The sequence below is a fragment of the Melanaphis sacchari genome, unplaced genomic scaffold (genome assembly GCF_002803265.2).
Source record: "Melanaphis sacchari strain LSU unplaced genomic scaffold, SCAv2.0 Contig11_pilon_pilon, whole genome shotgun sequence".
In the NCBI taxonomy this organism is placed as follows: domain Eukaryota; kingdom Metazoa; phylum Arthropoda; class Insecta; order Hemiptera; family Aphididae; genus Melanaphis; species Melanaphis sacchari.
In genome coordinates, this window is record NW_020270469.1 from 4,838,870 (window position 1) to 4,910,958 (window position 72,089).

At 25.5% G+C, this 72,089-nt stretch overlaps 6 protein-coding genes across 7 annotated transcripts; 3 read left to right on the top strand and 3 right to left on the bottom strand.

Annotated features, from left to right (window-relative positions):
• The first annotated feature begins 3,523 nt into the window (after nt 1-3,523).
• On the top strand, nt 3,524-5,499 carry LOC112604314 (flexible cuticle protein 12-like). Its single transcript, XM_025353284.1, has 3 exons — nt 3,524-3,834; nt 3,967-4,115; nt 5,087-5,499. The coding sequence occupies exons 1-3, from the start codon at nt 3,820-3,822 to the stop codon at nt 5,286-5,288; spliced, it is 366 nt and encodes a 121-aa protein (XP_025209069.1). The 5' UTR covers nt 3,524-3,819; the 3' UTR covers nt 5,289-5,499.
• Nucleotides 5,500-8,888: 3,389 nt separating this feature from the next.
• On the bottom strand, nt 8,889-10,250 carry LOC112604400 (larval cuticle protein 65Ag1-like). The gene is made up of 3 exons (XM_025353426.1): nt 10,174-10,250; nt 9,847-9,992; nt 8,889-9,082 (listed from the first exon to the last, which is right to left on the bottom strand). The coding sequence occupies exons 1-3, from the start codon at nt 10,183-10,185 to the stop codon at nt 8,902-8,904; spliced, it is 339 nt and encodes a 112-aa protein (XP_025209211.1). The 5' UTR covers nt 10,186-10,250; the 3' UTR covers nt 8,889-8,901.
• Nucleotides 10,251-12,532: 2,282 nt separating this feature from the next.
• Nucleotides 12,533-17,761, top strand: LOC112604166. Its single transcript, XM_025353070.1, has 2 exons — nt 12,533-12,640; nt 15,803-17,761. Exons 1-2 carry the CDS (start codon nt 12,638-12,640, stop codon nt 17,630-17,632), a joined length of 1,833 nt encoding a protein of 610 aa, XP_025208855.1. The 5' UTR covers nt 12,533-12,637; the 3' UTR covers nt 17,633-17,761.
• Nucleotides 17,762-19,574: 1,813 nt separating this feature from the next.
• LOC112604354 (cytochrome P450 302a1, mitochondrial-like) lies at nt 19,575-26,054 on the bottom strand. Of its 2 annotated transcripts, none has more exons than XM_025353335.1 (8): nt 25,879-26,054; nt 24,360-24,727; nt 23,658-23,839; nt 23,364-23,568; nt 22,400-22,553; nt 20,719-20,967; nt 20,028-20,234; nt 19,575-19,917 (listed from the first exon to the last, which is right to left on the bottom strand). In XM_025353335.1, exons 1-8 carry the CDS (start codon nt 25,927-25,929, stop codon nt 19,807-19,809), a joined length of 1,527 nt encoding a protein of 508 aa, XP_025209120.1. In that variant the 5' UTR covers nt 25,930-26,054; the 3' UTR covers nt 19,575-19,806. The 2 variants fall into 2 exon arrangements, with proteins under 2 accessions (XP_025209120.1, XP_025209121.1); XM_025353336.1 differs by having other exon boundaries at nt 19,801-19,925.
• A 4,625-nt stretch (nt 26,055-30,679) lies between these two features.
• Nucleotides 30,680-53,213, top strand: LOC112604123 (facilitated trehalose transporter Tret1-like). Its single transcript, XM_025353007.1, has 11 exons — nt 30,680-31,064; nt 31,789-31,954; nt 32,620-32,810; nt 33,680-33,942; nt 34,676-34,904; nt 41,969-42,110; nt 47,077-47,468; nt 48,019-48,169; nt 48,570-48,751; nt 50,950-51,212; nt 52,832-53,213. Exons 1-11 carry the CDS (start codon nt 30,756-30,758, stop codon nt 53,058-53,060), a joined length of 2,517 nt encoding a protein of 838 aa, XP_025208792.1. The 5' UTR covers nt 30,680-30,755; the 3' UTR covers nt 53,061-53,213.
• A 6,213-nt stretch (nt 53,214-59,426) lies between these two features.
• LOC112604185 (peroxiredoxin-6-like) lies at nt 59,427-62,565 on the bottom strand. Its single transcript, XM_025353105.1, has 5 exons — nt 62,203-62,565; nt 61,844-62,000; nt 61,559-61,776; nt 59,706-59,781; nt 59,427-59,622 (listed from the first exon to the last, which is right to left on the bottom strand). The coding sequence occupies exons 1-5, from the start codon at nt 62,283-62,285 to the stop codon at nt 59,494-59,496; spliced, it is 663 nt and encodes a 220-aa protein (XP_025208890.1). The 5' UTR covers nt 62,286-62,565; the 3' UTR covers nt 59,427-59,493.
• Nucleotides 62,566-72,089: the final 9,524 nt, after the last annotated feature.

The window sequence follows — 72,089 nt, forward strand, 5'->3', positions numbered from 1 at the left end:
ATTCAGGGATAAATATTTTAGTATCTATAACTAGTGTTAAAAATTATTAAAAATATTTATAAATTTCAATTAAGTCTTCCCTTCTCCTTTTGTAAAATTGTTCTGAATTTAAGTTTAAATTTAGCATATTATTAAAGATAAATCTAGTACAAATTTTTAAGTATTAATAATTGTGCCACGTATAGATGACGCACTACTTTGAAAATATTTCAGTTGACCTAACGACGTTTCTATTTGTTACGGTTCTATGCAGATTAGATATTATATTTAATAACATAGTTATTATAGTAATTAATTAATTATTTTACTAAAATAAATGCCAAACAGTGAATACTTTATTCGTTAGTCGTTGATTTGTAACCATTGCTTGTGTTCTATCATCAATAACTATTATTGTCAATTCTTTGGACAGCCGACAAAACATCATTTTTCATCTGCCACACTAACAAGATTCAAAATGAAAACATTCTCGGTATGTCGTATATTATTGATTCATTAGTTCTAAAAAATAACTATTTGTTTTTGTTTCCGAAAAATAGGTGGTGGTTTTAACAGCATTAGTCCTTATATTCTTCATCGGAACGGAATCAAGAACAGTTTCTGCAGACTTTGATGATCCGGATAATTTTAAGTACGTTGTTCAACATATTGTTGGTAATAATAATAATAATAATAATAATAATAATAATAATAAATTACTTAATCATATAATATTATACAGAATTATACCTTTTACATTTGTGATTTATTAATTTACGTATTAGATACCAAAGAAACATAACAGTCTTATAATTTATAAATAGCGCAACTTGATATGGAATATTGTATGAAAATACTTATTTATACATCAATATTAAAATATTGTATTATTTTCATTTTATCCTTTCATAAAATATTAGGTTTTAGGTAGTTTTTTAATCACATTATGTCGATTGTTTAAAAAAAAATAGTAATTGATTTTTTTTTTAAAACAATTAGGCGATACTGTTAATTTTAGTGTTATATTATATAAACGTTACTTGAAGTATTTTAAATATTTTGAGATTTTTTTTTTTTAAGTTGAAACAGAGGGTTATATTAATAAAATAGTAAAATAAATATGTTCCGAGTAAATTTTTGTATTGTGGTACTGGAAAACATTAAATATTTCATTGAGCTCACGTTAGATTTTATCAAGAAATAACTCGTTAAAAGTAAACAGTTGCTAGTTGGTATGTTAGTAAGGAATTATGTTTAACGTTGTTGAAAATTATACATAGAAACTAATTATTTCCTTATGGCATTTTAGCTCATTTCTCGATAATATAATAATATTATTTTGAAAAGTGCTAAACACTAAATATCTATACTCTATATTTCTATAGTCATACTTAAGTTTAAAAATAATTAATTTATTAAATTAAAATGATTTTCTGAAGATTTATTTCAAAACAATTTTGATATTTATTTCATTTTTAGATTAAATGTACTTATTCTGTACATATTTATGATTATTTTTTATTATAATATATTTTCAAGGGAATGTTTTATTGATTTGATATTTTCTTCGTACAATGAGTATTTTTCACTGATTTTTGATAAAAATACTATTTTTCTAGAGTATCATAACGTGTAGGTATGGCTTTAGAATTAATTTTTTTTTTAGTTGGGGGTTACATTAAATTATTTAAATTTTAATAATTGTATTTATTTATTCTTGGATTTTCACTAATATTAGTATTTGGCATACAATATAAAACTTTTAAAAATTTAGGATAGGGTTTCTCTCCCTTATGCATATGAGAAAAAAACCACCTGCCTTCTTTTATATTATGAAAGGTCAATATAAATTACTGTTGATCTCCATGAATTTTAACTCGTTACGTGGTCTTATGATAATATTATATAACTATAATAAAATCTCAATTAATATGCTCAATTTTGTTGGTTTCAGCACACATAATGAAAATACTAATGATGTTTTTCGGTACGCACATGGTTTTGAAAAATACACAAAAGTCAGCACCAAGCACCCAATATATGTATTCTTAAAAAATCTGTTCAAATTCTTAACAAAATTATTTTCTGTCGAAGATCCCATGTAATTAAATTATTGTGACATATGAAAATAACATTTTTGTATTTTTTTTTTTTTTTTTTTTTTTACAATTCGTTTATAATTAATATTTGTTTTTTTTTTTTAGGAATGCCATTTCTGGTTATTATCAAAACAATACATGAATGTAAACACGATGGATGAAACTGTATAGTATAAAAATGTAAGCAAGATACATAATATGATATTCTTATATTTATTTACTATTTTTTTTCATTTATACAGCACAGATCTGATTTAAAGTAGATATATCATAATGATATTTATAAATTATCTGTTATATTATATTCTTATTTTAATTGCTAGAGTTATTACAAAAAATATAGTGTATTATACTACTTAGATTAGAAATAATAAAAATATAATATTCAATATTAGTAATATATTTATTTATTGAAAAGTCACAACTACACAATATATTGTGTTTAATATTATGTTATTCTATGAAATTGTATGTTTTTTCTCTAAGTTTTGTTATTTTTTTTCATAATAATTTAAATATAGTTTGAATAGTAAATTAGTTTTATTTACGTTCATTAGTATTTACGACTTTGTGTTGTTTCATAGTTAATTAATAATTGCGTATATTATATTAATTAATTTAGTATAGGAAATTGTTTGCTAAATTTTGTTATTATATTTTTCTGATTAATTTTTTACACCCCTCCTAAAAATAATAAATAAAAATTAATTATAAATTGTTTATAGACTAAATATACACTTATATATTATAATATATATATGTTTATATTATTCAGAGTTAATAATACAAGTGAAAAAGTAGGTAGGGAATGCAATTTATTTATTGTATTATTTTATGTATGTATAAGGCGTATACAATTATTCTTGGTACATATATATACAGAACACTAGCACTTATAAAATTTCTAATTGTATGAGAAAACAGTGGCTGATCAAGGAAAATTCAAGTGTTATTACTCATTGTCATATTGAAGTTTTTCTTAAGAAAATAATATTATTAATATTATATTTGCAATAAATTTTATTTCAATACGACACTACCTATATTATTTTTTATTATTCACGTTTCTATTATGGGTACTTGTTTTTATAAATTCAAACGCAATTTATAGTTATCGTGTTTAAATTATAGAAATATTAACTTATTATATTACACAATTAATCACCAAGGTTCTGTGATTAATTTAATGACATTATCAAATTTAATTAGCTAAACAAACCTAGCCTAGAATTTCATTTAAGTTTTTATAACCAATCTATTATTATTATAAAATAATTATTGATTTTTTACATTTCTTCTTCAAGTTGGATAACTAGATTTTATATTATTTATTATCGTTGACTAATTTAAATAGGTATAATATTTTTTAGTATTTGATCAATAAAATATTATTTTACAAGTGCCGAACAAAAATATTATCAAAGAGGTCAGTGTAGTATGGACAATTTTAAATATTACTGCATGCAAGGAAATTATGGGCGCGAATTAATGATTTTTTAAGTATAAGCAATATAGACGAAATAATCGGTGTTTTTCGATCAGTTAACGTATATGTAATTTGACCTAATGATGTCTACATATTTTCTTTCAAAATATAAGGTATTTTTTTTATCGAAAAATAATCTTATAAATTAACTTGCGCATCGTTCACCCAGTCAGTTCAGCTATTGGAACCATCACTATTGGACATTCATACGTATACCTGAAATTTTTCTCATTTCATCGATCAACGAAAAACGAAATGAATACAATTCCGGTAAACTGATGATTTATATTTCATATAGTTCTACTAGCTTAAAAATGAAAATAATAATTACTTTATATATTAATAATTTATGTTTTAAAATTAAAATTTTTTGAGTGCTACTTTGTGTCGTCATTAATATAGGTTGTAGTTTTGGCGATATTTGTCTTCTTACAATGGTCTACCGCTGCCGTAGTGCCTTCATATCCAGTGGAAAAACCAAAGGCCCCTGTGATTGCGCAACTGTTGAGAAACGACTATGTTTACGATAATAACGGACAGTTCAGCCTCAAGTGAGTTACATATAGTTAATGAACTTATGTACAGGTTTTTCATTTCATCAATTTCTAGGATATTATGATTAGGTACTAAGCTATACTTAAAACTTTTATGTATTGGTTAATGGTTGGTTAGATACTATTTAATATCGATAGGAATAAAATAAACAACATTAATTACCTTTAAAAATATACTAATTTTTTGTTTAACTTCAAACAAAATGCATGTTATTTATTGAAAATATATTATGTATTTATGAAATATAGTGCGATTCACCAAGTGTACTTACTATTTATCTTAATTTTATCCGTTAATAATGAATTTATTCAAATTATGATTTTTAGAATTTTTAAGAACACTTTAAAACCATATTTTCAAGTATACTTTGATTTGTTATACAGTCTAAAGACTGTACTGTGGTTATACAATATTATATGCTGAAGCACAATAAGTAAATTTTATAAAAAATAACTTTATATGACTATAAAATTAACTAAATTGTTATAACTTAATGGGATCAAAAACAATTTAGCTCATTATGTGCATTAGTTAAAAGAAATTTAACTTCAATTTTTTGATTATTTGTTATGATTAATAAATCATCTTAGTTAATTAAATTATAATCAGTACATAAAATAAAATAATTAATTAAGTGCTTATTTGAATTTAAATTTATGTACATAAGAATAAAAGTTGTCTTAAAAATTTACAATAAAGAAGAGGGGGGGGGTTCTCAATTAAAAAAGTGAATTTCGCATCAATACAAAAACAGTTTTCAAATGGAATTGAAAAAAAAAGTATTTAAAAATATTGTGTTTAAACATACTTACAAAGTTAAAAATTCCAAAAATTAGAACTTTGATAAATATGTTATTAAAGGAAAAAATCCCAAATTATTTAGCTTTGCGTACTTGTTGAATCACCCTAAATTATACAAATTAAATTGATGGTAAATAATATCATGTAACGACGTATTAAATTTTAGTTATCAGGTGGATGACGGAACATCGCAAACCAGAGAAGGAACGTTGGTACTGAATGATGAAGGAGACGATTATGTTTTGATTCAAAAGGGCTCATACTCGTACATCTCTCCTGAAGGCATCAAAGTTACAGTGACGTACACAGCCGACAAGGATGGTTTCAAGATAGTCGAATCCAGCAACGATGTACCCGCTAGAGTTTAACAGGAAAAGTCCAAACATATTCCATAGTCGTATGATATATCATTATAATATTGTAGCAGATTTAAATGTCCATGCGCCCATTCTATATTGTTCGTTATTATTTTAAACTGATTATGTAGTATTGTAGTTATAGTAAAAAGTTGGAACATAAAATTAACCTGGTATAGGTTTAAATACATATGAAATAAAATAAAGTGTAATGATTAAAATATTTGGTTTTCAGAACGTATGCTTAAGATAAAAAATATATATATATACCTATATATTTTCTTGTCTATATCATAATATAATGTATTTAATTTATTTATTTAATTTTTACACTAAACATACATTTTTAAATTTATTTATTAACATTAGTTTTTAAATGAAATATTCATATTTTGAACACAGAGCTAAACATGTAAATACAAAATACATTAATTATTGAACAACTATATTTTGTGTTTTGTTGATTTTAAAGTTGAAATAGTATAAGTAAAGTAGAGTATTAGTAGATACTCAATAATATAACACAATACAATTTTATTATATTATTTACTCCGTTTCCCTACAATTATTTAAAAGCTTAAAATTATCAGTGTTGGTTTAATAATAATCGGGCAATTGTAAACTCGATTGAAAAATAATCATCATTTAAGTAAAATTCAAATTGATTAATAGTAAATTCAGCCTTCCACTTTCAGATATTACAAGTTTAATGTGTAAAAAGGATCACTAATTTTAAAATTATAAGTATATGCATTACACATATAAGATATGTCAAAGATATTAAAATTATTCGTCGCAGTTCCAAAGGAGCAGCATAATGGAAAATGAGAAAAATAATTTAAAATAAAATATATGTTTATATTTATTTTATTATCATTTTCTGTTTCGTGTTAAAATTATTACTGACAATCACGATTTTAAATATGAACCATTTATTTACAATGGTATGTATATAATTATTTTAATTGTCGTCTGGCGTCTGGATATTGATGTGTTTATAATGTCAACATTTATTTATTTTTACTGAATAGTTTGAGAATGATCAAAATATTGTGAAGAAACGTGTGATGAATAGATTTAGTTATCTATGACGTACAGTATACACGATAAACAAATTATTTATAAATAATTAATTTTATTTTTGATGACTTTGTAGAGTAATTACATCTAGCTAGTAGGCACTTACATTATAATTATCGGAAAACGAATCTAATTATGTTTTTTTTTTGTCATTTTCTTTTTTTAATTTATGAAAACTCAAAGGCATTTTTTAATTACATTTGCTTTGTTTTATTTTTATTATTATCATTATTTAAAAGTAGTTTAACTGCGTGTTATTAAAGAAATTATTTTAAAACTATTTAAGCTATGTATACATGTTCTCTTTTCTGTTGTGATATTCAATGATTATTTTTCGGTATTTTCATATATTTTAAGTGTTTAAGTGACTTTCAATGTACTGCATGATAAAATACGTTATTTGTTGTCTGTAGATTAAATCAGGTTATACATTTTATGTAATTTTATCAGCTGAAGTGTATAATCGATCTTTTTTTGATAAACTATTGTAGAACCGTATTGATAATTAATCTAAAATATATGTAGGTAATATGAACGTTCGGAAAAAATATTTTGTTATACGGTATGAAATTAAAATCAATTGTTTAAAATTTTTAAATGTGACCCTGAAAAAAACCTAGATTACAGAAATATTGATGAAAGAAAAAAAATACACTTATATTTTTACTTACTTATTTTAAATACCTATTAGCTCTTAATATACTCCCATATAAAACACTGATCCGAAAAATTTAGCGGTTAATGTTATAAAGTTACACTGTACATTTGTACATTTATAAATTGTTCTTTGATTAAAATAAAAAATAGAAATAATTATATAATATTAACACTCCATACGCATTTTAATTATTTTATTTATTTTGAAATATTAATAAAGTAATATAATTTATGTATATATACAGAGAGACCAGAGAGTGTTTCATTTACATTAAACTGGCAGATTGTTATTAAATCTTCTTTGTAAAATGTAGATATTATGTATTGCTGCTTAAAAATATTAAATTTAAGAAACTAAAGAAAATTATAACGTAAGCGTTTACAATACCTGTAATAATATAATGATAATTTAATGCTTTCGTAATGGAAAAAAATAAAACTAAAATTATTGTGTTTATTATGAATATTTATACTTCATAATTGTTACAAATGTCAATATAAATTATATAACCTATAATAACTTTACATAATTGTATTATTTTAGTTAATATTTGGTTTTATCTCGAGTATGGTTATTAATTCAATTACTAGCTATTAATATTTTTGATAAGGGTGTTTTAAATTGTACTCATTTAATAAAATACAATATTCCTATATGTAATATTATTATTCACTTCATAATAACATAATATTTTATGCTTAGTAATTAAGTACGTAAATGTGTGTAGTTAATGTTCATATTGATTTATCAGTATCTTCATTATTTTTCATTTTAAAAATTTAAACGAAAATTGTTCATAATAGTACTTATAAAACATGAAAATAAAATTAATTACATTATTTCTGATTTATGGCTCAGATGTATCTTATTGCTACATTAAAATAATCTGTGCATTACAGTAATAAGTAATAATAAGTAGTAAAATTGCTTATAATAATATTATTCGTGTCAATAATTTAGTACAAATAAATTAAAGTATAATATATTTTAATAATATTTTTATTAGTAAAAAATAATGATCTATGCACATTTTATTTGAGAGCAGTTGGTTCATCATTCATCAATTGATCATATATACCGCTTGTCTAGGCTAGGTTAAATTTTATATTTATCGGTAAATTTATTGGAAAAATTTGTTAAATTAGTAATTGTTTTATATTATTTTTTTTTGAAATTTTACCTATCTAATAATTAATAATTAAGAGCCTATTCTTGAAATTGATCATATCGATATTCATTAAAAAATATAATTTCCAAAATTAGTGAAAACATTCATAACTAATCATAACAAAATAACCCTGGTTTTAACTTTTAAATGAAACCAATGTTTTTAAGTAAATATACAATTTAATAAGCATAGGAAATTAAAATAAAGTAATAAAATATATAACTATTAAATATGATTTTATACAATTTAAACTATGTAAATAAGTAATAATATATACACGTGTATTTAACACAGCGTTTACCTTTTGAATATGTGTATAAAGACTAAAATATACAGTATCTCTGTGTAATTGATTGTAATGGACTATAGAAATAATAATATTAGGAAATACCTATCTACCTACATTATAGTTATTACTTATTAGTTATTAAGCTATTAAAAACATTTAAAATGAGAGGTCACTCAATTTTAAAAACAGTAAAATAAAACTTTTGAAAATTCACTTTTACCCGTAACATTTTTCGAGCCCACGTCTTTACTTAGACGTAGAGGGGTGAATAAACGTAGAAAATCAAAAACCATGTTAAAAATTATGATATATTAATATATATATATATATATACTTATATAAATTATACCTTGTATATTATTTTATGTGTAAATATGTATATTGCGAAGGCATAATTTTTATGTATTTGATAAATTATATTTTATATGAACTAGGGGTATCCTTTCATTACGAAACCGTTCTTGTCAGCTGCGTACGACATTTTTACATTGTAGCCTTCGGGGGCGACAAACGAGTACGACCCCTCTTGGTTTAATACGAAACCGGTTCCATCGTCGTTTTGTACTAGCGTTCCTTTTTTCATCTGAGCCGTCCCGTCGTTGAGCGCATAACTGAAATTCAAAAATGGGTATAGTTTAAGTGTTTAACGATAAAAATAAATAATATGAAACAACTATAGCGCATAATATTGTAATATTTAACGTGGATAATGGATTTTAGTTAAGAAATGTTTACGATAATTTTCTCACGTCATTTTACCGTTAAATACAGGGAAACTGGTGTTTTAAATGTTTTTATTGACATCGCGTGAGAAATATAATGTTATTCTCTATACATTGTGTTGTTAGTATATTTAGTGATCCATGTGTAAAAACCGATGTGTACATCTTTTATTATCATTATTGTTGTGTCAATTTGGTTTTATAAACCTTGTGATAATTTTTACTAAGCAATGATTAATAATAAATAGTTAATACAATTAATTATAATACCAGCACGAGACGATGAGGCTAAACATTGCATCAAATATAATTAATATAACTATTAAATAAATGATACAAGTATTGGAGTGTTAAGTCGTAATACAGAAAATAAAAAGGGTAAACCAAAATACCGAATAATAACTACCTATAGTATTATCAAATGGTTTAGTCGATTCAGATAGTTATGGTAATTTTAATACAGTATGAAAACAATTATAGAACACTTATTCAGGTCTACAATTAAATGCAGTTTGTAACACCACTTATTAATCTAAAATGGTTTCGTTGCTCGCGTTTTGACAAAGACGGTTAGGTTAAGTTTTTGAAATTAGGAAGGTTATATGGGTACTGTGTAGAAACTTATGACAATTGTGTGTAAAAAATATGCTTGCGCGAGTATTAGTTGGTCTTTTGCATTCGAGACGTTCTTATTTCTCACCAAATATGTTTTGGGCTTGGTTGAACTAGTTGCCGGTGCCGCCACTAAGAACACACAGTAGTTAACCAGTAATAACAAGGACAACACAATGAATTTCACCTGTGAAAAATAAATATTGAAACATCCGAAACTATTATATTGTAATAATATTATTATGTATAATGCAATTCTTATACACAACGATACAATATTTGAAATCATTTATGTAAAACAGCAACTGTTCCTTAAAATTATATTACATAAAATATACATGTTTAATGTGTATTCTATAGGTACTAACGGTCACCGTCATTGTGAACGTTGTTGTTTATTTATATTTTCATGAAAATTGTACGTGATGTGCTGTTGCTGTCGAGTTGCCGACTGCAAAGAGCTGATCCTCAAAAATATTAACCAAAAACCAATTTAAAAGAAAAAAAATGCCTGATATTAATTTTTATAAATATTGTCCACCTTCAGGGCACATTCACTTAAATATCAATTAATGAATAATTAAAACACGCATAAGGCACATAATATAGGTACTATTATATCATTTTACTAATTACCAAAAATATTATGTGATGATAAAACTAGTTTGTCATAATTTCACGTTTTCTGATTTGTGTATTTGTATTGTACTCAATATCAATTATGAACATTGAACGCTATGCGTTTTCCAGGTTTTGAGTGGAGTGAGAAATGTATTGGTTCTACAATGAAGTGTTTGTTTTTGTGTTTCTCATGATAGTTTTCGAAGCAGAAAAAATACTTTAATCATCAATATTGAGGTTTGTTCTAATAAAAAATTTGATCTTTTTGATACCTACCTTGTAAACAGTAAAAAAGTCTCAGAACATTTTTTTTTAATAATTTTGAAATCTAACTGAGATTATTCAAAACTATTTAAAATGTGTAAAAATTACTTTTTAAATAATTTTTAAGCTCAAATTTTTATGGAATTAGTTTATTTATTTATTTTTTAAAAAGTAATTACTCAATGACGAAGTAGATATATGTACTTATAAGTTATAACTTTTTTCTTTAAGTGATGTACAGTTCTAACCAAACACTAAATTTGTTCGTTACATAACAATTTAGAATATGTAATTTTTTTATTTTGGATTTTTTATTTCAATTGCATTTATTAATAAAAATATTTTGTTAATTTTATGTACCTATTTAAATTCATTTTTGTTTATTTTAAGCTGTTTTAAATATGTGAAGTTAAAGTAATCCCAATTACCTACTCCAGTTCATTGATATTAAAAAAAGTAATATACCTAATTAATTAAAAACTTAAATTTGAATGTATTATTTGTTTAATTTATTTCGTAAGACGAATTTTTACTTATTGAATATAATATAAAAAATTAATAAATAATAATGATAACTATTTTAAAATTAAACTGATTTCGCTCAACTTAGTACATTTTTGGCTCACTTTTTAAATTAATTTTTTTAGAGTTTTTAGGTTATTTTTGCATTTTTTTAAACGCATTTTTGTGTATTTTTTAAAGTCATTAAAATCTTACTTTTACTTATAACCTACAGGCTACAATATAGTAGTAGAAGCTTTCAAATTTCTCAATTTTTAGTTAATGGTGTGAAATTTATTTAATTAATAAACTAATAAGGAAAATTATTGTTTATACACACCATAAAAATTTTCAAATTTTTAAGCATTAATTAAACATCTTAAAAATTATAGTAAAAAAAAAATATTCACAATACTACGAAATGAAATGTTTGAAAAGGTACATAATATAAGGTTATTAATGTGGATATTAAATAAATTTATTAAACGAATCTAAGAAATTTAAATTATTGATAGTAAAATTGGAATATATCATAATATTTTCAAGTATATAAATATAGTATAAAGTTTATTAATGTCGCATACTTTGATTTGTTTATGGAATTTTTAAGTCACTCAACGGGATAACAATTACAATTAGGTGTTTTCAAGAAAAATACCCGATTAGACAAATGTTTTCAAAAATTGATATACTTCTGTACAAAATTAATTTTTTTTTTTAAGTTTATTGTGTTTTAATCGACGTCAAAATATTTTTTTTTTTTAATCAATTGTTTTGTATAATTGTTTTTACATTGATAAATTTTAAGAAGTTATTTTTTTCCTCTAGTAAGCTTATTAAAAATTTCATATTTTATTATACCTTATTTAACAAATAAGCCATTTGTTCATATTAGTCATACATTTATATAATTAGATATATTTTTAACATTGTAAGTAGGTATTTAATATGTGGTTAAATACTTGATATTCCGTTTAGCCAGTAAAAATATTCTTAAAAAATTAGTTATATTCTATTTAATTATGATTTATTTTATAATAATGTATGGTGTACTTTTGTTTAAAAATATTTGATATTTTACTATGGATACAAACAGCCAATTAAATTATTTATATATACATAAAATACTCTGAAAATATGAAATTCTTTTGATTTTTTTTGTTAGTCATATCTTGAATAGTTGTCGATTAAGAAGAAAATGTAATAAATTTTTTTCAAGATAATCAACAGTTTAGCCAGTCTGGTTTTAAAACTGAAATATGTCATTTCAAACAATTCGTATGTGTGTGTATATGCATATATATATTTATATTGTTTAAATGATTTTAGGAAGTGTTATCGTTATTGACGCCTGAAGAATTTGAACGTTACCTGCTTGTAACTTAGTTCAGCGTTTGGCGACAGTAATAGTACAGACAAGACTGTAGGCTTAACTCCAGAATAGTCATGGTAAGTAGTTTAATTTATACGATCAGTACTTTAATTTTGTTAAAACTTAATATTTCATCGCATAATAAGTTATATAATTATTATTTTATGAGTATTTCAATCATTATGCTTGTTTATAAAATAAATATTGAATAATTACGAAATTGAACAAATTTACGAATGTGGAAACATAAATTATTATAGGATCTATTACGTCAAATCGTATTATTTTTTAGTATAAGCAAATAGTATAAACTACATTTCTGTATAATGTTTTCACATATTATTTTTTTAACACATTATTCAATAATTTTTGGCTAAACCTATATATTATATATATTTATCATTTTAAGAAAATATTCATGTTTAGATCATATACATATTACAAGTAATAAGCATCTAACATAATTACTTTAAAATTATGTTTATTAGGATGCAAACATTTGAATTTCCTCATGTATTTAGATCTTGAATTTTTATTTATTGAATTTCAGGTTTTTTTTATTGCATAATTTGTTTAAATAAATGGAATTATAAGTAAATGTGATATAATTAGAAAAAGTAAATAAATAAAAAGACATAATTCACATAGCGAAGAACTTCTCATTGGAAGAATGTAGAAGTCTTAAATTATATTAATACATTTTATTATTTAATTTAAATTATTAAATATAAGTTAAACTAGTTTTAATCTTTAAATTTAATTATAAATACAAATTTAAAAATAATTTTTTTATAGATTGCATACTGTGTATTATTTTTACATTTTAATAAAATTTCATAAAATTACAAATTAAAATTTTTGACAAAGTTGATATTACAGTTATCAGATATTTTTCTAAATAATTAATAAAATAAGTAATAACGGAATAGAACAATAAATAGACAGTATATAAAAAATAATAATAGAAATGATCATTAAATTTTATTTTCCATCATATGTAATTATTTTAAATACATTTTCTGTATATAACATATTAAAAAATGATTTGTATTACTTATAATCAGTATTTTTTTTATAGCATAATACTCATCAGACCTTATATTATTTTTATTAAAACTATCAAATAATGGACTATAAATATTTTTCACATTTTTTGTCATGATTATTAATAACTAAAAATGATTATTTTATAACTATAATTTTTATTTGTGAGTTGTTTGATGTTTTGCAATTTTCATAAAACATTACTGTTTTAATAACCGAATGTACTTATCTGCTTAAATTTGATTTGTTGAATATAAAAGTGAGATATAAAACGTTCGTACATGATATTTTAGGACTAAATACGAATCATGAATAATTGGAGTTCCTTATACCTTGGTTAGGAATTTTATGTATAAAGATAAAAAAAAAAAAAAAAAAAAACTGGAAATTGTAGTAGATATAAATATATATTATGATTTTAAATCAAATAGATTTTATTTTCAAGTTTTAATCATTTTAGATAATTACTAATATTGCTATAACTATACATTACATCATTTGTATATGCCTATTATGCCTACTCTACGTGATTATAAAAAACTTATATATCAAATAGTTTAAAAAAATGACTTATAAATACTTACTTTTAAGTGTTATGGTTACATTTTAGCTATTATAACTTACAAGAAGTCTGAATACTTTTTATTTATATTTTTTTTAGAGAAATTGATTTATTATAAAAGTACCTACTATTATAGAGTAATATGCTTGATTTTCATAGATAATTTTATACTTTATAAGCATATATTTTTTAAAACTGTTTTTAGTAATATGTTTTAATAGCATAGTCTTAAGCGATATAAAATTTGGTAAACCAAGATTTTGGATTCTCCTTCGCTTTTAATAGATAATTAGATAATATTTTCATTCAAAATGTTTTGAAATGTATAAAATAGTAGGTTATCAATTTAAATTATTAGAAACATATTTTTGTATTTAAAATATCAATATTCAGTATCATTTTCAAAATATTTAGACTAAGTTTTAGCTATTTTATAGGTATTTACAATGTCGAACTGTAATTAAAGAATATTAAAAATTATATATTTTTTATAACCATTTAAAGTTAACATTTTTACTAAATTATGATTTTTTTTGGAGTTAGTACTTTATAAATTTTTCATTTTTATAGCTAATACCTTATATTATGTTGTAATTAAAAATATTCTTAGGAATGATTCGTTTACAATTTATATTTTAGATATATTATTGTATTTTATTATACCCAATTATATTTTTAAAATGTTTAAATTAATTTTAAGCTATGGTAAGTTGTTTTGATTCAAAATTTAATATTATTAATACACGGTATAAATATTTAGGTACTATTAAAATAAGTTTATTTCAGATTTATAAATGTAATTTTTTTGGTAAAAATTAATTCAACCTAACGTAAAATAATTATGTATCATAATTGTAAAGGTCGAAAGAACTTCTCTGTTCAAAATAATTTTTTGTATAAAATAATTTATCATTTAACTAAATTTTAATACGTTTATACCTAACTGTAAACCTATCAATGACGAGATATCTCGAGAATTGAGATACATTAGACATCTAATATACAGCTGAATAGTTATTTATTTATCTAGTTCTTTAGTTATTCAATGATTTTTAATTTTATGCTATGTTAAATGGATTGATTATTTATTCTAGTGTTGGATATTCTATAACTTACAAGTTATTTATTCAAATTATGCATTGTAAAGAGATTTAGGTGCATTCTTTAAAAAACATATTTAAAATTATTTTTTAGAATATAAATTATAAATAATTATTACCAACTACTTTTGATGTAGAATTAAAATAAAGTTTCATTTTTGTGATCGAGAAGATGGAAATATTACAATACAAATTTTTGAATATTATAATATATTGTTATACTATAATCTTTATAAAAATTATTTAATTATTATAACCAACTAAAATATAGAATTATGAGACAGTTCCGTATCTATAATTAGTTTATATCTGATAAAGAAAATTAGATTTATAAAAAAAAAAGCATTTTAACGTATGACTTTCTAAAACTTACCTTTGTACCCACGGAGAACTTGATTGAGAATAATGATTTTTAATACAACGGTTATAGAATTCTAAGATTTTTATTTAAATGCATAAGATTTTAAAAACATTTTTTTATGTTCAAGTATTTATAAAATTTGTATTTATTTACTTTTTTATTATCTTTCCAGGCAACTAAATTGTTATGGATAACAATAATTCACGTCTTATTATGGAACTTAATATTTTCTGTAACTGAGAGTATTGAATTAGATGGGTTTAAAGATTTATCATCAAATAATTTTCGTGATCGAGTACGATTTACAACACATATTTGTGACCGTTTGAAAGATTCACCACCACCGGTTGCTTATCATAATAATGATGAATCTTTATCTGATTCAGATAGTGATGCGGGTTTAGTTAAGGATATGAGTAAAGCAGTAAATCCTGTAAAAAGGCACGCAAGCTTACGATGCTATATCCATAATACACAAGAAAATAAAGAACCTAATAACTTAGATCCTTCAATAACAAGTGAATGGCAAATGAAGTCTACTCCTGCAAACAACGGATTTGGTGCAGATTTGTATGACCATTCAATAGTTCAAAAACCGAAAGTTGTAAATCTAAAAGATGTTGACATTAATGCACATCAAGGATTGTTATATTCTAAAAAACCATTTTTACAAAAAGGAAATCTTATTGGTGAAATTCCAAATCATAAACAACTTCAATTAAATTTACAAGATAAGACGAACAAAATTAAATCATTAATGTCTGCACCACAGCATAAGTTTGTTAATATAATACCAGATAAATTATTGGATGAAAGTCTTCATACCAAATTAGTCCAGCCGTCGCTGACTTTTCCATTACCTGCTAAATTTATTAAATCTCCACTAACTGATTCATTATTGCGGCCAATTGACACACATAATAGTAATGGTGATTCAGCAGTGTTGACAGTAGATAATGATAAAAAAAAAGATCCGTTAATACTGACTCCACCTTCATTACATAATATACCAAATAAAAATGTCTATCAAAAAGATTCGACAGTTGAAAAAAAACCATTATTAATGTCTTTTCCATCGATTCAGATTAACAAGCCAAAACCTGTAGAAATATCGGATGACAAACATATACCACCTATCGCCTATCGGCCTTCACCTCCATCTCCAGTTCCTCAGTACATAAAAGCTCCTGTCACAAAACCAATATTTGTACCGATTTTTGTGAATAAAGGAGTAATAACATCACCAGAAAAAGAACGACCGCAGGCTAATATTGGGTCGTTATTACATTCTAAAATAATCAAAAATGGTATTACTGAACCAACGTCTCAACCAATCTTAATTGAAAAAAAAGTTACAATAGCTTTACCACAAAAAAAACAACCGGGATTAATTGATTTGTTATCACCTACACAGTTTATTAAGACTCCTGAAACAGACATAGTACATAAACCGATAAAAATCGAAAAAGATGCTTCAATATCTGAACAAAATGGACAAAAACAGCAGATAATTGATTATTTGTCACCACAAACTCCGCAATTTATAAAGACTCCTGACAAAGAGTCATCATATCAGGGGACATCAGAACAAACAATAGTATCGGTAAATGCGCCGTATGAGCAAAAACAATCAATAATTAATTTACCATCACCTCCTCAAATAACAGGAAATTTCAACAGTGAATCAGCATCTCAGATAATGCCAATTCAAAAAGAAGTTTCAACATTCGCTACGTATATACAACAGCAGCCATTAGTTGAATTTTCACCACCTCCAGAATTTCAAAAAATTAAAATACAAAAGGAAGTATCGATATCATTGCCAAATCAGGAAAAAAAGATTGTTGATTCACCTCCAAATCTAATTAATTCTTTCAATACTGAATTTATGTCTCAGTCAATTTCTCAAAAAAAAAATTCATTATATGACCAACAAAAGCCTATCATTTTGCCATCACCTCCTCCACTAATCAAGACTACCACTTCAGCGTATGTCAAATAATTGAGTAATAAATATTTACCATCTATTTGTCATAACTTCCAAAATATCAACAGTTTTTCATTGCTGATATTTTAAAAGTTATTTATAAGTTATATACTTATAAATTTTATCATAGTAAAGAAATTTAAATATCTTATATTATATTGAAATCTTTAATATTTATACTTCTTTGATATATTATTTCGATAAAAAATGTTTATGTAAAATATTAAAATATGCAAAAGTTTATAAAGCTTATAAAAATATATTATATTTTTATATATCTTATTAAATTTATGTTATTTGTCGATTGAAAAATTAATAAACTCTTAATACAGTTTAAACTAAACATTGTGTTATAATAAAAATCGTTATATATTTTACATTTCTAAAATCTATAGTTGTACCATTGTAGGGTTGGTTGATGAAGTGTAGGTAGGTATATTATGTTAAATTACATGAAAAATTGATAAATTGTGTACATATCTTAGTGCTTAGTATTATTAAATAAAAATACATTTTTGCAGTTAAGATGGATTATGGATTCATATAATTATGATCCATTCTTTGTTGTTTTAATAAAATATAAATTTAAGATGCATAGCTATTATACCAGAGTTTCTCAACCTGATTGTATAGAATAAATTCTAGGAGGGCAAATTGTGTGAGTTAATATTTTGTGTATGGATCATCATTCGTAAGCAAATTAAAAAAAATAGTGTGGTTTTATTTTAGAACAACTTGTAGATAATAATTAAACTAAAAAAAATTGAATTGAATATTTTTACTAAAATTATTTTACTCGACTAACATAACTAACATAATACTTATGTACATTAATATTATTAATACTAGTATAGCAGAAATTGTTTACGAAAAGGATAAATCGTATATTCGATTATCTCGATTATCATTAGTCCTTAAACATAAATTAGGATAATGGGAAACAGCTCTCTCAGTGATTAATTTGAATTTAATTTTAAAAACAGTAGCATAAAAATTGATTTTATATTACTACTTAAAAATTTAGAGCCGATGGCGTATACTTTAAATGTTAAAATAACACTTTGTACATTTGTATCGTAGTATTGCATTTTTAAATTTTCACAAACGATATGCTTAGTTTAAAGTTAATTAATCTTAATAATAACTTAGTACAACAGGATATTTTTAAATTTGAATTTTAAAACAATAAAAATAAAATTTTTTTTAAGAAATAAATTAAATAACCTAGTTATACATAATAATATATTGATACATTTTTTTTTTTAAAACTATTTTATTCATGTTTTTTTTTTTTTTTTAAATGTTTTTAATTATTTATTTATAATCATTTAGAAAATACCTGATGATTAAAAACATTATCTTTCATTTGTTGGGTGACAAATTACTTCAGATACGTATTAGATATATACTTAAATGTAAGACACGTAGAACCAATACTGAAATCGACATATGTTTCACCAGTATGGGTCTTGGAAATAGTTTTTAAATGTTTCAATTTTGGTTACTGTAATGTTAGTAAATGAAAAAACCGAGGTTTTAGTCATTTCTAACCAGTTTTTAGCCTTATTTGTAAAGTTACATTAATTTTTATAACATGCATATAAAAAGAATAGGTTTTAAAATTACAGACACATGCTGTAGGATAACATTAATTTTTTTGTAAAATGATCTGGAGATACGTATTATATATTATTATAATAATAATATATAATATATACAGTAGGATATCGCTAATCCTAACACAAGCTAATCCGACAGACGTGAAAATCCGAACTGACTTGAAAATGGCCGAATCGTTATATTAATACACAAATGCATGTATATCATAATAATAATATTTCCTAGTAATAAAATTTATCGATTACATTGTGTGTAATACTATATAGTGATCGTTAATAATTATAATAATTTTGATTATATTTATTATGTTTTTTGCTCAAAAATGTATACGAATTAATACAGTATAGAAAAAAATTGATTTCAAAATTAAAAATGGAAGAAATTTGATTTTTTTGAAAGTCATAACTCATAACTATTAGGTAATCCAAACAAATCGTTATTTCGAATGATTCTTTTGCCCAATCTCGTTCGAATTAATGAGATTCTACTGTATATGTATATAAATTATAATTTTTTAAGATAAATATATTTTTATATTATGTGAAGTAGTTAAAATTAAATAATATGATTCAGTCTCTGGTCTTGAATATTAAAGATATCGGTCCGTCAGGTTTGTTTATCAATAAAGATTTACTATCCAACTTTGGTCCCGTCCAAGTCATCTTAAAGTTCCTGACAATCTGAAACACTCGTAAATAAGATATATTTTTATAGCTATGTCCTTATTTCATACTATTTATAAAATTTGTATATAGTGCTTGTTTGTGTGTAATTCGTAAACATTACTTACTTTTATGAGCACGACTTGCAGGAATTGCTCTGACAAACGTCTTGCTATACACGTCCTAGGTCCGTGGCCAAAAGGTAAAACCAAATACGGACTAACGGACTCGTAATCGACGCTGCCTTTTAGCCATCTCTCCGGCAAAAATTCATCGGGTCGCCGGAAGTATTTTTCCTGACGGCAGCTCACTTGGTTTTGCGTGACCACGACCGTCTATAAAAATGTTTAAAAATAGAAATTATTAAGTTTATTGTTACTTGATCAGCGTATCGCTGTTGACATCATAAATTTGGTAGTTACTATTATAATATTATATAAATAAAACGTCACATGGTTGTTACAGTTCTTAAGAAGCTTATCAAGTGAAACGAAATATTAAAAAAAAATTACATTATGATTCGATTATAACTAATACGATTAATAAAACGACTGGCCCAGTGTCCAAAAAAAAACGTGGACTAAAATAATAATACTGAAATAATACTCAGATCATTTCAAAAATATTAAATTAAAAAAAAATTAAAATTGAATTTGTGACCGGTGTTCAAGAGTCTGATACCGATTGAGTTTACAAAAGTCATCCACTTTTTGTGTAAAAACCTTTCTAGTCATTGAATGCATACTAAACGATTGTGCAATATTTGGTTACGTCTCGAATTATCATATTATATTTTATTATATTGTATGTTGAATTTACTCCTGCCGGGACTCTGTATCCTGAAAACATGCACTCCTCTGGCAATATCCGTCCAACGCCCACCGATATTGGATTCATCCGGAACATCTCCTTGATGATTGCTTTCGAATATACGGCTCGCTCTAACATCCCACTGGTGACCGGTGTGTTGTTATGTGGCAGTAAGGCTCGCGCCTCACAAAACATTTTCTCCTGTACGTCCGGGTTCGAGGACAAATGGTACAATCCAAAACAACATGAATACGTCGCCTAGAACCGATAAACTGTATTTACATCTATCTATATAAAAATATTTATGCAATGATAAAAAATAATTATGATTATAATTGTGAGAGTATACAAGTGTATCAAATTGTATAACAATATACATAGGTTTAAACAAACTCTCAAATTGCAGCCTACATGCGTGAAGTCGGCCCATAACCGATCATAAATCATCACTTATTTTAATATTATAATAATTATCTTAATTATGAGAGAATTTATTTGAACGATATCAGCATTTCTGCTGGAATTGTATACATCATAAAATTATTGTGTTTTTGTGATAGAATTGTATAAGTAATAACAATTTTATTTGGTGAATTTTAAGATAAGTTAAAAAAAAAATTAAAGTATTCGTCTACTTCTAATAATTGATTTTTTAAATACTCGTATGGATGTTTGTTTTAGACGAATCGTATAAAGTGATAGAACTACATAAATAATAAAATTTAATTTTTAAATTAATTATAACAATTTAATACAATTTATTTTGAATCTGAATGGTATTCAAATTATATTAAAAACTGGATTTAAATTATTTTTTAAAATACATACAGTAGACGCCGCTTATAAGACTCACTTTGGGACCAGTACAAAATGAGTCTTATAACCGAATGAATCTTATAGGCGAAGTGGAAAAAAAAATTAATTACGTATTTATAAATTTTATTTTACTACATACTTTGCTTTGATTTTAATACATTAATACATATTACATACTTTATTATTGAATAAATTTAATAACCCCGATAAAAAAAAAAACTAAAATTATAATCGTTATAATTATTGTTGCGATAAATGTGAACTTTTATCTGCGATAAAAATTATTATACGTTATAAGGTACCAACAGAAACTAGAAATAATCAACACGAATATTATTTCATTTTTCAAAACCAATTTATTTCTAAATTATAACCAAAAAAGTTTATTTTCTACTATTTATTTTACGAAATTTGAGTCTTATAACCGAAGTGTTGAATCTTAAAACCGATTTTTTTTTAATGTATTTGGATACGTCCGGACCGTTCCAGACGATTTTGAGTCTAATAAGCGGCTGAACCTTATATCCGTGATTCTTATAAGCGGCGTCTATTGTATTATAATTTAGAGCAGAGCTAACTTGATGATTATCACAGGGATCCTCACTAATCCGAACTATACATCATAATATAAATTAAAAATAAAGGTAGATAAAAAATAGCGCTAGTATAAATTTTCAAAAATTACATTGTTTTTATAATTTTATTTTTATAGTAGGATAGTTAAAGGCGACGGTTAAAATTCTTGTTATAAAACAAAAATATAATAAATTGTATTAGTTCAGATGGTTTTTAATGTTTTTATATTAGTTTATAATATAATTTTATTGGAGTATAATAATTTATTCAAATAAATTTACCTATAATATAATATTACCGTGTCGATTCCAGCTAACAAAGTGTCAACAGTCATTCCAATTACGTCTTTGTAGTCTGTCTCTCCTGAGCTTAAATATTGTTCTAATAATGACGCTTTGGAGTCTGTCGTTTTAATACTGGTTAGTTTTTCATTCACAACTTTTAGCGCGATTCTAAAAAAAATATAACTTAAAGATATACTTGGATTTAAAGTGTTTTTAAAATATAAATATTGGATTATACACTATACGGGAATATTACCCATTTGTGACAGAAAAATTAATTTTATTGAATGTAGTTCATCCGTGTCAAAAAAAAAAAAAAAAAAGGTAAATTTCCATCAACAGTCCTTTTACTCCAAATTTGTATTTCACGATAGTGACATGCTGTAATTCAAATTTAAAGGCAGATATTATAATGTTATAAGTATAACATTACATAATATAGTCATTGTACATTATAATTTAATATTTAGATTAATTTCAGCTTTTACACAAAAAGTACTTAAAATATATATAAAAGCCTTAATTTTTTTTTGACCTAAATGTAGTTATCGTTTGTTTTTTTTATAAATTTAATGAAAAATATGTAGTTTTCAGTAAATAATTAAATTGAATAAAATTTAAAGCAAAAGGGCTGTCGCTAGAAAACATTTATAGCTTTAAAATGACTCAGAGGCTTGGCATATTAACCACAATATTGGTAGATACTAGATATTGAGGTTAAAATAATGCCAGATCTACAGCATAATATTTTTAATTTAATTCTTACACTATATAATATAATAATTATTATGGCATCTGAAAGACTAAATAATTATCTACTTTAATATTAATACTGTTTACAGATGATGATACAATTTTATTTAGGGTAAAATTGTTAAATTTTAGTATTTAGCAAATAACTGTAATTGAAGATTAGTTAACATAATCAAATAATATTATGTAAATTGATTAAGTTGCTTAATTCATATAATGACCTACTTTTCAATGTGTTCGTGTCCTTTTATTATACTTTTATACATAGGGGTGTTAAATTTTCTCCATAGTTGTGGTCCATTATCAGTTTTCAATATCGCACTGTTTATGTCGTGAGCCGCTTTGATCAATTTTGAACACTCCGAATCAGAGTCCCATTCTGCATCTTTGAACCACTGTAGTCGTTCGTCGAAGGCAACATAGTACGTAACTGTGGACAGTGTTCGAATTTAATAATAATAATATTAATAAACTGTTTCGTAGATAGATTATTCAATATTTCTGTCAAAAAATTTTTACGTTCAAGGAAGAGCCTAGATAGTTCGGGACCGAAATCATTTGTACGACCTTTGCGTTTTATTCTCCGATCTATAAATTCTTCAACTACTGTGTTCGTACTATCCACATACCCTTTAATGCACTGGACTTTACTTAAATGTTTTTGGAACGCTTTTCTTAGTCTCCACCAATCCTTGCCATTTCTATAATACGTTTACGTCATTACGTGATAAAAATTATAAGCATAGTAAATAAAATGGTAATATTCGTATTTGAATGTCTATAGAGGTTACTTACTAAATTTTAATAATACTGATTTTCAATGAAAAAAATATTATTAATTTCGCCCATTGTTATAACTTAAAAGGTGTGTGTATTGAAAAAAAGAAAATAGTTTGAGTATATAGGCATAGAATGAGATTTGTTTGAAGGTTTTATAAATTTCAGATAGTTCATATTGACAATATACAGTCAATTAAAAAATGAAAATATATTTTTTACAATGTTAGTAACAACTACGTTACTTCTTTTACTTAAGTAATATACAACAAAATATGAGACGTATTTAAACTTATTTTTTTTTATTATACTCATATTAATAAAATAAAATAATAAATTCGTTATTAATAATGATAATTAAAAAGTAATACTTATAATGGCTATAACTAATATTTAATATTTACATTTCAGAAGATGCGTATGTAATATGTATTTCAAACTCACGTGGGCAAAAGTCCTCCAGTGTTGTACACCTCTGGTTTGCTCAATCTGTACTTTTGTAATGCTAAATGACTACGTCTTTCCGGATATCTGCCTTCTTTTCGGTAAAGCATCTCAATGTCTTCTGGTTTGAATATCCACACTATGGACACGCCGGGTACAATGTCTTCCCGAACAACCGGCCCGTACTGTCGGAGTTTCATCAACCCATTGTGATGTAGTCTGTCAAATTTGTACTTGCCAAACATCGGTAAGTATTGATAAAGGGTGCCGACTAGAGGTAAGGATTTTGGTCCTGGAATTTCGTCAAATGTCTTAACAAACTTCGTTTCAGTTGAAAGAAAACGTAGTACTTGAAATAAAGTCGATTTCTAAAAAAAAATAAAAAGTATGTTATTAATTATTTTTTATTGACTCTTTTGTATAATGATATGATATATAGTTATAAAATTAATTTTTATCACAGTCAGAAAATTTTTGTTTGATCACAATTAAAGGCATTATATAGGTTTTATTTACAATGAAATTAAAAATTATATGTATGCGTCGTTTCGATAAATTCATCCATTTAAATGATTTATCAATGTTTTATTTATATTAACATAGATTGTAATAATAATTCGATAACCTAGTATTAAAATCTGTACGTTTTGTGTCAAAACGTACTCATCAAGATACAAAACAATACGATTTTTATGACATTTTGAATTTAAATTTATTTTTCGTTTATTCCAATACTTAGAACAACAAACATCAATAATGCATTTTTCCCCGTGGTTTGAGAGAATAGACATGTGCAAACTACGAGTCTTATTTTGCATACAACAACAATGTCGTATTTCGATTACCGGCAGTGTCAGCTAAAACGTTTTTTGTGTACTCAATCATGTTATATAAACGCATTTACATGCATTGTTATATAATGCCAGTTGCCACGCTGTGTAGTATATTGGTTAGAAATTATACCGTTAATATCATCATAACTACGAACACCGGCATCATATATTTGAAATAAATATATTTTATAAAAGTTATGAGTGAAAATACAATAACAATAGAATTGATTGATTACACCATTACGAGAAGAAAATAATAAAAGTGTAGGTATATTATGTTGAGCAACTTCTGAATTATATATAATTCATTAATTTCAGTTGAAAAGATGAGCATGATAAAAATGGTTTTATCTATTAGGCATATAATAATATCTCGTAGCCAGTTTAATGACTCAACCTGTTAAAGCCGGTATAATTTAATGTCACTAATAAATTTCATATGTTAATTGGTGAGTTTTTAAAACTGTCGGATGTAGATTGGAACGTTGATATATTACTTGTCTAAATTAATCCGATACATTGTATTGTTCAAAAGAAATTTAATATTCATCGTTGCCATTTGTATCTAACATGGTATACTAAAGCTGTGTATTACACAGGAATATAATAAATCTGCTCAAACCACAAAGACGTTCATAGAATATAGTTATCGTTTTATTGATCGTTATTAAATTTGTTATACTCACGTTGCAATGATGAATTCGTCGCATGATGTTATTGTAAAGTTTCGAACGCATATACGCAACACGTTATACAATGAATTGTGGCTGCTCTAACTAAACGTGAGATATATAAAACATTTTAAAAATTATAATGTAAAAATAATATTAACAAACGGAGTAACTCGGTGCGACAGTCTCGGAAACAGACCACAGACTGCCGCCGAAATCAGAACACATAATAATACAACATATTATATGAAGGCACACGCGTGCGCAGTACAGTGCTGTCGTGATACGAACGATAAAATTATTATTTTATAAATGAATTATAACATTTATAACCATTTTTGTGAATTATTATTTATTACATATTAGATATTTATTATTAAAAAAGAATGGCAGAAATGTCCATTTATATCGCAAGTCGTTGTATTCAATAATAATATAAAATATCCATGAGGGTAACATTAAATAGATAAAATTCTATCTATGTAGGATTGATTCGATGTTTAAAAGTTTAGTTAGGTATTAACTATGAAGTCTACATTTCTCTATAGATACAAAGCAAAATGTAAATATTTGTATTTGTATTAACATTTTTTAGAAAAAATCAATAGGACTTGTGAAATGTATACTTTATTTTAATTTTCTAACAATAAAAATATAGTTTATGTTAATATTAGATTTAAATTAATTATTTCTACGTAGCCTAAATCTCGGAATATGGTAATAAAATCATTTGTTTAGTGATTATTCATTTTAGTTCAAGTCTCTGATATTAATAATTTATATTGTTGTTGGTACTTGGTACATGGTTTCTCTTGAAAATAATTTTGTTTATAACACGCTAATAATATAGTAGGTATAACTATAGTGAATTCATATGGTTTATGACCTGTTTGTTACAGGTGATGTTGCTAATGCAGTATTATATGAAATACCTAAACCTACGTCACATTTTCCCCGCCACGACGTTATTCCATAGGTACATCTTTCTAAATATTCAATTTCGATAGTTTCTTATAGGTGTGCGGTCATTACATTTCTTTATAACTCGTTAGTATTATGGTATGCATCGATAGGTGTAGTCACGTCGACTTGAATGCACATCTATTGCACAACAGAATTTCGGCGTTTTATATTTTGAAATAATATAACAAATACATTATACCGCGTGCTAGTGCATCAGTTCGCAGATATACGTGACATGACATTTTCAGATTCGTTTGTTTTCAAAAATCGCTTATATGTTATTTAAATAAGTATATCGATATAAACATTAAAATATAAATAATTCCATTTAATTATAAGTATAAAATAATAATTCGTGATATTTTAATGATTTTTATTTTTTAAGTTTTATTCAATTATATGTACAGCTACATTAGATTTATGTTAATGTTTCAGTGACACATTCAATTTCACAAGTAATAGTACTGATGATAAATTGATTAGTTATAAAATAATTTTATCTTATAATGAATCAACGTTTTTAAAGTAGTGAAGTTGAATTTAAAAAAGGATACTCATTTTCTTTAAATTTTAAGATATTCATCTCAAAACTGGTAATTTTAACTTTTTGATTGAAATTTAGTATATTTTATTTATTTTTATTTTTATGCATTAAGAATATCGCGGAATTCAACAATTTTTTCTCATGCATTGTTAAAAGTAGATGGAAGAGTAAGATAAACAAACCCCTAATGGTTATAATGATATTATTAACATTGAAATGTATACATTTTGATTACAGATAATTCTCCGTAAAAAACGTTTGGAAAAAATATTTCCATATACTTATGTTATTGTCACGAACCTAAAAATATTAAATATTATATCGTCTAGTTGATAATATTTGGAAACATGAAGTGGCCAACATTTTCAATGAAATCCAATACAAACAATTTTAGTTATGGAATCAATTCCACTATAGCACAGGTAGGTGCAGTATAATTTATAAACGACCGGTGATCACGTTTAGATGATAATTATTGAGAGGTGGAAATCTAAAACTTAATTTGGTCATAATTTACAAAATCGAATTATGCATCGATTCTAAAGAAAAATCGCCAAGAAATCGATTGACGTTGTCAGAATAGATCAAAACGAATTGTTTCCCGGTCGAATCCGCTATTTAAAATGATTGGTTAATCTAACAAGTACCTTTTCCATAAGCTATTTAGATAATCAAAATGTATTTTTTCTAGTTTTATGTCAATAGAAATTACGTAGGTACTATTGTCTATGTTAAAAAAATTGGTATCATTCATACTTTATCAAAACGAACAATATTTGTAAATTATTCCAAAACATATTTTTTATGTTATGCCAAAACGTAGTATTGTCTGTATTCTGCAGTAATATTGGTGTTTGAGAATAAAATAGTTAATTTGAAATGTACTAAATTATTGGAAATAGTACTTTACGGATTGTTGTACGTTTTGAAACGCCAAAAAAATATGGGCTTAAACTTAAAAAAATTTATATTTTTTTAAAGAATATTGCTATAATCTATTGTTTATTACATCTATTAAATTCAGTTGGGGTATAAGATATTCGATTGACATAACTCAAAGATCACTTTTGTAGACAAGATAGGACTGTATTATTGATATTTGGTATTTTTTTTTATATATTAGATCGTGGCTTTGACAACGACCTATATTTTCAGCATGAAAGTTGGTATCGACATGATGACGCCGACGATAATCATTGGCGCTGTGACCGACAAACGCAACAACACTGGCTACAATCCTCTATCCGACATATCAGAAGAACAGACTTCCTGGATAGGTGAGAATAAAAATCGAGTATTTATCGCGAATGTAATAATCACAGTATCGTATGCATTTTATTACCTATACCTACGTTATTTATACTGGCCTAAAATACCTACAGATGATGATCTATTTCACTGTAAACAACACTTAACTAAAACAAAAATTAGCATAGCTGATTACATTTTGTATCATTGTATCAATGTATATTGGCTTATTTGAATATATTGTATTATACTTTAAATATCAGGGGCGTTGTCAGGATTTTTTTAATGGTGGTATTTAATTACATGATGTGTAAACAAAACTTTTTCTTGAATGAGAAGGCTTTAAATTCACTCCATTGTAGTTATCAGTCGTCATAATAATTATATAAAATATAAAGTAGAACCGTAAATGGCAATATGGTTCGTAAACATTTTTAACATGATATAGTTAACATATTATTTTTAGCACCACGTGGTACTAAACAGGATTCAAGTAAATATCTTGTACGGATGAAAGTTTAATCACGCGGAATGATTAAAATAATTGTTTTGTTAGGTTTTCGTATAAATGTTTAAAAAAAATCGGATATAATGAGTTTATTCGTCACTTATTTTTTTATGTATATATTAGCCGACCTATCACAGCTTCGCCCGTGATTGGTTATTTATTTTGCCTACAAACGATGATATGGAGAATTTTTTATTAAAATTGTATTGTTTAATAATGTGATCGGCAAGTAAATATTAAAAACAGTTAATGAAAACGTATTGAAATGTTTCTAATGGTATTAAGTATTTGGTGTAACTTTTTGAAAAAAATTGGAAAAATATTAAATAGTGTCATCAAAAAATTGGAACATTTAAATAAAATACATCCTCTCCCACCCTCTCCAGAAAAAAAATTAAAAATCGGATGATGTGGTGACATTTAGGAGGGTATTTGAAACAACTCGGTAAAAAAAATAAAAAAAAAATAAATAAATAGTGTTGTCACAAAATGGTAACATACAAAAGGCCTGTTCTTGCGGACCTCACAGAGAGACTCCAAAAATTAGTTTTGTTTTTAATTTTTCAAGAACTTTATTGTTAACTTTTGAGTTAATTAAATCTTATCATAAAACAGTGTGAATAAATAAATGGTATAAATAGATAGATAATATCTTTAAATTGATTTAGATATTTTTGAAATTTCATTCCGGTATAATTATAACAACTTTTCTTATAACTGTTTTAATGGTAACCATGATTATAAAACATTAATTTTAATAATAATATTGGATATGCGTAAAAATTCTCATTTTTCTTAATTTTCTTAATTTTTTTATTAAAAAAAGTGATACAAAAATCTTCAATAGACTATCAATAGTTTAACAGTAAAAATTTCAGCCAAATCGGTTCAGTAGTTTTCTCGATTAGTGTGGTCGTAGAAAACCCCTTACAATTTTATATAGTAGTATAGATTTTACAGAAATTTAACTTTTCGTGACATAATTATATATTTTATGATTGATAAAAAAATCTTGAAAAATGTATTTCAAGATTTCTTATAAGTTGTATTTTACAGTTTAAAAATACTGAAAATGTATAGGTGTAATTAATTTTCGTAAGCGTATGAAGTTAAAATTGTATTAATCAATATAGGGATATTCATAAATTGTTTTTACAATAATAAAAAAATCTCAAGTATATGTATGTTTTTTTTCATAACTGTTTTAACAAGTTAAATTGTTTACGAAGCCGAATATTTAAATTTAAAATAACGATTGTGTATAGTTATTGTTATTTTGCTGTAATTCAAAAAATATTATTCGCGTGGTACTTGAATGATTGTAGTTCACACGACTTACACTATGCAATATAAAATAATTATAAATAATAAAATAGAAGGAAATAAAATTTATCGGATGAAATACTGTTATTGTGTATGGGTAGCTTGTCGAAAAAAATAAAATAAAGTTAGACTAGTCGCAGCAAGTCTATAAACCTCAACTCACCAGACACAATCTAACTACATCACGCACATCATGGCTAATGTCCTAATTTAAAAATGCGCGCAGGAAGTCTTATCTACTTATTCCCGCCGGTGGGCAGCGTGGTCGTGTCCTTCGTACAGGACCGTTTCGGTCACCGGGCGTGCATGGTGGTGGCGAACTTTGCGCACTTGTTGTCCGTGGCCACTTTGCTGCTGTCCGACGGCCCGGCAGGACTATACGCTAGCTCGGCACTGATGGGCTTCAACGTGGGCTTTGTGACCAGCTTTTCACTGTCGTACAGCGGTGAAGTATGCGAACCCAAACTCCGTGGCACGCTCACCGCTGTGCTCAACCTGTTCTACTTCGCCGGTTACCTGTGCGTCACCATGTTGTACGCGATCACCGCCGACTGGCGGCTGTCCGTGGTCTGCACCGCGATCTTGCCACTCGTAAATGCTGTGGTCCTGTTTAAGGTACGTGTAGTGTGTTAGTGATAGATTACCTTCTAAATTGAATCAATATTTGTATCTATTTCAAATCGAGTTTAAGAGATCGATTCGCAAAATTATCATGCACCTAAAAATTGATATTCAGACAAAAATAATAGTAATTTTCAACATAAAATTCTGAGAGAAGTGAAGGTGGTATCGATTTTACAACGATGTATGATATTTTATGTATTTTTATTCCTGAAGAATCTTTTTCTAGAAAAAAAAAAAATGCTTCGATCGCCAACGTTGAGGAAGTTTTTAATAGCGAAATAATCGATATTTTTAGTAGTTAAAAATTGAAAATTATCTGCAATTTTTAAAATAATTAGAAAAAAAAAACTTATAAGCGTGAAGTTTAAATATTGTTATTAAAATAAATGTTTGATAATTATTGTTACCATAAAGTTAAGCCATCTTTGCTCAAAATATTTTTCATTGTGTACAACGATTTACTATTGAAAAAAAATTTAACACAACCATTACCATGTTCTACTCAATGACAAGGTACTCTTAGAATTGATGTACAGCAGAATGGTTATTTAGTTGACGAATTTTCTTCTTTTTTTTTTTTCATTTATAGTTATAATAATGTAACAATTGCGTTTGCTTTTTGATTCAACGATGATATCGAAATCAAAAAATAATTATAATTGGCTTCAAAAAAAAAAAAAAGAAATATAAAATTAAAAATGATATAACGTTTCAGACTCCAGATTCACCAATGTGGTTGATGTCTCGTGGTAGAACGGATGAGGCGAAGAGCACGTTTAACAAACTCCGAGGTGGCGTAGGCGAGGAAAAGTTTGCCATTGAATTTCGGGATATGGTTCATTACGCATCCGAAATTAATCTGAAAAATCAACTTACAGATGGTTATTGTTTAATATAATTATAAATAATCTGATAGGAACATAGAGTCTAATTTTTGTTCTTTTGGACAACATTTTTGAGTTGAAAAACTTCACTAATGCAAATGCATTTTAATAATAAAATAATACAGTTATCAATAAGTTGTTTTAAAAAAATAATACATATTATACCTAATAATATTATTTTTTTTACATTAAAAATGTTTATTTAATTTAATCTAAGTAATGTGCATTAGAAAAAAAAAATCTTCTAAATAATTACCTAAAACCAAAAATATTCGCTGAAACACTATATTTTATAAATTTTTGTTTAATTTATGATTTTTACATCAAATAATTAACTATAAATTTTCTTTATAAAGATTCAATTGAATTATATTTAAGTTCTAAGCCATAAATATTTTCATATCATTGTGATTAATATCGACTTTTTAATGCAACAAAATTACATTAACTATGAATTATTTGTCGTTGTGTAGCTTAGGTATGTAAAGCTGCGAAATTAATAATAAACTTTACCGCTAAAATGTAAAATTTGTATAATATAAAAATCAGCGTATACTTCTTATATATGGACTAAACTATTTTTATGCAATATAAAAATTGTATACTGTGTATTTACATATACGAGCATCTATCTATTTTAAAAATGCTCATGTTTTTTTCAGGAGAAAAACAGGAAATGTCTTCTATCAAATATTCGCTGTACCGTTTCATGGAACCCGAAACGATGAAACCTTTGCGACTGCTTATGGCAATGATTTTCTTCACCAACCTGTTGTCCGGTATACCGTATACTCCGTATCTAATATCTATATTTGATACTTTCCAAGTGTCATTTCATCCTGCTTGGGCAACGGTTGGTCAATTTTCAATATATTCATTATCAAATCATGTTCATTCTATTTATACAGCATTTTAAGAATTACGTATTATATTTTAAATAAACCATAAATAATAGAGGCTGGACTGCAGATTAAAACCTGAATGTATAAAAGGTCTAGGATGTTGGGTTAAGAGATAGGGCGTCATCAGCTAAAAATAAAAAGGATGAAAATATAAATTTTCTTTCGAATCTTATGTAAAACACGGGTTTTTAATTCCACAAAATAATAATAATAATAATAAATCAAAGTCTCACAATCTTTACACATAACTTTAAATATTATTTGTCATAAAAATATAAATTTTTTTATTCTAGTTGAGGAAATTAAGAGAAGGACTCTCGTTTTGAAGTTTAGTTCTTAAGCTAAAAATGATTAGGTGGTGAGGCAAGGACTATGTAGAATATATGTAGTTTTTAAAATAAAACACTCAATATCTTTTCACTATAAAAATATTTACGAATCATTTTGATGTTTTTGAGTTTTTTACTATTGTATTACAATTTAGGTATCTTAGATTAGATTGAATATTTAAAACCATAAGTTGACCCAAAAATATAACACACCGTAGTTTATTATGAAATATTATTGTATTAATTGTAAACTGTAAAGTATGTAACATAATAAGTAGTGATATTTAGCATTATCGAAAATCGGTTGAAGTCAGAAAATCAATATATCTGTACCCAAACCAAAAGCATAAATATTTTAAAAGAGATCTCGTAAATCGAATAAAAATCTTCGAACATCTAAGTTATTGACAATATAATAAAATGATAAAATGCTAATAAATAATATAAATTATAATAATAACGAGTTTGAGTGTATATATTTTACTATATAGACGATGTATATGGCGTTTGGTGTCGTGGGTAACGTGCTGACCATATGCTCCATAAACAAATTAGGAAAGAGATTTCTGGCTCTGTGCACAATGACCTGTTGTTCAGTCTGTTACCTGTCCATCGGGATTATTGGAAATGTATTACCATCGTCTCCAGTCACGTCGTGGATAAAAATCGTGCTGTTTTTCATGTCGACTTTTTTTTCGTCAATGGGAATCATGCCTATAGTGTGGATTCTCATGTGTGAAATTTTCCCAATGAAGTAAGCACAAGTTATCCACTATATGATGAAATATATAATAACTATAATTTCGACAATTTTATTATTTAAACAGCTATGTAATATTTGTTATTGAACACAATTTACAATAAAGAAAAAAACAATGACTAATGATTGATAATAATAGTGGAAACCAATATATATTTTACGGGTATGGGTTTCAGGAATGGTTTTTCAATGTTTCAATTTTGGTGACAGTATGTTAGTAAATTAAAAAAACCTAGGTTTTAACCGTTTATAACCGGTTTTGAGCTCTATTAGAAAAGCTACATTAATATTTACAATATTCATACAAAAACAACAGGTTTTAAAGTAATAGACACATGTTGTAGGATACATTAATTTTCTTGCGAAACGATCTGGAATTATATATTATATATAATTATTATCATCCTATAATTTAAATTTCATATTATCAGGCTATTATTATACAAAAATGATATGTTAGTATGTTATAATTAAAATCATTTATGGTAATTAATAATACAGTAAAGTGATTTAATTATGTACCTACAATGATTCTAATAAAAGTTCATTACTTATAAAACTTTTGATATATGTTTTAATGTTTTGATTTTAATATAAGCAGTCGATTCAAAAAACCATTGATAATGGTTATAATAATCAAAACTCACTGTATTATATTATATTTTGCACTTAACTACGAATATAATATGACTTTTATGAGGTTTCTCGTTGTCTTGTTTTGTTGCAGAAGTAAAAACATCGGAGCCGGTCTTAGTTCAGCTACATATTTCATATTGAGTTTCTTGATGACCAAATTCTATCTGGATCTCGAAATGATTACGGGTTTTTACAACACTTTTGTTCTATTCGGGATCGTAGGCTTAATCGGTCTGGTGTATTTGCACTTTCAACTTCCGGAGACCGAGAACAAGACGTTAAACGAGATTTCAGAACACTTTAAATCCAAAAATACAAAAGTCGAAGTACAAGTAGGCTTACAGTAATATTATGTGTCAACGTAACTATTGTTGTAGTTATTATTAATATTAATATTATATACTTAGCTCATAATTTTAAACGCATATATTATGTTTCATATAAAATAGATAATAATTTTTTTTTATTGGTGATATGCGTTTAATTTTAATTTCTAGTAAATATATTTTGAATGTTTTTTTACCAATTTTATCTATAGTAATAGTATTTGTCAAAAAATCTCACATTTTGTACTGAGTGTGGGATATTATGATCACTCTCTCTTGTTTGCATCATAAATAATAATTAATAAATACAAAAATATATTCTCGAATCCCAGTATTAAACGTCTTAAGAGGATGATTCATTTGATTTGTCTTATACGTATACAACATATAGCAGATCTATGCTCAGTAGTTCATATTTAGCTTCGATAACTTTAATTTTAGTATAAATTGAATTATCATGAAACTTAATGATAAGAAATTTACCCGTGTTCTTATTTAGGTTTTTTACAATACTTAATTATTTTTTTTATCAAATGTTGATTATATAAAATAGTTTAACTTACAGAAAACTTACATAGTACATACAAACACAGATAAAGTTATTATCATTAATTTTTATGAAAAATCGATTCACTCCCATATTAAAGCTAACAGATTTAAACATGAAAAAATGAACGTATATTTGCCATGTTACGGAAAGAATGATTCGAACGGCATCTTAATTAATAATTATCCCAATTTTCCCTTTCATAATTAATGATAGTTTCTCAATTAAGATTGTACAACGTTGTTGTATGAATGTAAGATGAATTCGATGAATGATAAATATTATTAATCAGTAATTATGTTTACCAATAAAGATTATACATTAAAAAAAAAAAATCTTTTGTTTTTATTTTAATACTTATGCATTGTGATTGTAACTTTATAGAATTAGTACTTCTTGATTTCTATCAAAATTACTTTACAAATTGAAAAGTTCTCTAGAAAACGGTCGGAGAGTTTTTCAGAAATAATTATTTCAACACTATATTTTATTGAATAAACATGTTGTAAAAACGAAAATTTGTATAAATCTGTAAAATACTACTTAATTTTTGAAAAAGTGCCCCGACGTATAAATTTAACGTAATACGTCAATTTTTTTGTGACTTTTAAGATATTTAGTGAGCGGCAATCTTGATACCAATTTTAAAAATGGTTTTATTCGATTTCATTTTTTCAAAAAGTTGAAAATAATATTTTTATTGGAATATTGTTTGAAAAAAAGAAGTAAATATTATAGCTTATATTGTAGCTAATTGTAAATTGACGATTAATGACGGGTTGGGTAAGTGATGACTGCAGATGAGATGAGTCAACCGGCTGATGATTAGATTTTGTATAAAGCATTTAATCATAGTATTCTTCTAAAGTGTTTAAACAAATGTCTATTAAAAAATTCTTCAAAAAAACCTAATAATAAGTTTATTAGTAATATTATTTTAATTGTTAATACCTATTATTTGTACCATTAATTGATTTGTGTCGTTATTTCTTTAGAATTTTTTTGTATTATACAGAATGCAAAGCAAATTAAAAATTTTACAAGTTTACTTAAAAATGTATCAAAATGTAAAATTTTTAAGCAAATCCATAGCTAAATTTCATTTAGAAATTGTTACATAGATATTGTTACATGCTGATAATAAAAAAAAAATTAAACATAAATTATATGAGTAGAGTATACGATACACATGGGAAACGTCTAATAAAACTAAAATATGCATGATATAATTTGAAGATAAAGTTAAAATAAAAATACTTTGATTATTAATACTTGGTTCTATTCGCTGTTATTTATACATATATTAAACTGCAGTAAATACAAGATAAAAGAATATATTTAAATATATTGAAGTCACTAACGGGTGACTGGTTGAATAAAACCTTTCATGTTATATAGTTAAATTAGCATAAACAATCAATTAAGATCTTCAAAGATGGTTAATAACAATATGTGGGTACTTCTATTTACAAATTAATGGTCATTTTTAACTATGTAAGTAATAAGTATATATATGTTTAATATGAAACGTATGTACAATAATCAAAATCGATTGTTTTATCATATTACATAGTATAAAAAGCGTTTTAAAAATAGTTTCTTAAAATTTGTATTGAAGATAACACAATAATTTCGATTATAAAAAGTGACAACTTTTTAAAAACTTTATAATTCAGTTTCATAAAAAATATTATGTATATGGAAAATTTCAGCAAAGATTTTCAATTTAATTTATGTTTATATATCAAAGGTAAAACCATCCATGGTTCAGAAACAAAAGTTTAGCATAGAAAAATTGGCAATTTTTAATTATAAAAATATATCAAATAAATTAATGTTAAATGAACCACGATTCTTATAATATTCCTACTAATCGCGATGTAGGTAGGTTTGTCTTGTTTATCTGGATATAAGCGAACATTTGTGATAACCTTTATTTGCATTATAAACCTTTATCAATGGAACTTCGAGCTATATACTGTATCAAACATTATATAGATGTTAGATAGTAATAGTTATTTAATATATATTATATTATTACGGTTATTATAGCAACTATTGCAGTAGAATTTGAATGACCAACGCGTTGACCGGCAAAATATAGAAAACATGATCCAGTAGACATATTGTACAAATTATAACTAATCGCGTACGCGTGCTGAATAAATATTTAAAATATGTGTAATTCTTATTAATAATAAAACATTTTTTATTACCTGTTTGTAGTAATGTTAATGTTAAATAATAAAATTATGTACTTTGACTTGTTGAACACTGTATAACGGCGTTACACATTAACTGCATGAGAACAAAACCCGAAAAGCTGCAATATTCACTTCTCTGGAATTCACCAGTGGATATTTTATTAGTTTCCGGCTCAGTAAGTTACTCTGTTTAAAATTGCATTTTAATTACATATAAATAGATACAGTCAATTTTGAATAGCTACAACAATTTAGAAATAAAAATTTGTTTTATGTTGTCCGAAATTCTTGTTGATATATAATATGTTTCTGGGTTGTACGTAAGTATAATGTTTATTTATTATTCTTCCTGAGTCTTTTTTGGATAGACGACTAACAATTTTTCGTTCATACAAAAATATTTACTGTGTACATAAATTGTATTGAAAACTTATAGTTTACTCGCTACAGATATTCGGCTATATAAGTAATACCTATCCTATTCGATTTTTAAAGTTTTACACATTTATTTAAAAATTTCTAGTGTTGTTATTATAATATTATGTGAAATAAGTCAATATGAAGTCGCTTTGTAAATGAGATATGTGAGCAATGAGTTTTTATTCAAAATATTTTATATATACGAGGAAAAATGTTATTATAAAACTCTTGAACAACGATAAATATTTTTTTGAGAATTCAAATTGATGGTCACAGACTGAAACTTATTTCCGTTTAATGTGTTACTTCTATAGGTATACTACACAATGAATTTAATTTTGGTACTTGAGATGATAATGAGTGGTTTAATACAGTGTGTTATAGTATAAAATAAAAATTAATACGGAAGAAACAAGTATACCTACGTACTATACTTTCGCACAAATATCGAATACTACACCATATTAGTGAACGAGGAAACAAAAATCTATTTTCCAATGAGAGGTATCTCATTAACTATGAATCTGTTTTATTAGTAAATACATCATGAGAATTTATTGTTATCTCCGAAAATTTATATTTTGTGGATGAACGAAGAGTCTCACAGAGAAAACAATATTTCATTAAAATAACAGTTCGAAGACATCGTGAAGATTTTTGTATGTTTCACAAAACGTTAAACAAATATGGTTCCGTTCAAAAACATGAGATTACTATCAAAGTTTGTATTAAAAATTTACATACACACTTCATCTAGTATCTCCTCTGGTTTACTGACTCTAATGTGTATAAATTTGACACATATATAATGTATATAAATAGAACTATTACTCGCAGCAGAATTATATTCTGTAAAAATATTATTGGTATTGAAACACATCCATTGTGCACTTAAAACACAAGTTAATATTTTATGATAAAATTGCTACAGAAAACGTATATGACGTGGGTACAAAAATATTGTGAAAATAATTGGTTTAAAACATTTTGCAATATTATTATATAGTTTATTGTACACAATGGAATTTTCAAGATATTTTGGTTAATTCTAAAGTATTTTATTTATACCACGTTATTAATCGTTTTTTTACTGTACATAGATATTGACTAATAATTTATATATTTTAAAGATATTAGTAATTATGAAAAACAGCTAATAAAATAAAATCATATTATATTATACGCAATTCCTTTTTACCAAAAATTAGCTCAACCTACCTTAATAATAATTGGAAAATAAATTACTTATGAAATATCCTTAAAAAATTACAAATATAGGTTAGCAAACCATCCTAATTCAGAAAAATTTTTCGTATGCAATCAGGGGCGTCATTTGGGAGGGGGTGAGATCAGGGTGTGCGGTTGCACCCTTTACTTTTAAAATAATATACTAATTGGCTTACGCTTTGTTGAGATAATGCTCAAAACTAAATCTTCTAAAACTAAATGCATATTTTATGGTTTTTTAGTGCATGAAAGTTCTTGCTCTAGTAATAATGTTAAAGATGTATAAATAATATTATTGTTCAGATAAGTATGTACCATATTCATTCAGTTTATAATTTTAAAATATCTTATTATTGCTTTTCAAATAAGGAAAGTATTTTCATTATTTCTTTGTTTTTATTAACAATGTGCCTTTTTATGTATATAATAATATACATTGTTATTTACTAAATAAGTTAGAATGCTTTTCATACCATAAATTTCCGCAATAAATGTTTAATTTATGTCATTTGTTGCTTTGTCAGAAAGTTTTGAATCAGATAAACTTGATATTTTTATTACTTGCGAAATAATAAATGTTAAACAAACATTACAAAAGATGCTAAAGCGTAGGATTATCTGTAGATTAAATTTATAATAAGTCAAATAAATGTATTACAATATCAAGAGTACAATAAAATATAATTAGATACTTTAAAACTGAATTCTAGGCTCATCAATCTAATTATTTTTTTGTATTTTTGAATAATTTATGCTTAAATTCATAAATTATGTTCCAATTATTTAATAAAATGTTTTCTTTTTCTATTAATTTATCAAACAGATCTTTATAACTTAAAAATTCATTTCAAAAATGTATTAATAATTTTGGGGCGTTTTAGATGCTATATTAATAATGTTAATTTGTTGCATTGAAAAACGGAAATACAAAGAAAATCCAAGTTATCATATCACAGTGTAATGGTATAAATTAAAAGTAATGTTTTTGCAAGTATAAATAATATATTATCATCAAATATTTTTTGTGTAAGCATATTATACGTATAAAGTTGTATAAAACAGTAAACCTGTATAATTGTTTTTATAATAAATGTGTTTGAAGAAACCTCGGTTTTCTACTTATTATTATCTACTGAGTAGAAACTAAACATTGTAAAAGAAACTCAAACACTTTATTCAAGTAATAAGTATATAGTTTAGTTTTTAATTAAAATGTTTTATGATACTTAGTAGTTACTTTCGCGTTAATTTGTCAAATTATAAATTAAAATAAAAATAATAAAAAATATCATAAATTTATAGATTCGATTTTTCATAATACTCATTTTTAATATAATATAAAACAGTATCTAAAATTATTCAAAAAAATAAGTTTAATTTTGCGGAATTCGATAAAGAATTATGATACATAAATATAACAAAGAATAAGAGATGTTTAGAATTATATAAAAATATTTATAATACAATTTATAGAAGTACCCAGAACTTTATTTTATTTAAAAAAAAAAAAAAAAAACAATGTTTTGTACCTATATTACGTCTGGACTTCAATGTATATTATTGCGCTTGTTCAGTGAAAAATTTGATTTGAAATTTATGTTTTGAAAAATATGTTCCTATATTTATAGTGATTTATTATTGATGTGTTATACATTTTTGGTCAACTATTGAGCACTAATATACTTTGTATGTTAACTTTTATTGTATAATTAGTCTGCGCATACTGTTTTAATTAATTGTTAATTTTATTACTTCCAGTGTCAGAGTAACAAAAATACAAATGAAACAAGGAGTGGACTTTGGTTACGGGATAAAATCCACATTAGTACAAGTAATATAAATTCATCATTACTAATTAGTTATTAAATAATTAATTCAAAAGCATCTTATTTAAAATACATTTTAAGTCGCTAGTAGTAATTTATAACAAATGTCGTCTATGTGATATATATATAATATATAATTGTATTTAGTTTTCCTATACACCAGGGGGCAGCTCAAAATTGCTAGAGGGCCAATTTTCAGAAAATTAAAATCTAGCGGGCCAGAACATAGGAAGCAAAAAAAAAAAATGCATTTTAGTTATCATTTAATTTGTTTATAATGTGAATTTTTAACTCTAAATTATATGATGTAATTTTAAAATGAAGTATAGGTTAGATAAAAAAGGCTTGCGGGCGCCAGTTGCCCACCCCTGATATATACGATATAAATTTATTTTAAAACCAATTTAGTGCTATGATTTTATTAGTGATTCTGGTATAGTGTTTATTTTGTTTTACTAAATCTTCGAAGTGATTTTATCATTGCATCACTTTATTTATTGAGGCATGGGTGCTGTTACTGTAAAATCTACTAAAACTGATTGCATTGAAAATATCTACCATTTTTTTTTTTTACATAATTACACATTATTAAGTGTACACCATGGTTTTATTTGATGAACTTATAAAAAATAATTTTATGGTATAAACTTTGAATTCATGCTCGGGTGAAACGGATCTGAAATTCGCTCATCAATAAAGTATAATAATAAAAAATATATCTACGGGATTCGAGTCTTATATGTTATACGACATAATAAAGAAACAAAACATATTTTATATCTATATTGTTATCATGATACTTATTGTTAATGTAGAAAAATATATTATTAACAGTGTTTGGTGTTAACGACAACGTATTTCTTAAACGCCCAACAAGGGATAGACATGATGATGCCGACCATAATCATCGGGGCATTAAACCGTAAAGGCGACGATACCGTGCCAGACATAACGGACGAACAGATATCATGGATCGGTGAGTTATTTTAGAAACCGCTTAGATGTGGTATCGATTAATTATTATTTATTCTATAAATAGGTTCATTGAATTAATAAGAATACTTCTTAAATAACGAGGCCAATAGTTATTAATATTGTAACCAAAATCAGTAAATAATAAATATACAATAATAATAATTATTATTATATGTTTTATAATATATTACACTTTACGCATACAATATAATGCAATCATCAATCGATTCGGTAAACGTTGACCGTTATACTGTCGTTGTGTACTAGTGTATCATGGTGACGAAGCGTTAAAATATGGTCAAAATGCATTCAGTATTATATCGACACTAAACTAGAAAAATAACAAAATATAAAAATTATAGGTTACAAAAAAATCAATAAAATATTTATATTATTTTTTGTTCATAAAATGTATAATAATATAGTAATTTTTATTTGAAAAAATTAGATATAAATAGATCTTTTATAGTTTTTTTTAATATTTATTAAAAACAAATATTTTTACTTGCTCTAAAATAAATGTATGGATTGGCTTTTAGTATTTATTAACAGTGAGTTCTTCTTTTTATAGTGATGAGGGATAGGGAGGTCAAGCAAAACAAAAACGGATTAGTAGTAAAAAAAAATCAACCTGCTCAAATTTTAGCCATCCTGGCTCCTATATAGGTGATTTACCAAGCATGCTCCTTCTCTTATTTTTATTCGTTCATAATGTATTCATTAAGGTTCTGATTGTTGGAGCTTGTAAAAATGTCATGAAATTATTTTAACATAAATAATGTTTAGTTATACACTTTTTGTATATCACTAAAAAGTTAAAAAATCTTGTCTCTTAATAGATCGGTACTATGACTCAAAACTAATGAATATATAATAAAATTATAAAGATAAGTATAAGTTGTCTATACCTAAATAATATAGATAGGTTGCACATTTAACTCGATTTTCGCTCGATAGGTCACATACTATACGAATACCTACTTATTTATAGTCTTAATGAACTTTTCCTTTAGTCTACCTGAAATCAAATAAATTTTTCACTACTGCATAAAACATAATTTAACCAAATAAGTATGTTTTTATAGCTAACCAGATGTACACAAACTGGAGTTTATTTAATGTTATAGTTATAAAAGATAAAAGGTATTAATGTATTACTATGTTTACATTTTTTTTAAATTTAATATTAAACCATTATATTAGTTCAAAAATAAATTAAGCACGTAGAATTATATACATTTTACAAAATGGTAGTTCATTTGTTATATTTGCATTATTTTATTATTAATGTTATTTTTAATTTTTTTTTTTTTTATGTTTGTGTTTTTAATTTTAACTTTTTTCTTTTCATAATAAAATTTTAGTATTTATAAAAAACTGTTAACACTAATTAATTTATCAAACAATTTAATTTAAACATAAAATGTTTTTAATTTAAGTAAATATTCGTAAATAATATTATCTATGTATAGAGATGTATTTATAATTTTTCTACTGGGTACATATTATTTTTTTCTTATTTTGTCTTCTATTACCCAATTTAAATGTATCTACTTTATTATACTTGTAACAATTGAATTTATCTATTACATAATAGATGCAACGTTATGTAAGAGTATTAACACAATATTACTTAAAGAATTATATATATGTTATAATAATCTATTAATATTGAAAATTTAAATATAATATTTATCAAGTAGTTAATATACTAGGTTAATTTATTCAAAAATCATAAAAATAAATATTTAAGTTATATATCTATTCGATTTTTCGATTAACTTTAGTTCTGATAAAGTCTTAATTTATTTCGCTATAACTCATAGTAAGCTTAATGATGTAAACTGTGTTTTTATGTTTAATATAGTCAAATTATTTAAACGACCGTCATTTATGGACGATCTAACATATTATAATTTAACCCTTTTAAGAGCATATAATATAGGTTCCACTTTTAATGTTGATGCAGGTAGGCGATAATTATAATTTAGGAATGGCTGGATGGAGCTTAGAGTGCTTAGGCCTTAAAAATATTTATACTGAATAAATTCGTTTATTTTATCACATAAAATTTTTTAAAATAATAATGGTTTTTAAACATCAGTAACATTTAACCAACAAACCAACTTTTAGTCTTAAAGAACTTTAACCGCGGTTATTATATTTAAACGGCCACTTAATCAAGTATCTCCAATCTTCTCTATACAGACCAATATTTTTGTTTTTAGTTAAATGAGTGTAGAATTATATTCTAGGTATATATTATATTAATGTATAATGTACATGCCTGTCAGGCGCGAAATTATATTGCACAATGCATAGTTATAGGTAAAAAATACTAGATCATTAATAGAAATTTTTTTAAGAGATTAATATAGGTAATTGAAATTAAACCAACATGAAATAATATTATATGATCGATAACGGTGCATGCTTTAGTCATGCTACAAAACCTACTAATTGTTGTTGTATGCTAACATAATTTGCAGCCGTTAAGTGTTAGAAAAAAAAAGGTAAAGACTAATGATAATTGGGTCTAAAGTCTCTATTGAATTATAGTATATTATAGATATGAATTTTTTTTAGACAAAACTTAAAATTACAATTTAGACGTAAGAAATAATAATTAGGTATGACAATGTAAAGTTTTCCTTAGGTTTAGATGAATTTTAGGGAAAGAGCTTAAAATTAAAAATTAATAGAAATAACTTTTGAATAGTAACTAAATTTGAATAGCTTTCTCCATCTTCATCAAAACACACACAAACCACTTTCATTATTTAAAAAATTATTTTTACCTTTTTTATAAGTGTTATTTTTTGTGTAAAAACGATTATTATAAAAAACTATAAGACTAGTATAAATAACACTAAATAATAATTAGACATGATAATAAATACTATAAAATATTTTTCAATATTCTAGAGCGATAATAGTTTTTTATTTTTACTAATCATTATATTATTTATACATGCTGGATATGATAACTTGAACTTCACCTCGAACTTATTTTAATATGGCTTTATTATATACAATTAATATACAATATAACGTAACCTAACAATGTTTTAAGTTATGTATGAACATTCAACAGTAATTAACTACTATAACCTTTTACATTAGGTACATACATCAATGATAATCATATGATCAATATTAAAAAAAAAAATGTATCTATAAATAAATATTTGATAACTATTAACATTACCTCATGTACTCGATAATATCATATTAAGTAGGATTCGGTATTTATTCATTCAATTTAGCTGAAATAATATATTATGAATAAAGAAATTTAATCGCGAATGGCAATGTTGTAAAATATAATTTAAAAAAAAATATATAGGGCAATTTACAAATTTATTTTGAAAGTTATGATTTTTAAAATTTTTAAGTATATAGTTAAGTGTTATAAGATATTTACATACTTAGATATATTATATCATTATTTAAGGTGTGTTCTTTAACGATAGATAATTTTTTTAAGCAAAAAGCCGCAGCCTACATCCTTATTAAAACTTTATTTTTTGTAAGCGAATATCTATTTAGATCCAAGATAATATAGGTTTGAAAAATACCTTGACAAAAAATTATTACAATAATCGTTCATTTTTTTTTTTTAAATAGGCATAATTTAAAAAAAAGATCATTAACAATTAACAAATAAAATAAGTTTGAAACGCCATAACTCATTTCTTAAATAGTAGATAAAGAAATACATGCAGAAAAAATATACATAAAGTGTAGGTAATTAAAAATTTCAAAAATAATAATTATGTTAATATATGCTTGGTTAATTATCTTAAATGAATATTATTTTATTTCGGAAAGCAATAGACTTAACAAGATAAAAATAAATTGAATACATTGAAAAATAAAATAAAACATGCCTTTAATTCTGTAGGAGTTTAATCTGTGGTAAAATTATAGACATCGATACACTGATTTTCGTTTAATTTTCAGCTTTTTATAATAATTGGTATTAATAAAATTCATATTTTATGATTTGGCAATCATGATGGTGTACTTAGAGTTGTGTTTCTTATCATATTATTGTTGGTCGTTCTATTTAAAAATAAGAATAAAAATCATTATTTTTTATAAATCAAATTCTTTTCAAGTGACAATTTTGCAATGGAATTACATTAAAAACGTCATATCATTTATAACCTATATTTTCTAAGCATAGTGTGTGTGTAATTTAAGTAATTCTTTTATCTAAAAGGTATTGACTTATTACTTAGTTATAAGCATGTTTAAGTTCTATCACTGTACGGAATATTATTCATTGTCATTATTATAGTTGTATAGATAATTATTATTTATTATAATTGCTTATTATGTGTTTATATAGCATAGATTCTTAATGTTCTTATAACATAAAAACTAATTTATATTTATATATATATATATCATATATCTATTTAAACTTACTTTACTTTGATATATAAAAATTTTGTATAGTAGCTCATGAATTATAAGTATTTACTGTTTATACATATAAGAAGAGTGGCAAACGGATGTGTCGTAAAATGTTGGTTTGATTCAATCGCACTTATCTAAGCTTATAATTAATTAACTACCTGTCCGAAATTTGATTATGCATCGAAATATTACCAATAATATTCTGCTATAAAATATGAAATCAAAAGTGTAATTTGTCTTTTGAAAAAGGAAAAACTTAAAATGTGATGACCATGAAAACTAAAAAAATGTATTATTTTTTTTCCAAAAATATATTGTTGTGACTACTGAAAATTATGTAAAACAATTATTTAAAAAAAAATTTAATATGGTTGAAAAAAAAAATTGTTTTACATTTAAATTAATTACCTGCAGTGAAGTATATACAACGTATTGCAGTGTACTATTACGACTGTAATGACTAATGAAATTATGTACGACAACGATACTATTGCTTATTATATTACTCGTATTATATTATATATTATCGTTTATTGCCGTAGGTAGTCTGGTATACTTATCACCACCGTTTGGGAGTCTGTTCCTGTCACTGGTCCAGACACGGCTTGGCCACAGGATATGTATGGCGCTCACCAATCTCATTCAGCTGTCGTCCGTGCTGGTCGTGATTCTTTTTCCGATCACAGTGAGCTCTTTGTACGCGTGCTCGATACTGATGGGTCTCAGCACGGGTTTCGCTACTGGCCTGAGTATATCGTACAGTGGTGAAGTGTGCGAACCTAAGCTCCGGGGCTCGTTGACGTCCGCCTTGAACGTTTTCTACTTCGTCGGATTCTTTTTTGTCTCCACCACGTACGCCATTACTGAGAGCTGGAAACGGACATTGATTATCACAATCATCGTGCCTTTAGCCAACATGCTCACACTGTTGATGGTAGGTTTCTCTCAGTTATTTCAAAATTACTAGTTTTCCATGCAGGAAAGATAATGAGGTTTTGATTATTTTTTCAAATTCTCCATTAATGAAAAAAAAAAATGAAGTTCACTTAACAATAACTCACTAACTCTTGATTATTTTGAAAATAATATTCCAGCTATGTACACGTGTTTTTATTTTAATCAACGAAATCCACCAAAGATAGCAAAGTCAGTCTTGGCGCAGAAACGCATGTTTTTAATACATTCGATATTATGCTAATGATCTGCTGTTTTCATTTTTAAGTGATAAAGCAAAACAGAGTTCAACAAATTTCGCTTTTGATATATTGATGCTTAGTACGAAATTTGAAGAACTCATATAATATTAATAGTTAATACGTATAATATATATACAAGATGATTAATTCAACAATATTGTAATACAAGAAATATGAAGAGTGTCTTACGTTGCATGAATCTTATTTTTTCGTAAATAATATGTATCCGCATTCGATTACTAAAAATTAATTACCGATAACACAAAAAGTGTATTTTATTTTCCGCAGACTCCCGACTCACCAATGTGGCTATTGTCCAAAGGGAAGATAGACAAAGCGAGGAAGGTCTTAATGAAGCTTCGGGGATATGTGAGTGAAGAGAAATGCTCCACTGAATTCCAGGAAATGGTTCAATACGTTTCTCTATCGGCTAAATCAGGTAAATACAAGATGCAAAAACATCCGTCGATCCTATATCGATCGCTTTAACGTTCACGTCACGATGATATAAAATCACTATTGTACGATTTATACAATATAAATGCTCCTATAGGATATTTTTCATTCAAAAGTAGTATACGCAAAGTATTTTACTTCTCTTATAGTTAATGATTAAGTAAGAAAAAATAAAGTTTAAAGTTTGACGGAGAATAAGTAAATTAAATCTAAGAGCTATTTATTCGATAAACGTCGTACCCTTTGGGATGTAACGCTGATGTAACACATTTTTCAATGCATCCGGTTCAATCCAAATCACCTATATACCTATGCATGTTTTTAGAATACGTTTAATATAATATACAATAATATTTATTGTGTGGTGTTAACGGTTTTTGCAGAAGAAGCAAAGAAAAAATCTTCGTCTATAGGTAGCTTTTCACATCCGGGACTTTGGAATCCACTGAAGCTCATGTTGGTCTACATATTATTTTCGAATATCATGTCTGGGGTACCGTATGTGCCGTATCTGATGAATATATTTACTTCGTTTAACACACGAGTAGAACCTGCGTGGGCAATGGTAATACAATAATAGTATTAGTATAATTATTAATTATTGTGTAAGTGATAAGCGATAACTAATAAATTATTCCATATACTCGTGTATAATGTATATATATATATATATATATATGAGTGGTTCATTCATATTTTCTTCAGATACTTTGATTTACGCCTAAAAATAAAAAATAAAAATGTAATAAATAAATACAATCAAATATAATACAATTTATCCTACATAGTCCATAAATAATATTATAAAACTGAACTAATAAACTAAATAGGTTAAAAATTATTCATCTCATATTTTTCTCAATTATCATTACAACTAAATATTAATTAAAAAGATAAAATAATATTATCATTATAGCGAGATCGTATAGCGACCGGATTAATGGTCTAAAAATAAGTGTATACGAGTGTATTTACTCCATACCTTTTCTGTATTATCTGAAGAATCTCGTAGTTTTTTTATTGATATTAAAATTTTAAAGCAAGTTGAACGCATTTTAAAATTGTTCAATTTACTTACATAATTATAGGTTTATTTTAAAATTAAAATATCAATAAAAACCTACGAATGCCCTACGAAGATAATATTTTCACCTTTAAATTTTATAATTGGCTATTATCATTATAAATTATAATATTCCAACTACGACATAAAATGGGCTCTGATGAATACAAATTTGATATATTATGCTGTATGTTTGTTGAACAGAAACTACTACAATACAATCGACTGTATGGAATCTTCTTAAAATTCTCGTGCTCGTACCTAACGTTTTAAAAAATCCCGTATTCCTGTGTAAAAAATATTTCTGAATTATAGTAACTATCAGCGTATTATTTACCATTAAAATTGATATCTAATAAAATTATTTTATTTTCAAAATAATAGTAAAAACCAGGATTGCATCGCATGTAAAGTTAAATAATATTCTTTATTGTTCAAATAGTAGAAAAAATCATATCCTTATCATTTGGGTCATATTAACGCGGCAAAGTTTTATTAATTTATCTCGTCAACAACAAATTTATTACGAAGAGCATGTCATGAACAATAATCTTGTTTTGTAAAATCATCCAGCATTGAAATTAGAGTATGAAAAACTTACAAAATCAAAATTATTAGTTTCGTGTTTGTGGTTGGCTGCAGAAGCGGTTTGAGTATAAAAGTTTTGATGCGGTGGACTCAGGTGCTTAATGGGTTCATTTGCTGATTTCTCCACTGGAAAACTAGATACAATTTATAAAAAGCCAACTTAATAATAATAAAAAGTCTCATGTTTTTCATTTATTCTTATAGCATTAGTAAAATTATCTACATATTTGTTACATTACGTTGAAGTGATTGCGATTTACGACACAACTATAAAATTACCATCTGTCCGAAAATCAAAAAACTGTTTATTTATAAGTAATTAAGTAAAAATAAAAAGAAAAATTGGATTTAAAAAAAAAATTTAAAATAAATTTAAACATTTAATAAAACAAGATACATTTTAATAGAAAATTGTCAAATACTACGTATACTATACCTATCAATATCTATATTCTATAATATCTAACAATTAGTGAATATCTATATTATATCTGTTTTTCGATGAACACACAAGTTTACATTCACTTAGTTATTAATCAAAAGTTTTATTATCAGAATTATTATTAATGATAATCATTATTTGTTTCTCCCTTTACGTATTTTTCTATTTTTTAAGGATACCATAGCAGTGCTGGTAGTTATTACTTATTAATTAAAAATTGTTAAAAAAAATATATATACTATTGAATTTAAACGAAAGAGGTACTTATTTAATAAGAGGCTCAGGTCATATAATTTTAAGAGAGCTTATCTAGATTTTCCCGGTATCCTGGCGAGTCATTACACGTTTGGGTTCACTATAGACTTAACGAGTAGATACCTACTAAGAATTAACAGATTAGAGTGATGATGAATTGTTAATTGTTAAAAATGTGCTGATCATAATGTATAATTTTATTCGTTTTCATTTTATAAGTATCAAACAATAATAATGGTTTAAAAAAATCCATTCAGTTACCAGTAATTAACAGTAACTTCTATTACAAGTTCTACATTCCACATGCATTTTAGACTAATATCCATTATACTGTTATTATTATTTGAACGTTATTGTAATTTTTCTAATCGTCTACTGATATATTTATACATATATTATTTTTGGTCTTGGGCAGTCTGCTTACCCCGCATTCAGTATCATTGGTAACGTGTTCACTATCCTGTTGGTTCACCGGCTGGGCAAAAGATTCCTTGTGCTATCAACCGTAACCGTCTGTTCGCTGTCATACCTGCTCATCGGGTTTATCGGACAGTTTTATACTGATACCGAGTACACGTCTTGGGCGAAATTGATACTATTCTTTGTGTCAACGTTATCCTCATCGCTGGGTATTATGCCGATCGGATGGATCTTCATAAGCGAAGTGTTTCCGATGAAGTACGTATAAGATAATAATATTTTTACATAACACTCGTATTAAGTATATTATTGTATATTGCACACTGTGCTACTTGATTAGGAAAAAAAATAGTTTGCGTTAACCCAGGAGCTTCATTTCAGTTTAAACGCATGGCTGCTAAATTTTTAAATTGACCAACATTTTCCACCACTAGATCATAAAATGTACTTCACTTTGCTGGAAGTCTGTTAATTTTTTTTTATAGATTTTAATAATTATCATTTTAAAATTAACTGATGAAATTAAAGTATATACTATATTGGTGATTATTTATAATTAGAGCAAGAACTTTCATGCATTCGCATATATTTTCTGGTTTAGTTTTTCGTATGCAAATTAAGAACAAAATACATTTCACAACGTTTGTGACCAAAATCTCAAAGTTTTTAGTGCATATTTTGACATTTTTAGGTTTAAAGGACATATTTTTTTGATTATAAGAGCATATTTTTAGTTTTTAGTGCGTATTTTGAAGGTTTTTCGAAAATAATGTTTTTCAGTGAATATTTTTCATGATTAAGGATACAAATTATTATATTTAACTGTTTCTATATTCCCATTAAGGCAAAAGAGATTCTTTTTATCATAGTTGCGAATCTGTAGATTAGATTACAATAAAGTGATATCAAATTCAGTTAAAACTTATAGAGAGATAATATACAATTATTTAAAGAAAAAATATAATTTTTAGAGCTATAAATGTTAGTGTATTAATTTTTTTGAGGGCATATTTAACTGCATATTTAAAAATTTTTGATGCATAAGTGCATATTTTTAAATGCATATTTGATGATTTTTTAGTGCTTGAAAGTCCTTGCTCTATTATAATAATATCATCTGACCTTGAAAAGTATTTGTGATAACTTCTAATCCTCTTCCATAAACCAAGCATAGCACATAACATATTATTTAAATAATAATAAATTGTTTTACAAGTGATAATACCTTACCTGACTACCTGGCGTCTCACGCATATTCGTCGTCATTTGTTCTAGTCGATGATTTTATTTTACAAATTATTTTTTTGTCATATGTTTTCTATAACAAACTACGTTTATGAATTTATGTAAAAATTCAATATTATCTTCCAAAAAATGTTGAATTAATTTTATGGTTCGATACCGACTGCAATGAAGGAGTTTAATATAGGCAATTTTCATAGTTTTTGTTATACGAATTATCACTATTGTGTACGTTTGCGAATTTTAATGTAGTATGACATACTATATTAATGTTTTAAACCTACAACATTGTTATCATTAGTCACTTTAGTGTAAAAAAAAATACGGTAAATTTTATAACGAAATATTTATTACCGCGTCTTATTAGTACGACGGACAAAATATAGATATCATGTATGTTTTCATTAAAAAATGGCTGACATTGAGTTTCCTCAAGTTTGATATTATAGTTATGATATATAATATTTAAATAGTAATTGTAAGCATTCAAGACGTTAGTGATCAAAATGTAGATGTTTTTTAAAAATCACAAAACACCAAATTATATATCATTACACTTTTAGTCAGATTCAAACCTTATAGTTTGGACCTTAATAATGTTTTCAACAAATGTGTGTTTTACTTTTTTTTTACAGGAGTAAAAACATAGGTTGCAGCATCTGTTCCGTGATATATTTCTTTTTCAGCTTCTTCTTGACAAAATTCTACATGGACCTCGAGAAGTTTATTGGCTTCTACAACACGTTCGTTTTGTTTGGCGCTTTGGGGATCGTCGGCCTCGTGTACTTCTACTTTTATTTACCAGAAACTGAAAACAAAACGCTAAAGGAAATCGCTGAACACTTTAAACTCGAACCAGTGTAGTTTACGGAAGTATACCTAAATCTACTTATAAACATCCGCTGCATCTAATGCATTGTAATATATATTATTTGATATTATATTCTTATTCCTATTCGACCGCATCAGCCTGTGCACTTTATAATAATATAATAATTATATAGACACATTAAAATATTTCAAACGATATTATATTTTAAATAATATTACTCTGTCGCATTGATAATATTTATCGAACTTACTTCAGACAGTTGACGAAATGTACGAGAACCGTCGAAAATATGTATACATAGGTACGCACATAATATCATGATCATAACATACTCGCAATATTATAATACCTAAATTAGTGATCGACAAAAAAAATTTGAAATTATTATTATATTTTGTTTTATAATATTATAAACTATGATATTTAATAGACTGACTTTACAACAGAAATAAATATATATACATTAATATTTGTATTTATAATAGAGTATTATTTTAATATGTATTATTCAATAGTCACCTATATCTTTATACAATACCATAGTTATACTTTAAGTGATATCTATGTATTATGTATTGCAAGAAATTTAATATATATATATATATACATTAATACTTTACAATTTTTATTTCTGTTATGTTTTTTTATTTAACTCTTATAATGATAACACACATTTTTTATTTCTAATTCCTAAACAAAAAATATTTTTGAAAATTTGGATACATGATGAAAATATCATAATTTTCTAACAAGTAGTTTGTACTGTTTCATGTTTGTAGTTACTACTTTACTAGTTAATTATATCAATTTAATTATTTGATGAATTAATTATTTTTTTCGTAGACAACCATTTCACTTCACTTCACTTTTTAAGATTTTATAGTTTAAATATTACTAAATATAATTTTTCCAAAATATTTTGTATTAATTAAGTAAATTAAAATTATACAAAAAAATATCTTTAAAAATGTTGATACATGCTTTATAAAATTACTTTGTCTCAAAGTAATAGGTCTTACAACACTGCAGACTGAACAAAAAAAAAAAAAAAACACTTGCAATATCTCAAAGTATTTAATTTTTTGTAGTCAAATTGTTCAGTCTGGTATTAATTACACTGGTTATGACAGATTGCTAGACGTTCAAACGCGGCTTTCGATTTTTGAAAAAACTACTAGATAATTTCCAAGAACCATATTTAGCTCGTTGAGATTCAGTTTACGCCAATATCGATATAAGATTAGACGCTCAAAAAATGAATTAAAATATTTAAGAAAAATTACACGCGAAATGCATGATGCAACTATACACAATGATGAAGACAAAACATTTTCGCTCATTTTCGCTCCTCCTCCTTCTCATACTAAAAAAAATTTTTTTACTTAATTTCGTACGATTATTATGCTTTCACGATTTTTTCACTGTAATTATATAGTTGAAATATTGAATTTTTAGAGTAAAAAATAATTTCCATAACTTAAATACTTGATTTTTTTCTTAATGTAAAACTTTAAAAATAACATTTTTCTTTATATTCACTTTAAATAATATAATTTAATTAGTATCAAAATAAAACATAAATATAAAAACAAATTCATAAAAAAAAAAAAAAAAAAATGTAATATTAATTTAACAAAGATAGTATTTATTAAAAAATAATAAAATTGTAGGAAATTTTTAAATAAAATTGTTCAAATAATAATAATGATAATAATAATAATAGTAATAATCATTTTTAATTTACAACCAATAGTGATTTATAGTATGATATTTTTCAAAACATTGATCAATACATAACGGTTTATTACACTGTTTACAATTAAACGAAGTCCCTTTTCTTCCTATTTTGCCACTTATATACTTTATTTTATCCACACAAACTTTACAGACTCTTATAGGGTTTGGTTTTGAAGGTGTTGATGGTATACGTGCAATAAAATATCGTCCTGTCAATTGATTCATGGCCGTATCATTAGAATCATCTTGATTATAACCAACTTTTTCTGCCATTTGTAAGTCCAAGTTAACTATAAATGTCCTTAAGGTTATTTGTTTGTGTTGATTTATTTTGTTCTTTAACATATAACTATTCACAACCGTTACCATAAATAAATAAAAAAATATTTTTTCCACCATTCCAAGCATTTTTTTTTTGAAATGGCTAATATGAAACCATTTGATCTTTGTAATCAATACCTATTTTATTTATATTGTAATCAATGGAAATTTACCAGTCTTAAAACTGAGACTTATTTCATATCTGCGGAATGAGCTGCAGATAACATAAACACGTCTCTTGTATCTCTCTATTTGATATACACTAAAGGACCTTGTTTCGCATGTCATTTCTCCTTTTTGTAAATTTTCTTTTATTACTTCTTTAGGTAGCCCTTTACGATTCGACATCACTGTATCTACTCCAGTTGTATTTTTGTCCCAAAGAGTATTAAGAAGTGCTGGGCTTGTATAAAATCTATCCATGTACACAGTATGACTTTTGTAATAATATTTTTCTAAAAGTCTATTAAATATAATAATCATAGAATAATCTTTTTGATTTTTACCAAAATAAATTTCAAAATTTAAACTATATTCCGTTAGAGAATCTGATAGAGTATATAATTTTATTCCGTATTTATGTGGTTTACTTTTCATGTAAACTCTGAATTGTTTACGACCTCATATGGACACATACATTTGTTGATAGTCAAATTCAGTCTAGGTTGATATGACTCAACTGTTTTTTATGTATAAAATCAATGTAAGGACATATTTTAAATAAGTTATCATGATTTTTTCTACCTCTTGAGATATAATTAGCATTATTATTCAAATGAAACATTGAAAAAATCGATGAGAAACGATCTCTAGCCATTAGCTTTGACGCAAAAGTGCTGTGAATAAATGTATTCTTCGGCCAAAAATCTTTAATATTATGTGGTTTTAATATTACAGACATATGGAGAATAATTGAAAAAAACTATTCATTTCAGAAATAGTTAACGGTTTCCATTTATACCAAATCGAATTTAGTTTTAGTATATTTTTTTGTCGAAGAGATCGAATAATCGAATATGCGTACCTATTAGTTTCTTTTATTTGTTTAATTTAACTATTTGGGAAAAAAATACTAAAAAACTCTATTTCAGCTGATTTACCAAGTACTTCTTCCGAGACACCTGATCTTGATGCAAATACGTGGGATCGGGGTTAAGAATTTACTTTTTCCCATTAAATTTGAACAGGTCTTATTCTTTCCAATGAATATCATTCTCTATCTCTATTTGTCAAAAGAGGTTCATTGTTATCAAGATTTTGTAGAAAGCATTCATGTTGAATTTCGTCTACGGTATCCTCAAAATCCCATTCCTCAGCTACATTTTTATAATTACTTTCAGTGTTGTCTGTTGGTATATTACTCATGTTCTGTATACTATTATCAGTAGTTGGATCAGCTAAATCATCGTCAACATTTTCAACCATCTCAACAAGATTTTCAAAAAGATTTGCATATTCATTTTCAAATGCTAACAAATTCGTGTTAACAATTTCACATGTGTCTTTGTCAGAACTATCATCCATAAATTCATCTAATACACGACTTATGTCTTCGACGTTAATTTTTTTAGACATTTTTTTGAGTAAAAATATTAAAATTTTATACGTAAATTAATTACTTGGAACTGTCTAAATGACTATAGTCTATAATATCATAAATGTAATGTGTATACACTAGATAATAATAAAAACAAAATTTATACAGCGGCTATATATTTTAGAAATAATTCAATAAAAATTAATAATATGTATAATAGGTATGTCTAAATAAATCATATAAATAAAATATTATTACCATTGTTCAGAAACAAACTCTATAAAGCCGACACACGAAATTCGAAGAAAATAAGAAATAATTTTTTACAAAACTATAATTTAATTGGAAATTAAAACTTTATTATTAACAGCATCGTAGGCTCTACGAATAAAATTCCCGCGACACTCACGCGGAGCAAATTATTTATTTACTTTTTATGTAAACAATTCTTACGATATTTTCATATTTTTAGCGACCGATTATTATATGAGAAAATTAGTGTAAGTAAGTAATTTTATATCGATTTTTAAAATTTGATAAAAGTCATCACGCACGCGACGTGTAATTCTCGTCTTTCATGAGTAAAATATCCTAAGATTCGTAACGTACTAGTAAGTAAAGACGGCAGACGCGTGACTCGTATAGTCGTCTCAAACATAACTTGTAGGTTGTAAATGAAGACGGTCCGCCTAGAATATGTTAATTTTAATATATACATATATTATGTTATATATGCACCCTACTCTTCTACACAGGTACTAATTATTATGTACTTTACTCTTTAAGTATGACGATATTACATAGTATAATAAAAAAAAAATAAAAAATAAATAGTTGACTGAAGAATGTTATACTAACACTTGTCTAATCGAAATTTATTACATTTTATCAGTTTAAATTATTATGTATATTATTGATATTATTAATATCTTGAGCCTTGAGGTAAGGTTCTCTTCGCTGTAAATTGTCCTAGATCCAAACATTTCTTTGACATCTCATCACCTTACGACGGTGCATACTACTTGCGTCCGAATTAATTATCAGTAGGTAACTTGCGTCCCGCAAAAAAAGGATCCAAAAAAAGGTCATATCTAGCCTATTTGCGTCACGGTATACCTTTTTAGGCAGTCTAGTTGCGTCCCGACATAAATAAAGCATAAGCATAGCACTCATCAAGTATTACAAAGTATTATTATATATTTATAATTTATTTATTGCATATGATTCCACTACATTTGATTAAATTACATTAACAATACATTAACATCACATTAAAAAATAATACTATACAAAAAAATTTTAGATTATGTAAAAAAACATGTTCAAATAATTATTATGCATAGTTTAAAAAATATTTTATTATAAAATCGTCAATTGTCTATTAAAACTAAAACTAAGAGTAAACTAAAAAACGTTTATAAACCCGTAGAGGCGTAGATACAATTTACACATACCTCATAATATGAACAATATTATTGTAACGCTGGACGCAACTTGGTCATAACTTAAATGGCAGGTAAGAAGAATAATATGGTTGAGTTGCGTCCGCAAAACGGGACCCAAGTTACTTACTTAATCTACTACCTGTAAAATTTACATTTTTGCGGGACGCAAGTAGTATGCAGCCCCTTACGAATTTACGACCCATACTTTATTACTAATTAATAATTATTATAACCAGTATAATCAATATAACAATTCGATGTGTTTGTCAAATCTGGCGGATAACAATAAATACTAAATTATAATTTACTATAAAACTATTTTTAGTTTTATTTACACAAGTATAAAATTATTATTATTAATCGTCGCCGACCGTAAGGCGTCAATCAGCATAGTGATTGTTGTCTCTCAATAATAATCTATTATTAGATTGCATAAGAATATTTTCATGTGATACTATAATCCAAAACAGTCATTATCATCAATTCAATAAATTGGAGTCTTAGCCATTTATAACAGAAAATATTTATATTGGTATTAAAAATATAAGCACAAATTTTTAATCTTTTGATGAAACGACATTTTTTATGAATTTTATTAAATTTTAGATGTTAAGTTCAGCACTAAAATCATAGCATAGAAAAAATGTTCATTGAACTTAAGAAACATTAGTATTATATGCATGGTTTAAAATTATTTTTTATCATTCATTTTAATACAAATTTACCATGATTTAAGCTAAACAGTAATTAAATCTTATGGTCTATTTCTGTAAAATATTTTATTTATTTTGTTTAGTTTGATCTGTTTTATTAACATAACAAATAGATCCATAAAAAAATAAAATATGTTAATGATAAGACATATGGGGTTGTAGGATACTGTTTTGTTATTAAATACTTAAGCTCTCAAAATGTTTAAAAGATTTCAGCATAGAATATCTATCTACAATATAATGTAAATTGAACTGATTTAACAAATTAAAAATTATCATTTAAAATAAAAAAAATATATAGTTAAATAAAGATAAATGAGTTAGCTAATTGATCAAAAAACAAAATACAGCTATTGTAACACTAGAATAAATAGTGTAATGTCTAATATTGATTAAAATAATTATATATTTTATTTTTTTTTATAAATATTATGTAATATTTGTAGTATTGATGTATTAGTAGTAGGAAGTATGTAAAAAGTATTAGAGGTGTTACAATTTGTGATATTGGCTTTTAATTTCAATCTTAAATATTGTATAATATGTAAAATATACAAAAATCAATAAAATAATTGACTATATTATGTATAATAATTATTAAGGTAATTATAAAATATGATTTTAACAAATTATAATTTATTCCAAAAATATTTCAAGAAAAATAAATCTCATTTTAATTAATGTGGATAACAAACTTAAATAATGTTACATTTTAATAATCAGTAGTTGTTCTTAAGTAATCAACTGTAGAAGGCATTGCACGTTTTTCATAACCATTTGGAAAGAGTGTATCAAGGTCTTCATCTTTTACTGTTGGCAAGATCATAACTTTTTCACCAGGCTAATAAGGAAAAAAGTTTATTTTATTTGGAGGTCATTTATTTTGTAAGAAAATAATTGATCATCATCAATAAAATTACTTACCACCCAATTTGCTGGTGTAGCAACAGTATTTTTTTTATCACATAATTGAAGTGAATCAATGCAACGTAAAATCTCTCTATAAAATAAAAAAAATATTTTATCTTTCAATAGGAACATAAACATTAGTTGTTTAGTTTAAATTGGTATTAAAAATTGAAAATAATTTAATTTTCCTTGAAAACTTAACAAAAATACATTTGAAAGATTACATTTTATACCATATTTAATACAACTATTTGTTAAATTCTTAGCCACTAAGTAAAACACGAAGATTTATAAAGGGTTACTGTATAAAATCAATATTTAAAACACTTAATTATCTATTTTATGAATTATTATTTTGCATTTTGATTAAAAATAAAACACTAAATATTATTTAAAAATTATATAAAATCTGAGCCAAAAATTACACATTAGAATTATTAGTATAGAACATTATAGAAACAACAGCTATCAAAATCCCCTTGATAACTAAAAAATATTCCAGCCGACCTTGAAATTTTGCCGGAGGCTCAGCACAATATTGTAACTGTATCGTCAATTAAAATCTGTATGAAAACATGATTCAGCGCCCCAAGCAAATTTAAATCTAACAAACTAGATTCCTAAATTACTAAATGATCAGTTCAAACTAATAGAATTTTGCAATATTATCAATTCCTTGAATTACCGAATTAATGAGCAAATGTCTTAAAGTTCATAACTGTGATGTTTATACAGATTTTCTACATAGCACTACAACATTGTCTGGTGAATTTTTTTTTTTACTTATTTCAAAGTACATGGACATAATACCACTTCAATGTTCTCTTCTTTAATAATGATTGATTCAACTTTTTATTAATTCATTTTTGAAATTTATCTAGTTTTTAAAAATAACTTTAAATGTTTGTCAATTTTACCAAATTTTGGCAAAAATTGAAAAAAAAATCTATGAATAATATTCTGTATTTTCAACATCCTTGCTAACAATTTCCTAAAGATTATTTTTTAAACCTTTTTATACTTCACACATAAAAAAATTAAAATACTTTTTCATTTAAAATTATTAATTATTTTAGTTATTTTATGTTTAGTAACAAAAATGTATTTTTTTTGCATAATACATACTAGGTTTGTTGTAAATGTTCTATGATTATTTTAAGTATGTAAAATAATCATTAAAAAGCTTTGTAGATAATAATTTTCATTTTAATGTATACATAAGTATCATGTATGTAAAAATTTAAAATACAAATTAACATTAATGATATTTAATTTATTTTTTTTTAAACTTGCACAGTTTTGACCAAATATGATATTATTACTGTTTATAAATTGTTCTGGAGATCATGAATTTTTTATCCTTTTTTATGCGCATAAGTATTTATATTATATATTGCATAAGTATTATAAAATTCTAATTAAAGGAGTGTATATAAAATATTATATACTTCAACATAATGAATAAAAAAAATTCTACATTAGTTATTATACTAAAACCTAAACATTTTGCAATTCTTTTGTTATTTCAATAAACATAAAAATAAAAGTTATAATAGTTGGAAAGTGTTTGGAAGTTATGAAACATATTTTAAGTAACGATATGATTACAAAATCATGCCAAGTCTCTAGCAAAATTAAACAAATCGATCAACTGTTTGACTGTCGTTTCTATTATGTTCTATGTTATTAAATATGTATTATAATGTGTTTACATTTTTAGGTGTATAAAACATATTTTTCATTAAAATTAATTTATAACATTTACAGTTAAATTAATGAAAAACTATGAAATGTTTAAAAATTATTATCGATAATATTTATTCAGTAGCAAGTAGAAACATTTAAAATTGAATGCAAACATAACTTACTGAATATTACGACCAGTGCTAGTCGGGTAAACCATCATAAGTTTAACCTTCTTGTCAGGTCCAATAATGTAAAGAGATCGAATAGTCAATGCCAACTCAATATTGTCCTTGTCTTCTTCAGCGATCATATCAAGTTTTACAGCTAAGTCCCGTGTACTGTCGCTAATAATGGGATACGGGAATTCTCCTTTGATGTCCAAACAATATGATTTGATGTCCTAGAAAATGATGATCAAATTAAGCTTGTAACACATATAGAAACACAGTTAACAGTTAAGACATTACATTTATCCAATCCACGTGGCTTTGCAATTTATCACAAGACAAACCCAAGACTTTAACATTGCGTTTTGTGAATTCATCAACCAGCACAGCCATTTTACCCAACTCAGTGGTACACACTGGTGTGAAATCAGAAGGATGAGAAAACAAAACACACCATCTATATTAAAAATAAAAATATATAGATGCTAAGACAAGCTGCAATACAAAACGGCTAACGTATTGATCAATTAGTAATTTATAATAGGCAGTAAGCTCTATAATACTAACCATACGATGTAATGATAATATCTAATATAAAAGTAAATAAATAAAATGAAAATAAATACACAATTATATGTAGGTATTGGGTAAGTACTTACGATTCACCAGTCCACTCATAGAAATTTATCGGACCTTTGGTGGTGATGGCAGAGAAATCCGGAACGACTGTACCCAAACGCATGACTGAGTTGATAATAATTATAAATTAACGAAAAGAAACTAAAATTGAATAAAAAAATTAAGGTATACTTCTAGAGTCAGTATTGAACACTGGTAGTGACTAGTGAGAAGTGAGTAGTGACTATTAACTACTTAGTATTAAGTACTAAGACGTGTGGACACTGTGGACTGTGGAGTGTGGCCTACAAGGCTACAAGCTACAAAGTACAAACGAATAAAACGTATTTGATTATACAATACAGTAATACGGCATTGCATGCGATGGAGACTTATCTTAGAATAACAATCGTGTAGCGGACGTATCGAGTGTAGATAACGAGTCCTGAGTCGATAACAGCGTTGATGATAAAAATTTAATGATAATAATAATTTCAAAAATCTATTTGGATCGTTTGAAGCGCGAATTGTCAAGGCCGTTATTATCGGGTCGGAAGTTCGCGAGTGAGTAGTGACTGTCTACAGCGTTAGTGGTGGGGCTCATGACGTGAGAGATAATAATTTGAAGGATATTGGTGTATTAATATTAATAAAACGCTCATTTTATTATTATTGTTATCGTTACAATAATTTATTATTAAAATCTCGCAGCGTCCCGTCGTTGAAATAATAATATATATCCACCTACTATTTCTTATTTATTTTTTTGTTGTAGTGGTGGCCAGCGGCAATTAAGTGATTATTTGAGGTACCTACCTAGGTACTATTTAAGCATAATATTTCCATCCTTTTTACTTATTAGAATTCTGGTGATCTGGTGGTTGGTAATCTTACTAACGATCAAGTCCTATGTACTTACCAAACAACAATGTATTTAATATAACAGGTAACTGTTTTATGACATTATGATGATGATTAGTATATTTTTTATAACCATTGACAAGACGATATGATATTTTATTAATTCTGGTAAAAACGAAGCAAAAAAGTCGCGTGCTGTATTTAAACAACAACGTTGGAACTTAGGAGTTCTAAACGTATATTTTAATTAAGATATGTAGCAATGGGTAATAGCGAATACAAGCCCTTTTTTTATTGTAAATATGGTTCGGAATATTAGCGCGCTATAAAAAACAACGTTTTCACCATTGTCAAAAATTCAAAATATAATTGCAAGTTGCAACAGAGTGGACCCCGAAAAAGATTATGTAATATTGTGAATTCATAATATTTTTATTTATTATTTTTTATTTTTAAAAGTATCGTCGTTACATTACCATATCTATCTCTAGTCCCTTTGCCATATAACCTGATAATAACTACAAACTTAAATTTAATGTAATAAAAATTCGGGAATTTTGAGTTTTTTCGAATTTACAAGATATTAAAAATTAAAACAAGCTTTAAAAACTAATTTTTAATTTTTAAATGTATGAGTTGAATATTTGAATCATACTAAAAGACATAATTGAGTCATACACTTTAAAATTAAAATATTAATTATTATTCAATATTTATTGATTTGATAAAAAAAATCTAATAAGGTGCTTCAATACAATATGTATTTAATAAATAATATATTAGTTTGTCATTATATTTAAAAGTATAATACGCTTTTATTTTGGGTCTCCTGTAAATGTCGAAAAAGTCTCTTATTAAGTGCCGTTAATATATTATATATCTACACAAAATACCTACGATATAATATTATTCTAATGACTCGATGTGATCTTGCGTATATATTATAATATTATATATTTAGGTACACGTTTTCAGTTATGTCTCCACGCTAGAATCTCTTTCTCTTTCTATATACATTTAAATTACACCTAATAATTTATTATAATATATACAGCTCTGCGTAGTTATTTACATTACAAATTCGACTTGAATTTTAATGTTGCGATTTGAATTTTCAAAGGCCCGCAGGTCCTTGCAGTTATATTACCTTGCACTCAAAGGGAATCGAATATACAATTGTCTGTTTTGTTGTTTTTTCTCTCACAGCGGCAGTGACGATAGTCATCAAGGTTTGTATATATAGTAAAACATTGGTCTGATCTAAAAATTAGTTACACCACTCGCACTTTGCTTCACTATAAATATACGTAATATAATTTATAATCATTCGAACGACATCCCGGGCTTGTATTATTATTAATTATTGTACTCTGTAAGCCCACGATTTCGTTGTGTTGTAGCGCAACATTGATAGTTTATACAGAGTGATTCTTTCATAGCTAAACACTTATCATCTTGAAAAGTATTAAAGTTTTTGAAAATATTTTTGACAGAAGTAGAAACCATGACTTACAATTAATATTTTTTTTAAAGATAATGTTTTTAAAATTTTCATATTGTTATAATTTTTAAGTTTTCACTAGTAGTATTATTTTAACGTTTATGTGAGCGGATGCAGTAGTAGACCAACATTTTTCCGCATTAGGTACATCTGTGTCACTATGAAAGCTGTTCTTCAAAAAAATTAAAACTTAAAAGTTAAAACATTATAAAAAAATTGATATTCTTAATAATTATATTTTTTTTAAATGTTTTGTTGTCTTTAAGTAAAATAAAATAAAAATACTTTCAAAAATATTAATAGGTATTTCAGAAGTATTGAATGATAATAAAATTGTTATAATAATCATCCTGTACAGTGATATATAATAATGATAATATTATTCTTAAATAATGTCAAGCGGTGTAGGAATAAAAAAATATATAATATTTTTAAAATTCACTGCATTAGTTACCTGCAATTCTCAAAGAGCTTTGAATATTAATCTTGTACCACAGAGAGGTTTTTACACGAGTAAAATAAGGGCTTTCTGTCGATATAGACATATCTTTTATTAAAATCACGTGTATCAAATACCTTTATAAAATATACTACGGCGATTTAAGACCTGTTTTTCAGTTAGTCTAATGAATAATTGTTATTGATTTAACGATGAAAAATTTAAATCGCCACGTTTTCCCACCGAACATTTTGGAAATTATTACTGATTAATTAATAACACGCTATCATTGCTGTTATCTGATGTTATTGTTGATGGTTTTAACACTTTTTAAATGTCAAAAATAATTGAATAAATATCTAATTGTTGGTAAAAAGGAGACGAAGTGAAGTATGATATTTTTAAAACCACTGACCCAGTACATATTATATTTAATTATTTACCCATATTATATTATACGTATACTGTATAACGTACTGATAAAATAAAAAATAGAAGGACACTCGTTTATTCGAGTAAATTCTTGTGTTCTTGAGAAAAAATTTCTTTGTTATAGAACTTCAAGTATTCTTAAGTAGTTAGGCATGTATACTTTATAAGTTTTAATATATACTAAAGTTATGCAAAAAAAAATTAAAAAATATTTTTACTATTTTTTCATCATTGACAGCATATTTTTCCAAATACTTTTTTACTCAAATATTTAACACAGCAAATCTGAATACTGAACCAATAGTCTATTATTAATAACTTATAAGCATTTAAACTTAGTATAAGTGTAGTGAATTGACAGGGGGTTAACACGATTTTTTGAATAACTATATAAGTATATCAACTTCACTCAACCAAACTGTATATACATATAAACTACTGTCTCTACCGGTTTAATATTTGACATGTTATATACCACATAGATACACAAACTGTTAAAACAAATATTTTCTTCAGATCGACCTAGTGTGATAATATATTATTGCGTTAAAAAAGTAAACAAAACCTAAAAAATAAAATTAATCAATATGAAAATTTCTTAGTTCAAAACTCAAAATCAACAGAGACCAATCAAAGGGTGTCATTGGGGTATGAGTATGTAATACATAATTCTAATATGCAACAATATTATACTTTAAGTCGTCACTTGGTGAATTTATATGAAATTTAAAAATTTAGCATAACTAAATCTAGTTAGATATTTTAAAAATAACGACTCCCTCTTCTATTTTATTAATTCGCAGTTAATAAATTACTTATTGTAAGTACTTAAATATTATATAAACTGTAATTAAGGTAATTAAAAATAGACTTTATACGTAGAAAATCTAACAAGATAATACATAACCACCGTTTAATATGCGTTTCTTGTAGGCGTTTTTTCGCAACAATAATAATATAATAGAGTCTGGGATAGTGGAACACTAAGATATGCATCCATTACACCTGCAGGCATTGAATATATAATTATATTGTAGGCATTTCATCATATTTCATAATATGATATTTATTTCATGGTTTTATTTATTATTTTATATGGTTTTACTATAGATACTAATTGAATTTAAACACCTATTTAAACATCTATATTATTTTAGATTCCAATTTTCAAGACAAATTAAAAATAAATAAATATTATTATGGCTCTATTAAATATCTTATCGGTATGCACCGACAATATAATTTTTTTAATATTTATATTAATTTAAAACAACTAGGTACTGTAAAATGATTAAATACCTTAAGTTTAATTATAATATATGTGTTTCTGTAGATACACTAAACATAATTTGTGGAATTATAAGATTTGATACAATGCAATTTCGTGTCTTGAAAACTATGGATATTTTAATTTGTAAGCATTTGAACTTCCGCATATAAAACATAAATATATACATATGCTTTTAAGCGATGATTCACTGCCACTTTATTTTTTAACGACAACGTATTCGCTCAATTGCATTCAGTTTACTCAAATTAATAATTTCATAATATTCATGTAGGATAATAAATGTCCTTATACTCAGCACTTTTAGGTTCAAATTGTATTGATAAAACTATTTAATAGGTATACGTACTTAACCTAACTAAATCTAATAGTGTAGAGTAAAAACAGCAATATCTGTTTATTACAACGTATTGCAGTTTGTGCCCAAAACACAAACTACAGATATACCTTGTTGGTAAATTATCACCCACTAGGTTAATTGTTTTGGTTTGCATGGAAACGAACCTTTATATACACGTTACTCCTACTAGACCATCATTTTCTTTTACCCTTGAGCGATTTAGCCTTACAATCATTTTTTCAATATTTTATCACTATGGACATCGGCCACTTATTTACAAACTTCTTAACTTTTGTGTCGATGTAAAAATCGATCAATTTTTGTAAAAATTCGATGAAAATCCTGAAAAGTAAAACTATTATATGTAATATATTATATTAAACTGTAGGTAATTCATCTAATCAAATATTTCAAATGAGTACTTCAGTACTCAAAAATATGAAATATAATTAAAAATTTCTTAGAGGTTATTTCATTTAATACATGGTTAAACTCGATTATAATTTTATAAATTTTATATTATAGGTGGATCCAGCCCGAAATTACGGGTTCAACTGTTTGCTTACCATTATATAAGTTTAATATTATAATATAAATGACCAAAATTATCAACTGTTGCGATGTGCTAGAAATATATATTAATGAAAGGTGATGTTAATGTGTGTGTGTAATATGGTCCAAACCAACTACATAATATGTAACTGTGTTAAAAATATGCTAGGTAATTGAAATAATGCCACTGAATGTTAATTTCCATTATTCTTCGTCGATCTTATGCCTGTATATTATAATATTAACGGTATTTATGACATCACGTATTTACTTAACACAAAAAATGGCTCACCCAGTACCGTGATTTTCAGGATTATGGTCACACAAAAAACTGCAACTGTCACATATTTCGATACGTCAAATGTGATGAGGATCACTATTTTGAATATTATGCAAAAGATTATATCAGTTCAGTCTATATTATGTTTTTTGCGCCAGAGACCGTACAGTAAACTTTAAGGAATAATCAGTTTTTAAGTCAGTTCTTTAGTTTTGAGATGACAATGATTTGAACATACACAAAATAGTTTTTAATCCAAAAAGGAAAAATTTTTCGAGACATCTAATACTTTTTATCAGACTATTTTTTCCTTGATCTTCGTCCCTTCTGATTTTAAACTTAACATTTCACTCCAAAATCCCAACATAAAATTAATATTATCTTATATGGTTACAGTGTTACATTAAACTCAAGATTATTCAGATGTACACCTAAGTTGTAAAGCGTTTCGACATATTACAAAATAATACATAGTTAAAAAGTAGATATTATAAAATATAAATATCAACTGTAATGATGTCTATTAGTTTGTTTAAGACAGCGGTTCTCAAACTTTTTATTTCGCGTACCATTTAAGTATATTATCAATCAGTCGCGTACCACCGATGATTAAAAATCCTACCACTATGCGGCCTTCCGCAGTTCCGCGTACCATCATGTAGTCTTTTGCGTACCACTAGTGGTACGCGTACCACAGTTTGGGAACCGCTGATTTAAGAACATATTTTTTAAAGTCACCTATTATTAAGAACTAAATATATGATTTCTAAAAATGATAAAAGCTTGTGTTGTATTTTAAATGTAATATGTTTACATACCTATAGACATTTAGTGTACGAAAGATAAACATTTTATTGTGTCTTAAATCCTAATACTAACTCTATGAAATAATATTTCATTGTTGATTATAAGTTTTAAAACACAAGGGATTTGAGCCAATGAATTCAAAAAAATTAACTGGAAACTTTTTTAACCTAACGTTGTGCGAATACAAATAAATATATTGACGATTTTATCAATCAATAATAAAATTGCATTATATCCTTCATTAATAAACAAATAATTATTTATTTTATTATTATTACTATGCACAATAAATCACAGATTTAAATAAATTTATCAATGATGATAATTCAAGGCGAAAATTATCCTGCAAATAATTATTTGTTATCCGTATTTGAGAATTCAAATAAAATAAAATGGTTTTCAAGTATTTATTATGACAGTTATTATATAAGAAAAGGCATAACGATTACACATAACATCAATAATAATTCATTTAAGCTTATATTGGGATGAATTTTATGTACAAACTGTTAAAAGTGGTAACCTTAAAGTAATCGATAAAAATTATCATTTCGATTTTCGCTAGTAACGTCTAGTCTTTGCAACTGAGATATACTACGACTATACATTAGTCTTTAATTCGTATTAACTAAAATAACGCATCACACAAATATACCACTTATTATTTTTTCAAATGAGATAGGTCGTTTTTAATGTTAATTATTAGACAGATGATTTTCTTGAACATTTTAATAAGATAAATATTCCAACTAATATATTTTCTAATTTATTTAACTTAATGAATTAAAATAATTTATTCAAGATATTTGTAGGAAGGCTTTGATGGTTTGAAAATGTAAGTACCTGTTTAATTAATATTTAATATTAATCTTTTAACCTTTTATAATTTTTTTTTTGTATTATTTGAATTTAAAAAGTATATCTATGATAGTATAACTAGACTAAGATATATTGCATCTATTTTATGTTTTTTTTTTTTTTTGTGTTAAACCATTATTAGGATAAATCTTATAAAAATAGTTTAAACACAATATAATAAATCAAAAACCACTCGTTCAAATGTGTACCTATTTAATATTTATAAATCAATGTTTTCCAAATAATAACATGTAGATTAACATACTGCATTAAAAATTTAGGGTAAATATGGTTTTTGAGCGTATATTAAAGAAAAAAAAATTGATAATTTTATACTTAATAATTGAAAAAAGAAAAAAAAGAATAAAAGATGGTGAATTTGCTCATTGTTTGATAACCACTCCGTATATAATATAAAATATACAGATTAGATTTTTTCAAATGTTGATTTACACAAACATAAATTGAATCGAAAACATTATTAAATGATGGTGAGTGTCTTTACCGATGATACAATCATAATATCATCCAATATGATTCGAGTAACGTTGCTGAAGTGCAACGATATATAATATTTACATACAATAATGCTTCCGGCGTTTTCGATTCTGTCGAGCGTATAATACTCACATACTTATACGTTTTATGTTTTTTGTTAAAATTTTACTTATGCTGAGGAATATGATCTGAATTGTACATTAAAATATAATATTTCGATAATTTATAAGTCAAAAAATAGGGTTTGAGATATATTTATTTTTGGTTATTTAATTAAATTTTTTTTCACTCTACAGTGTATAACGTTCGGGCCGTGAGTGGAGTCGTAACGATTAAACGATTTCTCAAAAAGAACACCAGCTAAACGAAAAATCAACGAACAACAGAGTCGATTTTTTTAAAAAATTTATATATATACACACATACACTTGAATATCTAGATATATAGTTATGTATCGTTATTCACACTACATCACAATAATGAAAGCCCGACAAAGTGGGTAATAAATCACGCAACAGATTTGACCTATTAAGACCTAACACCAGAACACTGAACTAACGCAAAGAAGAAAAAAAATGATGACATAGACTGAACGTTTGAATTAAACGAGGCAGTGCTCGAGGGGAGAAATAAGCGGGAGAAATAAGGTGAACGTTTTCAAACAATTAGGGAATGTAATATATTATGGTTTATAAAATTATCAGTAAGGTGATATAATGGCTCATGGAAATAGAGTATAGAAAAAATTGGCAAACGTGAAACTATAGAAAGCCTGAAAAACATGAATAAACGATGACGATATAAGTAAGCACAAAGAATAATATTAAAAATGATGAATACATAAAAAAAAAAACAAATAACTAAGGTGCAGGAAAATTGTTTTACGAACGCTGCACTAAAATATGTATAAGGAATCTTGTCATAAAATGTAATTTATAATAACATTATAATAATTAAATAAGTGCGAAATTTTAGTTTACCTTAAAAAGATTTACTGTTTTTATATTGCTGCTAATAACTAGGGAATAAAGGCGATCGTATTACTTAACAATATTTTGATATTTTTTTCTATTAAGTTAATTAATTTTAAAAAGAAATATATTTAAGTTTCGAATACTTACTATGTTAATCTACAAAAGTAATTTACTAACTACTATTAAATGGAAAATATCCTGCACACATTAACAAATTATAGAATTTTTATGGTATGTAACATTGCTGTAATATTATCAATAATTCAACATATTATATTGCTATGAAAAATTACAGAAATTATATTAATACAAATACATAAATAAAATCTCAACTAATATAATACTTAGATAGTTTAATTTTTACAACCTATATTATCAAAGTAAGTTTATTTTATTTTTAATATTCTAACATATACAATTCATTATGGTATGGTAACACCTGTAAATAGCATTATAAGATAAGCTAATCACGTCAAAATTAAAAAAATATATCTTAATACAAATTTATCAAAGTAATAAAACATATACATTGTACTCATTGTAGTTATAAATGCTTAAAGTTTTCAATCTGAATAGCTAAAGCTTAAACATTTTAAATAAGGATGAAAAAAAATACACTGACACAATTTCTCATCTTTTTGTCTCAATCCCCACTCCATTAAAGTTTTAAAGTTTGATAATTTGGGAAGGAATTAAATGAAAAAAAGAGATTAAAAGCACAAACAAACACAAATGAACCAATAACATTTTATGGAGATAGTTCTATTTTAAAATTCTTATGCGATAGTGGTGTGGACAATAGACATGAAGATTCGCTTAGTTTTTTATAAGCATTCTAAGTTCAAATTTTATCAAAATCACGAACATTTGAAAAATATTTCATAATAAGAAATATATTCAATTTTAAATTACAGATTTAATGTTAACTTAACAATGTTTTTCTTAAATCATATTTATTTTTTTTTTTTTTGAAACCTAAAAAAAACATTCCGTTTGCAAAAATATAATATTGACTTTGAACACCTTTTTTTATAATAGAGTTAGACCGATATACCGATATTATATTTACCTCTCCGCCTTTAGAAAAATATGATCTA

What these genes read in the sequence shown, in the direction of transcription:
- LOC112604185 (XM_025353105.1), bottom strand. Translation starts at nt 62,285, where the DNA reads ATGCGTTTGGGTACAGTCGTTCCGGATTTCTCTGCCATCACCACCAAA. An exon ending in GCCACGTGGATTGGATAAAT is followed by an intron (nt 61,777 to 61,843) that starts GTAATGTCTTAA and finishes ATCATTTTCTAG; the next exon opens with GACATCAAATCATATTGTTT. An exon ending in AGCACTGGTCGTAATATTCA is followed by an intron (nt 59,782 to 61,558) that starts GTAAGTTATGTT and finishes TTTATTTTATAG; the next exon opens with AGAGATTTTACGTTGCATTG.
- LOC112604400 (XM_025353426.1), bottom strand. An exon ending in AAAGACCAACTAATACTCGC is followed by an intron (nt 9,083 to 9,846) that starts GCAAGCATATTT and finishes TTTGAATTTCAG; the next exon opens with TTATGCGCTCAACGACGGGA.
- LOC112604314 (XM_025353284.1), top strand. An exon ending in AACGGACAGTTCAGCCTCAA is followed by an intron (nt 4,116 to 5,086) that starts GTGAGTTACATA and finishes ATTAAATTTTAG; the next exon opens with TTATCAGGTGGATGACGGAA.
- LOC112604354 (XM_025353335.1), bottom strand. Translation starts at nt 25,929, where the DNA reads ATGCGTTCGAAACTTTACAATAACATCATGCGACGAATTCATCATTGC. An exon ending in GATACAGAGTCCCGGCAGGA is followed by an intron (nt 20,235 to 20,718) that starts GTAAATTCAACA and finishes ACATTTTTATAG; the next exon opens with ACGGTCGTGGTCACGCAAAA. An exon ending in TGCAAGTCGTGCTCATAAAA is followed by an intron (nt 19,918 to 20,027) that starts GTAAGTAATGTT and finishes CGAGTGTTTCAG; the next exon opens with ATTGTCAGGAACTTTAAGAT.
- LOC112604123 (XM_025353007.1), top strand. Translation starts at nt 30,756, where the DNA reads ATGGTGGTGGCGAACTTTGCGCACTTGTTGTCCGTGGCCACTTTGCTG. An exon ending in ATGCTGTGGTCCTGTTTAAG is followed by an intron (nt 31,065 to 31,788) that starts GTACGTGTAGTG and finishes ATAACGTTTCAG; the next exon opens with ACTCCAGATTCACCAATGTG. An exon ending in CGAACAGATATCATGGATCG is followed by an intron (nt 42,111 to 47,076) that starts GTGAGTTATTTT and finishes TTATTGCCGTAG; the next exon opens with GTAGTCTGGTATACTTATCA.